This window comes from Pinus tabuliformis, chromosome 3_1 (assembly GCF_031772625.1).
Source record: "Pinus tabuliformis cultivar Carrire ecotype Pingquan chromosome 3_1, CPIR1, whole genome shotgun sequence".
In the NCBI taxonomy this organism is placed as follows: Eukaryota; Viridiplantae; Streptophyta; class Pinopsida; order Pinales; family Pinaceae; genus Pinus; species Pinus tabuliformis.
The window spans coordinates 301,456,584-301,528,672 of NC_142301.1; the positions used below are offsets into that span (position 1 = coordinate 301,456,584).

General features: G+C 37.3%; 2 protein-coding genes across 2 annotated transcripts; both read right to left on the minus strand.

Annotated features, from left to right (window-relative positions):
• Nucleotides 1-26,704: 26,704 nt before the first annotated feature.
• LOC149186976 (UDP-glycosyltransferase 75C1-like) lies at nt 26,705-35,343 on the minus strand. Its single transcript, XM_089412714.1, has 3 exons — nt 34,779-35,343; nt 34,458-34,682; nt 26,705-27,990 (listed from the first exon to the last, which is right to left on the minus strand). Exons 1-3 carry the CDS (start codon nt 35,260-35,262, stop codon nt 27,230-27,232), a joined length of 1,470 nt encoding a protein of 489 aa, XP_089268840.1. The 5' UTR covers nt 35,263-35,343; the 3' UTR covers nt 26,705-27,229.
• A 17,897-nt stretch (nt 35,344-53,240) lies between these two features.
• LOC149186977 (replication protein A 70 kDa DNA-binding subunit A-like) lies at nt 53,241-55,145 on the minus strand. Its single transcript, XM_089409517.1, has 3 exons — nt 54,877-55,145; nt 53,735-54,758; nt 53,241-53,531 (listed from the first exon to the last, which is right to left on the minus strand). Exons 1-3 carry the CDS (start codon nt 55,143-55,145, stop codon nt 53,241-53,243), a joined length of 1,584 nt encoding a protein of 527 aa, XP_089265643.1.
• Between the last annotated feature and the right edge of the window lie 16,944 nt (nt 55,146-72,089).

A 72,089-nucleotide genomic window follows, 5' to 3' on the forward strand; every position in this document is an offset into this window, starting at 1 on the left:
TATGTTCCTTATATCCGAGAGGAGAAGTCCAAGGTGCAGTGTTTTACTAGCAGTCCACTAGCCTTCATGAAGGAGAAGATGGAATTCGACAATCCGAAGACCATGGATGAGGCCATCTGAAAGGCTCAAATATGTTACCAACAGATGAAGCAAAACGAGGAATCTAGGAAAGGGTGGCCAAATAATAAAGGACAGAAAAATTTCCAAAATTCAAGGAATGTTAAAGCTGTTGGAAATAGAGGGATACACAAAAAACAATTGAATGGACCACTTGGAAAGAATCGGCAGAAGAATCAGATGTTGAATGAAAATAGACAAATGGAAGCATCAAGCAAGCTGGACTTAAACCAACCATCAAAGTCTCCTCTACAATGTTATGGTTGTGGGGATCCCCACTATTATAAAAATTTCCCTCAACATACCAGAGTGGAACCAACTACTAATCTCCAAGAAGCCTCTAGGGTTGGGGAGGTTGCAAGGAATATTCCACGAATCAACACTGCTTTGGAAGATCATCAAGCAGAGTATCAATCGACAATGGTGGAGTTTGAAGGTAAACTAGCTAATCACTATGTCTCAGTTTTAATAGACCTCGGTGCCAGTTTGAGATACATTAATCGTAAGGTAGTTGGGTTATGTCGTTTACAAAGTATTAAATTTAAAAATCCTTGGTTAGTACAATTGGCCACTGGGGCAAAGCATAGGGTGGTTGCTAAAATAGAAAACCGCCCTATTGAAATAGAAGGACAACAAGTTAAAGTGACCTTAAACGTACTACCCTTGGGTTCTTATTATGTTTTAATTGGTATGGACTAGCTGGAGAAGCATTGGTCTGTAGTAAATTGTAAGGAAAATATTATTAGTTTCCTTACTGATCAAGGAAATAGGCAAATTATGTAAGGTATTTAGAGAGGTATAAAGTTGCGACCCATCACAGCCAACCAATTAAAAAAGTGAGCAGAAAGGTTGTTAAATCTGTGCAGTATAGGTTGGATATACTAATTCTAAAGATAAAATAACAACTCTAGAAAACATACCAGTAATACAAGAATTTGTAGATGTATCTCCGGAGGAGATATTGAGATTACCACCCAAGAGAAATGTAGATTTTACCATAGAGCTGGTTCTGGGAGCAACGCTGGTATCGAAAGTGCCTTATCGTATGAGTATCCATGAGTTAACAGAATTAAAACTACAGTTACAAGAGTTACTCGAGAAAGGATATATTCGACCAAGTGTGTCCCCCTGGGGAGCCCCAATGTTATTTGTAAAGAAGAAATACAATACCTTCCAGTTGTGCATCGACTATCGATAACTGAACACATTGATTGTTAAAAACAAGTATCCTCTACCAAGAATTAACAACTTGTTTGATCAGGTGAAGGGCGCTACCGCATTTTCTAAAATTTATTTATGGTTAGGCTATCACGAGATCAGGATAAAAGAGGAGGATATCCACAAGACAACATTTCGAACCCGCTATGGTCACTATGAGCTTGTTGTTTTACCGTTTGGTCTTACCAACGCTCCAACCACATTCATGACCCCGATGAATGGTATTTTTCATGCTTATCTCGATAATTTCGCCTTAATATTCATAGATGATTTTCTAATTTATTCAAGGAACCTAGAATAACATAAGAAGCATCTTTGGATGGTGTTGCAAACACTAAGAGAAAATCAGCTCTATGCTAAATTCAGCAAATGTGATTCTTTAAGAGATTCAATATTTAGGACATGTTATTTCCTCTGAGGGCTTAGCGGTGGACAGTGAAAATATCAGAACCATTATCAACTTGTATGTTCCTAAGAATGTTGTAGATATTAGGTCTTTTATGGGCCTGGCCAGATATTACTGTCACTTTATTGAAGGATTTTCTAGGATTGCTTACCCTATCACTTCCTTGCAAAAGAAAGGAAAAGTGTTTAGGTGGACAGAAGAATGTTAACGCAACTTTGAAAAGTTGAAACATCTATTAACAACTTCCCCTGTGCTGAAAATTGCAAACCCATACAAGGAATTCACAGTGTGTATAGATGCTTGCCATGAGGGCATAGGAGGAGTTTTAATGCAAGAAGGAAGGGTCATAACTTATGAATCCCGCAAGTTGAAAGAGCATGAGCAAAGGTATTCGGCCTATGACATGGAGTTCACTGCAATCATTCATACCCTTAAGGTTTGGTGACATTATCTGTTAAGGAAAATATTTATGTGAATGACAAATCATAGTAGTTTAACCAATTTCTTCAAGCAACCTAACTTAAATGATCTTAAAACAAGGTGGACTACTTTTCTAAGTGAGTTTGATTTTGACATGAAACATATGAAAGGGAAGGAGAGTCGTGTAGTAGACGTGTTGAGTAGAAAAATACACCATCGGTATGAAATTTCTTACAATCGAATATAAGTTGATTGTTCTAAGAAAATTGAAGAAGCTTCCCTTAGAGGCCTCGAGTATCAATTTCGGTGGCAATAAGGTAAAGAAATGAAAAATGCAGGACAACAATCTGATTATGATATAAATGATTATAATTTATTAACTTTTAAGGGGAGAATATATGTTCCCAACTAGATGGCGGTTAAACAATTTTTGTTGGATGAATTACACCGAAGCCCTTACGTCGCACACCCTGGATATCATAAAATGTTCTCTGCAATTAAAAATAATTATTTTTGGCCATGTATGAGGAAAGATAATATGGAGTATTTAGCTAAGTGCCTAGAATGTCAACAGGTCAAGGTGGAACACCAGCACCCAACCCTGATTCATCCTTTACCCGTACCTGAATGGAAGTGGGACATTATTACACTATATTTTATAAGAGACTTGTCATAGTCCAAAAAGCAAAATGACTCTATTATGGTAGTTGTGGATAAATTGAGCAAGGTAGCTCATTTTATTACCGTGAAGTCTACATTCCAAGTTGTTCAAATTACAGATGTATTCATGCAAGGAATATTTTGGTTATACAAAATACCAAGAGTAATAATTTCTAACAGAGATGTAAAGTTTATCTTTGCATTTTGGAAGGTTCTCTTTACTAGATTAGGTACTCAGGTCCTATTCAGTACAACATATCACCCAAAAACTGATGGGAAAACTGATCGGGTTAATCAAGCACTGGAGGACATGCTTCGTATGTATGTGATGCAACAACCAAAAAAATGGGAAGAGTACCTTCATTTAGTGGAGTTCGCATATAACAATAGTTATCACGAGTCAATAAAGATGAGTCCTTTTGAGGTGATGTATGGGAGAAGATGTCAAACTCCTATCAACTAGGGCGGGTCAGAAGACAATTTAATTTTAGGACTTGATCTCTTAGCAGAGATGGAGCATGCAAGGAAGAGGGTACGACAAAATTTAAAAGCCGCAGAAGACACACATAAATCTTACGCAGACAAGAAAATAACCCACAGAGAATTACAGGTGGGTGACCATGTATATGTGAGGGTTAAATCCAAAAGGAGTACTCTCAGATGGGTTGGGTGTACAAAGTTTGCACCCTGATACTGTGGGCCTTTCCAAATATTGGAAAGAATCGAAGCAGTAGCGTACAGGATTTCTTTACCAAGTTATATATGTCTCCATAATGTGTTTCATGTATCTCTGCTTAACAAATATATATATGACCCTAGGCACATCATAAATTGGCAAGATGTACAGGTCAAATCAGACGGAGAGTTTCTAGCAGAATCCCCGTGTATTCTAGAACAAAGAGAAACAATGCTGCAAAGGCGAGTTATCACCCAAGTTAAAGTGCAGTGGAAGCACTTTACCCCAAAGGAGGATACTTGGGAGCATTAGGAATTAATGCGACAAACATACCCTGACCTGTTTTGTGGTCAAGATTAAAACACCGAGGACAATGTTTCAAATAAGAGAGGGAAGATGTCAAACCCCGATACATAGTATTTGGTAAATAAAAAAATTTGTTACTATAATTCTGGTCAATTAGCTTGTTATGAGATTTTTATATCTGGGCTTAAGAGGAAAGCCTGTGAAACTAAAAGAAAAGAAAATTATTTTATTTTCTTATAAATATATATTTACGTAACTATGAAATTATACATGTTGATATTTATATAGATATGACTCAAAACTCAAAACGGAGAGACCCTAAATGAAGTTGTCTAACTACCAGACAATTAAGCAATTATGATTCTTGGTTTTCTCTCCTTGGAGATAAGTGGATCTTATTGGAGAGCAAGGGGTTTCTTACTTTTTCCGACTTTTTCTTTGAGAAGAGAAGGGGTAAAGAATATTGAACCAAGAAGGTGCAGTTGTATGATGTAGGTGGAGGGGATTTCCTGAGCCGGGATGGACCTAGTGGAATAATTCATACAGATAACTTTGGACTGGACTTTAAAGGGGTCTTGAGGTCTACAAAGTTGACCCAGTTGGGGACTGCTCTGGTAGTTGGAAAGCTCAGGGAGAGATTTAGACATCATTTCTAATCTCATTGGAAGGGTGGAGGGTGCTCTTCTGATTGAATTTTCTAGGCTATTGTAAAGAAGATAAGTATTTTACAGATGTTGAAAATTAATCTTTGTTTTGGATATTATTTTATGGTTGTATTATTACTTGTATGAATTTTGTTTCTTATATGAAGGTTTGTAAGTGTTATCACTGAAAAGATTTCAAAGGAAAAGGGTAAGGTAAGGGAGAATTGGTCTTGGTTATTCTCATACTCCTTTCATGCATAAGAAGCACTTGGCAAACTCAGGGTCAGCATACATCAGAGTTCTTTGAAGGCTCAAGCAAGGCATGTAAGGTAATCCTAAATTTTGATATAGATTACATTTTGAAAGTTTTCCTTGAAGAATGGTGTTTATTATATTCAGTTTTGAACAAGCTTCATGACATGTGGAGAAAGCCATTTCAAGAAAAAGAAAGACTCAAAAAGGTTAAATTTTGGTCTTAAGGCTGTGTTTTGAAATTACACAGCAGTTTCGTAGCGCGCTACGAAACTGCTGCAAGTGATGCCTAATGCACCGCAGTTTTGTAGCGCACTACGAAACTGCTGTAGCTGCATATTGTGATTTGATGGATCATTTTTGTAAGACAAAAGGATATCTTTTTGAGGATGGGCAGCTGAAAGGGATTACTTACAAGGTATAAACATCAAGCAAAGGCAAAACAAGGACAGGAAGGACATTCATGAACTCTAAACTCTATGTTATGAAAATGGTCATTATCTCATAGTTAGTATTGATTCATAATGCTCCAGGCGCCATTAAAGAATTTTTGTCTTAGCACAAGTATTTGAGCAGGGTATATGGTTGATTTAATTCATTTCATGTGGTTAAAGAGACAGCATGGTCAGCAGAAGGATTCGAAGATGAATATAAGAATGAAACTCTAAAAAGGAGGAGTTTTGTTTCCCTGTTTTACTAGTTAACTTCCAGAAGCTTTTCTGAGCAGTTGAAAACTCATCTATGAAAATTGAAAGAGGTTTTTATTCCCAAGATACTAAAGTACAAAAACCTCTTCCACTTTATTCAAATCCATTATTATCTGGGAGAAATGAAGGACCAAAGTTGCGCTACGAAACTGCTGTAGGTGCAGTTTTTCATCTCCTGTTTTACACCTATTTTTCAAAGACTTATTCTGGGCGGTAGGAAACGTGTTTCAAAAAACCAAGAGAGGTTTTTGTTAAGCACGGATTGGTTCACAAAAACCTCGTTCAGTTTTTCCAAATACATTTTTTACGAGAAGTTATGACCTCTGTCCCAAGACCTATTTTTCAGCCAGAACAGAGCAAGGGACAGTTTCCTGTTTGAGACGTGTTTTGCAAGGACAGATTCTGAACAGCTGGAGGAATGTTTTAAAAAAACAGGAGAGGTTTTTGTTCTAGACATCATGGGCTACAAAAACCTCCTTCAGTTTCGTAAAATGTGTCATGGATGAAGAGATAAAGACTCTGCAATTTTCAAGGATCTAAACCTAAAAACAGGGAAACATGTTCCCTAATTTCTAGGGTTTGTCATCAGCAGTTGGGTGACCACGTGGGAGGCTTCATCAAATTCGACTTCATGGAGTGTTAGGTGTCAAAGAATGCTTTAAATGTTTAGATAAGGTTGTTTTAATCATAATAAGGAGTTACACTCCTAGTTGTATTAGGTCACTAGCACTCCTAGTTAACAGCTAGTTCTAATTAATGGTTTGTTTTATGGTTAGAATAGGTGTCACTGATGGAAAATTCCAATTCTCTTGATGAGGGATGATGGAATACTAATTGTAAATGCTTTATATAGAGCAGTAGGTCGAATTAGCAAAGGGTTGGAGACTTTTTGGCTCAGCTACTGCTCTATGTGCAGACTGTGTATATTTTTAACCTAATGCAGATTTCTACTTAGACAACTCAAGATTCATGAAGAGTTCTTGTATGTTCTTGTTATGATGGCATCTTCCAATACTTACATTGCAGTGGTGTTTACTTATGATACTCAGAATTCATCACTGATGCTCTGACTTCTTTCATAGATAAACTTACTATGTTTCACTGTTTTGTATTGTCATTTCTACACTTGAACTCTATAATGCCTTGACTTCCATGCTAGGTAGAATGCTTTGGCTTCACTACTCAGGATTCATGAAGGATTTCTTATATTCAGAATGTGTGTTGTCCTTTCCTTAGTTTTGTTTACAGTTGCATAGGTGTACAATCACTCAGAATTCACTGATTGTGCTCTAACTTCCTGTGTGCACTTATGAGCTGTGGTTCCATATGAGTGTTGTGTTCTGAATATTCAAATGCTGAATGCCCTGACTTCATGTTAAGCTGATCTTGTTGTGGTAATGAAACATACTTTGACTCCATAGCCCAATGGTAGCCAGCCTTCATCTTTCAACCTATAAACATATACAATTACAAACCATAGAGTTAGCCATCTATTCATATCTTTAATCTAAATCATTAACCCTTTGAGAGAGCCCTCTCAGGCTGAGGAGGCTAAGCCTTAGCTAAAAGATTGGTTTGAAATAGTTACACCGAGATAGTCTGATCAGCAGCCTATCAGGGTCCTATTTTGGTGATAACATTTTGGTGCGTCTGCCGGGAGCCTGAAGATTACTCATTCCCGAAATTATGAAGCTGAACTTCTGAAGGTAGCAGGAGCTCAGAAGGTTTTTGAGGCTACAAATCTACCTTGGCGACTCCATTGTTGAAGAATTCGAAATTCTTAGATTCATGGTGATTCCACTGGAGTTATGAAGGACCCAGATGCTACCATTCTTAGTTCAAGGTATGCATGCATAGATTTTTCAGGAATTCATGGTTTCCCAAATCATTTTCCCAAGGATGCGTATTTTCTAAGGAATGGTCCAAAATTCAATGGAGAAGATTTGAGTTTAACTTTGAAGCATATATCAGATTTTTGTGATTTTACAGAGCTTCTTAGAGTTAAACATGAGGATGTTTGCATTATGTTGTTCTATGATTCATTTCAAGGGAAATGTAAACAGTGGATTGAAAGCTTCCCTACCAAATCCATTAAGTCATTTGAAGACTTTTGGCTTATGTTTTTGGAGGAATGGATAGATAGATCAGATGTGGTGGCAAACTCTCCTTCAATTCAAGGTTTCAAACAATGGAATGATGATCATATTAATGAAGAAATAGATGAAAGTTTTTCTTTGTCCTTGTCTTCTTATCTAAAATCATTTGACTGCAAGGCAGAGGATAAGATGAAATTTTTGGATGAATTTGCCAAAGACATTGAGAAAGACATTGAAAGTTTACAAGGTCAAATTCAGGCATATAGTTTTCATAATCATGATCATTATTTTCATAAGCTTTCTATAGCAGAACACAAGGAGAGAGTGTTGCTTCCTTTCTCTTTCACGATTGAGGAATCGTACACTGTTGTTGAATATCAGTTTGCACAACCAGAAAATTACGAGAACCATCAAGCTGATTATGTATTCTGGGATCCTATAGCTGACTACATGGAAGAGTTTTACTCTCCAGTGTTTCAGTTTTTCTATGAAGATCAGAGGAAATTTCAGTGGCAGCGGTCATCACAATATCATATTGGCGCTGAACTCCGATGCAGTCAAAGAAATCAAACATCAGATAAGACAAATGATTGGCTACATTGGAAATTTCACATTGATTGAGCTGAAAGAAGTTTGAATTGTTAGGGTAGGTAGGTAGGAAAATGCAAATAAGCTCAAGGTTGACTGAGCATTTTTTCAGTAGATGTAGATTTCTTTCTCCTACAGTGATCATCAAGCTTAAGCCCGAGGTGAAGGCCCAAGAAGCTTGAAGAAGATGTTTGTCAAATAAATTTTTGTTCATCATAAGAGGATAATGCACTGGAACTGCAGGTTCTTAGTGTACCACAAGGGCACACTATCCCAAGTGGAGCCACTGTTATCACTGAAAAGATTTCAAAGGAAAAGGGTAAGGTAAGGGAGAATTGGTCTTGGTTATTCTCATACTCCTTTCATGCATAAGAAGCACTTGGCAAACTCAGGGTCAGCATACATCAGAGTTCTTTGAAGGCTCAAGCAAGGCATGTAAGGTAATCCTAAATTTTGATATAGATTACATTTTGAAAGTTTTCCTTGAAGAATGGTGTTTATTATATTCAGTTTTGAACAAGCTTCATGACATGTGGAGAAAGCCATTTCAAGAAAAAGAAAGACTCAAAAAGGTTAAATTTTGGTCTTAAGGCTGTGTTTTGAAATTACACAGCAGTTTCGTAGCGCGCTACGAAACTGCTGCAAGTGATGCCTAATGCACAGCAGTTTTGTAGCGCGCTACGAAACTGCTGTAGCTGCATATTGTGATTTGATGGATCATTTTTGTAAGAAAAAAGGATATCTTTTTGAGGATGGGCAGCTGAAAGGGATTACTTACAAGGTATAAACATCAAGCAAAGGCAAAACAAGGACAGGAAGGACATTCATGAACTCTAAACTCTATGTTATGAAAATGGTCATTATCTCATAGTTAGTATTGATTCATAATGCTCCAGGCGCCATTAAAGAATTTTTGTCTTAGCACAAGTATTTGAGCAGGGTATATGGTTGATTTAATGCATTTCATGTGGTTAAAGAGACAGCATGGTCAGCAGAAGGATTCGAAGATGAATATAAGAATGAAACTCTAAAAAGGAGGAGTTTTGTTTCCCTGTTTTACTAGTTAACTTCCAGAAGCTTTTCTGAGCAGTTGAAAACTCATCTCTGAAAATTGAAAGAGGTTTTTATTCCCAAGATAATAAAGTACAAAAACCTCTTCCACTTTATTCAAATCCATTATGATCTGGGAGAAATGAAGGACCAAAGTTGCGCTACGAAACTGCTGTAGGTGCAGTTTTTCATCTCCTGTTTTACACCTTTTTTTCAAAGACTCATTCTGGGCGGTAGGAAAAGTGTTTCAAAAACCCAAGAGAGGTTTTTGTTAAGAACGGATTGGTTCACAAAAACCTCCTTCAGTTTTTCCAAATACATTTTTTATGAGAAGTTATGACCTCTGTCCCAAGACCTATTTTTCAGCCAGAACAGAGCAAGGGACAGTTTCTTGTTTGACACGTGTTTTGCAAGGACGGATTCTGAACAGCTGGAGGAATGTTTTAAAAAACCAGGAGAGGTTTTTGTTCTAGACATCATGGGATACAAAAACCTCCTTCAGTTTCGTAAAATGTGTCATGGATGAGGAGATAAAGACTCTGCAATTGTCAAGGATCTAAACCTAAAAACAGGGAAACATGTTCCCTAATTTCTAGGGTTTGTCATCAGCAGTTGGGTGACCACGTGGGAGGCTTCATCAGATTAGACTTCATGGAGTGTTAGGTGTCAAAGAATGCTTTAAATTTTTAGATAAGGTTGTTGTAATCATAATAAGGAGTTACACTCCTAGTTGTATTAGGTCACTAGCACTCCTAGTTAACAGCTAGTTCTAATTAATGGTTTGTTTTATGGTTAGAATAGGTGTCACTGATGGAAAATTCGAATTCTCTTGATGAGGGATGATGGAATACTAATTGTAAATGCTGTATATAGAGCAGGAGGTCGAATTAGCAAAGGGTTGGAGACTTTTTGGCTCAGCTACTGCTCTATGTGCAGACTGTGTATATTTTTAACCTAATGCAGATTTCTACTTAGACAACTCAAGATTCATGAAGAGTTCTTGTATGTTCTTGTTATGATGGCATCTTCCAATACTTACATTGCAGTGGTGTTTACTTATGATACTCAGAATTCATCACTGATGCTCTGACTTCTTTCATAGATAAACTTAATATGTTTCACTGTTTTGTATTGTCATTTCTACACTTGAACTCTATAATGCCTTGACTTCCATGCTAGGTAGAATGCTTTGGCTTCACTACTCAGGATTCATGAAGGATTTCTTATATTCAGAATGTGTGTTGTCCTTTCCTTAGTTTTGTTTACAGTTGCATAGGTGTACAATCACTCAGAATTCACTGATTGTGCTCTGACTTCCTGTGTGCACTTATGAGCTGTGGTTCCATATGAGTGTTGTGTTTTGAATATTCAAATGCTGAATGCCCTGACTTCATGTTAAGCTGATCTTGTTGTGGTAATGAAACATACTTTGACTCCATAGCCCAATGGTAGCCAGCCTTCATCTTTCAACCTATAAACATATACAATTACAAACCATAGAGTTAGCCATCTATTCATATCTTTAATCTAAATCATTAACCCTTTGAGAGAGCCCTCTCAGGCTGAGGAGGCTAAGCCTTAGCTAAAAGATTGGTTTGAAATAGTTACACCGAGATAGTCTGATCAACAGCCTATCAGGGTCCTATTTTGGTGATAACAGTAAGTACAGAGACAAAGAAAAATAGTAGGACTTTATGCCAAGTTAATAGCAAAACCCTACAATAGGTATTGTCCGACAGGATTATGCTAGCAGTACTGGTTAGTCTGGCCATCAGATAGTAATCCAAAGACCAGATAGTTTGATACCTAAGAGGAATAGGGGAAAACGGGGATTCTGTATTATAAGTAGAAAACCCAGAAAAACAAAATTAAACTCTGTTGGAAACCCTCAAACATATGTAAGTAGGTAATTACCAAGATAACATACCATTTAACACCACAACATATTATACAATATGCATTATACAAATCCAAAAAGTTATGCAGAGGTAAGATATCCAAAATTCCATTTAACTCTTATGCTCAACAATGAAAGCTGAAATAGAGATTATGATTGTTCAGAACGAAGGGGCACATGGAGAGCTCTGCAAAACCCTAGAGAACTTAGGCGATCGATCGATCATGAGTTCGATTCCCGGCAGCCGCGAGACGTGAAGATGGAGCCCCACTCGAGAGCAGCTGAGAATATTGGAATCTATCTACAATGGCAGAAACCAGACTCATAAACCCGAGCAGATTCAGGTTATTGCCGCGGAGCTCCGTCGGCATGGGACCGTGGCGGGAATCGACGTGCTCTACTGGTTCAAAAATCATAAAGCTCGAGAGAGAAGAAAGAGTCGCAGCATTCAAGAAGCTCATGTTGCTGCAAATTCCTCTGGGTTTTCTTCTTTCCAACCAAATCCCAAGTGCAGAGAAGAAGTTTCTCCCAATAAGCATGGCGGCGCGACTTCACTTCTCTGTGAGGGCGGTAGACTTGGCTCGGGGCTCCACTGGTCAAGCAAACCTCTTTGCAGCTTTGGATCGGGGCCGAAAGATAGTCAAATGCCTGGTTCTGGAACAGAACAACACGCTTCAGCTCAAACCCTAGCGTAGGAAGAGAAGGGAAACCTTGTGAAGCGAGGAGAGTACTCTGGGGAACGAGGGGAGACCTCCTCAAGGAGATCGAGGGCGCGCACAGAGGACATAGGAGGGTCGGTGGAGGCAAGAAATGAACGCAGTGGGCGCGTATGGCCGGAGCCCCTTCTTGAGGCGTCTGCCCAAAGGGTAGAACCCGAGATGGCTAGATTTGGAGGCGTGCTTGCTGTTGCTAGCTGTGGCGGAGCGCTTGTTGTTGGGCCTGCTGTTATGAATGCATTTCAAGAGAAAACCCCTCCCTATCCTCGCCATGGTTCGAAGAGATCCTGGACCTGTTGGAGCCGGGTAGCAGGGGCCAAATCTAAACCAGATCTGCATGAAGAATCACATGCTTTTCAGATCCAAGTCAACCTCTCGGGCAAGACAACAATGCAATGGGCACGCGCAACGGATCTTGTGCAGGACCTTTTGCAAAATCTTGAATGCCGGCTAGGGATCCCCTCATCTTACCTCAAATTGCTATACAAGGGTAAGCAACTTATGAATACCCTTCCTCTCTCCTATTACAGTATTCAGAGGGACGCCTCTATTGTGGCCACCTTTCGTTTGAGAGGTGGTTCTTTTAGGCAGACCTCCTCTGCCCCTTCTTTCTCTTATAAAGATGCAGTCCGCAAAGACGCTGCCCCTTCACAGCCCTCTTCGACAGTAGGCCATCCAGTTGGGGCTCCAAAGCCTTTTCTGGTAGACAAATCAGAGGAAATTCCTTCCATCAATATCTCCCATCCTGGGATTGATGATCGCTATCAGCTTTTTGCAGAATCCGCACTCATATGCAGATTTAATGGGCTATGGCCTCGCACATCAGATCTATACCAATGGATCCATATCAATTGGACTAAAAAAAGCCAGATATACTTTTGTTCAAAAGGATTCTTCATTGTGGCTTTTGACTTAAATGAAGATTACCAGAAGGCCTTAACGGGAGGCCCTTGGTTCTGGGGCTCGGCTGGGCTTTTTCTCACTCCTTGGTTTCCAGACTTCGACCCATCTACAGTTGTTATCACCAAGATTCCCATTTGGGTCAGGCTCCCAAATCTTCCGGCGCATCTATGGCATATCTCTGTATTCTTAGCCATTGCAGACACTTTAGGACGCTACCTGGCTGTAGATTCTTCACGGAAGGAAAATGGACTCTACACCTACGGTAGAATTTGTGCCAAAATAGATATTAGCAAAGGACTGCCAGATCAGATTAATCTCATGTATGGAGATTTCCACTGGACTCAAACCTTGCATTACGAGAATACAACGTTCCGTTGCCGTCATTGTCATCAAACAGGGCACCTTCAGAGTTCCTATACCCATTACCCCGACAAAAAGAAGAATCTGAAGCGCAAACCCAAATCTAAAAGTTGGAATCCCTGTGTGCCTCCCCCCCCTACGGATGATTCAGACTCCTCCAGTTCGGAGGAGGAGGAAATTGTAGCAGATGGGCAGAATGTTGAGATTCCGCTGGAAGCTCCCTTGGACGATCCGACAAACCCCGTTGTCTCTCAGATCTCTCAGAAGCGTTCTCATTTTACTTCGTCTTCAGACTCTGATAAGGATATTCCGCCGCCAGGGCAGAATAGTCTACAACTTGTTACGGCTCAGCCAAACTCAACTGGATGGGTCAAAGTAAGCAAGAAAAAAGGGAAAAAATGTCGAGTGATAGTAACTGCCCCCTCAGGGTAGTTCTCTCTGCTTAGTTCCAGTTTTTTGTACTTTCGTGTTCTCTTTAGCCCTCTCCTGGTTTGTCGCCAAGGAGCAAGGTGGAGCCTATCTCCTTCGGCTCCCTTGCTTTTATGCTTCGCTTGCATGCAAGCTTGATTGTACTATACTCTTCTTATCTTAATACAATTAGTCTTTATTCAGAAAAAAAAAAAAAAAAAAAAAAAAAAACTGAAATTAAAAAAAAAAAACAATGAAAGCTGAAATTAAAAAAAAAAAAACAGAGATATTTCAATACAATAATCATCAAGACCCTTATACAGGGAGAAACACCATAAAATTGTAAAATAAAACCTGAGGTGCAATAAACCCTTGTCATTACATCTAGAGAACCCGATTCTTAGTACAAAAAAAATTGATAACATAGTGTGTTTAGAATTTGAGAAATCTGTCGCTGGAAAGTATTGGCATAACTGGGAAAACTGTATCAACAAAATGGTGAAACTGTTAACTTTTAAAAAAGGCGTACATTTTTAACAATGTCCATAGCAAAAGTAATTCCATAGAAAACAAAATGTATCACTAAAATAACTAGAGCGACCAAAATGCAAATAAACTTGGCCTTAAGTCTCGACAAGTACTTTGCAATAATGGGTTGAGCATATACATAAATTTTATCCATTCCCTATGGGAAGCTGTAAGATATGAAACTTTCAGACTTTAAGAAATGGCATAGCCAAGCTCTAACCTAGTCGCAAACATAGAAGTCAGAAAGGCAGGAGGAAGGAACATTCCGTTGTCAAACCCTCATGGGTTGTTTCGAAAGTATCTGGGTAAGAATTCGGTGATTAATTCCTCTTGCTCGTGCAGAATTTTTGCACAGAGACCAATTAAATGCTAGGGTTTGGAAGGAAATACCTGTGACAATCACCATCCATTAGAAAAATCTAATCAGAAACACAGGTGTTTAAAATAAGTTGAAGAACCCAACGCATGTTATAAGGGAGCTCTGGTAATGTTAAATTTAGTACCTGAGGAAAGGTGAGCGACATTTGACCCAACCAAAACTTGTGAGCGAGGAGAAACCTCTCTCAATTATAAAACAAAACAAAAAATAAATAGATGCAAGCGCACTTCGTATGATTTAATTACCTGTAGGAAACCATGATACAACCCCATGGTTGGATATATGTTGTCAATGTAACCTGTAAATAGGATAAATAACTCAGAAACATATGGAAGCAGCAATATTTCCTTAATATGGGTGTTAAGAAGTTGTTAAAAGCTTAGCTGAGGCTAAGACGAGCCTGTGGCACCAGAGTTGAAGCGATTTCATGCGTAGAAGGGGACGAACAATTCAGGTTGCAGAGCGGCACCATCCTCTAGAGCAACATCCAAATCGAAACTCGAACAAGGGTTTGGGAGGGGGTAATACCATAACCACCTTCCAATTTAGTATAGCCGTTGATGAAATTGCTAATCAACGATGTGGAAAAACCCAAATGTTTATCGCACGGCAACTGAGACGGATGCAAGAAGTTTCCAAATAGTTCAACATAATGTACAAGAACTTAAACATATAATCTTGTTACTGATCTAGAATTGAAACATATAATAGTAATAACCTTAGAATGAGACTAATGCATGGCTACCCATGAAATTTAATAATGTTCTTGTATGCAATGTTTAGGGGTCGGAAGATGGTATGTGATCTACCCAGCTAACCTAAACCATCCAATATCTACTATAAAGTTATTAAAGTGGTTTCTTTTAAAACAAAGAGGGCTGCAGAGGCAGCAAGTCCCTGCTGAGAAGTAGGTTAGGAACTTCATTATCAAGGGAACACATATAAGAACATGATATGAAGAAAATCTTTTGACCTCATAGGTTTATTCAGAAACAACAAAAAAAGTACAGCAGGGAGCATCCGTAAGAAACAGGAGACAACGAAAAAAGAAGAGCATAGAGCATTTATAAGAAATAAGTGTGGATGGAGGATTGATCACCATATTCAAATAAGAACGACACTGGAAACATGCCAGAGGGATATTTCATAAGTTGTGGATATGAAAGATATGAAGAAAATCTTTTGACCTCACAAGTTTAATAAGAGACAATGAAAAAAGAAGAGCAGGGAGCATCTGTAAGAAAGACGTGTGGAAGGAGGATTGATTACCATATTCAAATAAGAATGACACTGGAAACATGTCAAAGGGATATTTCATAAGTTGTGGATATGAAAGAAGTTTGAAATATTGTGGCCCATATAGGACCTTGTCACTTTGCCACAATTGATAACGATCTGAAAGAACAATCTGATGATAATAATGCCTGAGAATTCAACCATCAACGTTAAAAAGAGCATGAGAGGGATATTTCATAAGTTGTGGATATGAAAGAAGTTGGAAATAATGTAACCCATATAAGACCTTGCCACTTTGCCACAATTGATAACGATATGAAAGAACAATCTAATGCTAATAATGCTTGAGAATTCGACCATCACCGTTAAAAAGTGTAGATTGATGAGAATGATGGAAGTACAGGAATATATGACCTTGGTAGTATCAACGTTTTCTTCCCAACTATAGAAATGGTGGTTGAAAAGATTACGATCCAAAGGTGTTTTATAGGATGGTGCAAGCTGAAGGGATAATGTCAATTGATTTCATTACCAATCAAACTGAATATAATCGTTGATAAAGAAGAATAAATCAAAACATTGAGTTTATACAACTACGTTTAACAGGGAAAGGCTAAAAATTCAATACATTTAATCTACCATTGATAAAGAAGAATAAATCAAAACATTGAGTTTATACAGCTACATTTAACAGGGAAAGGCTGAAAATTCAATACATTTAATCTACAACTAGTAGATGTAGAAGTAATAGAACACGCTTGGTAATCACAAGTCACCCAGAACACATTACTACCCACATCAAGTGCTACAAGCCAGCTAGTAGCTATAGAAGTAAGAGAACACGCTTGGCAATCACAAGTCACCCAGAACACATTACTGCCCACATCAAGTGCTACAAGGTTATGTTGGGAGAGTATCAATCTACACAATTTTATTTTGGCTTCATCCCAAATTGATATGCAACATAAGTAATAGACAAGGAAGCAAAACTCACAATCCCAACTATGAAAGTTGGCTATCTTATTCCCTTTTGAAAATGTAAGAGAGGGTAGTCGGCCAATTTATGACCATGGCGAGCGTAATCATGATGATAAATTGCTTTGTAATACTCATTGCTTCGTAATCATGATGATAAATTGCTTTGTAATACTCATTGCTTCCCTAAGTATCTGTAACTAACCCATGTCTCCACGAAAATCAGTTTTTTACTTCATGAGAATATTTATGATACATCTGTAAACTGTGTTTGTAACTAACCCATGTCTCCACGACAATCATTTTTTTACTTCATGAGAATATTTATGATACATCTGTAAACTGTGTTTGTAACTAACCCATGTCTCCACGACAATCATTTGTTTACTTCATGAGAATATTTATGATACATCTATAAACTATAGGATTGCCCATTTTAATTATGAAATCCAAGAGATGTAAATAATATTAAAGAACAAATAAAGCTCAAAGTTGGACATGCCATGAGGAAGAGAAACTAGAAAGAATTTGCAAAAAATCTGAGCCGACAGAGAGCTCTGTTATTTCTAACCGGTTTTCTAGCTCAATGACAATAATTTCTTCTACCTTGTTCTTGTTGTTGGGTAGGGAAGTGCAAGGCATATCATATAATGACCCCTTGCATGTTTTTGAGTCAATCAAATTTAATGGTTAATCTTGTGTATGGGAATGTGGTTAATCTACGTCTGCTATCAGAAAGCTTTCAAAAAAAGAATTGTGAGTTCTGTTATAAATTACCATTTCTGTAGCAAAGAAAGTTCATTGGTTGTATAAGGATACTAATATATAGGCCACCTTTTTGCAATAGACATCAATGAACTTGAATAACTCCTTAGATAATTTAAACCTGTTGGATGGCCACCTCTTCTTGCAGATTGAGGTATGGTTTTGTCTCAAGTTGCAACATTTCCAAACATGAAAAAGGATATTTCAAGCATTTTAACATGAGGACAGAATGTTTTCCATAGAATATTTAGTTAACGATTCATTTTCAATTCATTTATGTTGCTTTCGAAAAGATCTTGTCTAGTAGATGCTACTGTTATCAAGCTAGATTTTTCTTTAAAGTTGTAATTGATGAGGACTAAGTATGGAAATTTGCAAAAGGGTTATGTTTGATATGAGAACATAACTACATTAATGTGTATCAGAAAGTGAACTAGCTCAAATTTATAATAATATTTTGGCATGAAAAGAACATTTCTTGAGATGTTTTATTTTTCAAAGTTATTCAAAGTTTAAAAACAAGATATTTCTTAGGAAACTTGCGCTGGAGAATTCAACACAGTAACTAAAGAACTCCCTAAAAGAAAGATGCATAATTCTTGATCTAATGTTCATTGTTTCATGAACAGATATAAGATTCATTTTCAAGAAAGAAAGAGAGACGAAGCTTACAACCAGAGACTACTAAAGGTCAATGACTTTGCAGCATTTGAAATCTGCAATGGCCCAATGAAACTGACAAATCAATACCTTCTTTTTTGGATGAATATTAGTCTCGAAGATAAGTTATGGCGATACTTCCATTAAGCAAGCTGAACAAGAATGAGAAGAAAACTTATCTTGTCACAAGTTTCAAAACTTAAGTGGCCATGAACAACAAAGACTAATTCAATGTTAGTCTTCATTCCAATGGGTTACGCTAAGAGACTGGGTTAAGTACTAAGACACTTACCTTACGTTGCTAGGCTCTTCTAAGTGTTTCCACTTGGACTCGCATAGGTACATGTTCAAACATAGAATGGTATATTCCAAAAGGAAATGTAGTGGAAAGGTAAAAGTTGCCTATGGCATTGCGATGTATAGGGTTTTCCTTTCTGTATACACAATCCATCTAAGATGCTACGAAAGTACTGACTTAATACAAGGGTCAATGACATTTCTGCCTTTGAAATCTGCAATGGCGCAATGAAATTAACAAATCAATACCTTTTTTTTGGTTGAATATTAGTCTAGAAGCTAAGCTATAGTGATACTTCCATTGAGCAGGCTGAACGAGAATGATAAGAAAACTTGTCTTGTCACGAGTTTCATAACTTAAGTGGCCATGACAATTTTTGGCTGGATATTAGTCTAGAAGCTAAGTTATAGCGATACTTCCATCGAGCAGGCTGAACAGAAATGATAAGAAAACTTGTCTTGTCACAAGTTTCAGAACTTAAGTGGCCATGACGACAGAGTTGTGTGCTACTTGAGAGTCGGTCTTCTGTATTTTTGAGAGATTTGAAGACAAAGTGTCATTCATAGACACTATAGGTGAAACTGGATTTGGTGTTGCAAGCACTGAGATTCGTAGTTCACTAGCATTGCCAATGTTACTGCTTTGAAATTTTTCCAAAGATTTAGGAGTAGGTCATTTGTTAATAAGCAAAATCCCCTCCAGCATCTGGACAACTTTCCCCATAGTCAGTCGTTGTGAGGATTGCTCCTCAATACACCAAAAGTTAAATTGAAGTGCCCTCATTACCTTATCAATATTAATATATCTACCAAGCTTCTCGTCTGTAATGTTTAGAATGTTTCCTCTTTCAAATTCCTTAAATGTCCACACTGAGAATTTCTTCCTCGACGTCAAGGTATCAAAATTCCTTTTACCGCTTATGATCTCCAGCAAAACTATTTCATAAGTAGTGATGGGTAAATTGGCAAGCCATTCTGGAGCCAAATATCCTCTTGTTCCCCCAAACACTAGTCAATGAATGCTTATGATAACCTTTGTGATCGATGAGCTTGGAGAGTCCAACGTTAGAAACCTTTGCACTAAAATTATCATCTAGGAGGATGTTCGCGCAAGTAGGCGATTTCCCTTGCAGTTCTAAGGGCTATACCCAAGCGTTAATCCCAATCTAGCATCTTAAATTGCTCTGAACAATAGACCTATGTTACGGCTTATGAAAAATTAATAAATTAAAACATAAAATCATATTCGAAGTTCAAGGCAAATGTTACAGTTTATCAAAACTTAATAGAAACATTAAATCTTATTCGAAGTTCAAGGAAGCTTAACATGTGGACTTTTGCATTGAACACCTATTAACTTTATTCTTACTTGCATTGCCCACTTGTTAAAATTCCTTATTCCAATAATTAATAACATAATATAAAACAGGGATATGGAGATATCATGTAACTTTTGCCTTCCACCATTCAAAAAACCTTTTGATATGTATGCAGTATTCTACTTCGACTTCCAATAGTAATAATTGTTAGTTTGACAACGAATTAGTAACTTTAGGTAAATGTAAATAGACAGTTGTATACCGAATAATTAGTTATGTAATGATAGTTGGTGATATAAAACTATCGAATGCCCATGAAATAAAATGCTGAGATTCATTTTTTAAATTCCAATTTAGTTTCTTATTCAGTTTCGTGTCTTGGTTGTTGAGTTTCTAGATTTCTTCATTATTTCACTTTTACTTCCTACAAGTGGTATCAGAGCCTGAGCGTGGGAGGAAGGAAGGGCATCCAGCAAGAGTCCAAAACTGGTGAAAGAAAGAAGTCCAGAACGCATCCAGCAAGAGTCCAAAACTGGTGAAAGAAAGCAGTCTAGAACCGGTGCACGTTTCAGAACCTGCGTGAGAGGAGTTTCAGTCTGTCAGGCATCCATCGTGAGAGTTATCTCTGTTCAGCGTTCCAGATTTCAGAACCTGCGTGAGAGGTGCACGTTTCAGTGTCTGTCAGGAGGTCAGCGTTCGTTATCTCTGTTCAGCGTTCCAGATTTCAGAACCTGCGTGAGAGGTGCACGTTTTAGTCTCTATCAGGAGGTCAACGTTCGTTATCTCTGTTCAGCGTTCCAGATTTCAGAACCTGCGTGAGAGGTGCACGTTTCAGTCTTTGTCAGGAGGTCAGCGTTCCAGACTGGGTATCATTTTTCCATTGCTAAATAATTCTGGGCTTGTATTCACAAATTGTTTCAGGTTTTTTTTAAAGGAATGTGTGAGTGAAATAGGAGGAACAGAAGACAGTTTTTTTTATTGAAGAAAAGAAAATTTTAAGGGTTTTGGAGAAATAAGGAGACAATTTTTTTTTAGTATTGAAGAAAAGAAAATTTTTAAGGGTTTTTTTTTTCTATTTGGAGAAATAAGAAGATATACTCCTTAGGGTTCTTTCTATTTGGAGAAATAAGGAGATATACTCTTTAGTTGAAGGAAAACCTAAAAAAAAAGGAAATATAAAACCTAGAAAGACTGAAACACTAGGAAGGAGGAAAAATGGCCAAGATGTCGAATGCAAGATTCGAGGTGGAGAAATTCACCGGAAAGAGCAATTTTGCTCTTTGGAAACTGAAGGTTAAGGATCTGCTTGTGCAACAAGGGTTGCAAAAGGCATTGGATGGGGTAACTAAGAAACTTACAACCATGACTACTTCAGACTGGGAGGACTTGGATGCCCGAGCTCTCAGTACCATCCGGTTATGCCTAGCGGATGAAGTTCTCTTCAACATTGTTGAAGAGACTATGGCGTCAGGATTGTGGGAAAAACTTGAAAAACTCTATATGACAAAATCATTAACCAACAGAATTTATCTAAAACGATAGTTATAAAGTCTTCGAATGAAAGAAGGTTCAAATGTTGCAGAACATTTGAATGTTTTTAATACACTAATTTGTCAATTAACAGATATGGAAGTCAAAATACAGGAAGAAGATAAAGCCATAACCTTGCTGTGTTCTCTGCCTGAATCATGGGATCACTTCGTAACTTCAATCAGTTTCAGCTCTGCTGATTCTTTGAAGTTTGAATCAGTCGTGGGAGCTCTTCTGTCTGAAGAAGTACGAAGGAAATCGAGCACTGAAACAGCTGCATCAGAAGCCATGGTCGCTAGAGTACGCTCAAAGGAAAGAGGAGAAAAACCAAGGGGGTCTTCTAGGTCGAAATCGAAGGGCAAGAAGTGTAAGGCAAAATGTTGGAACTGCGGTAAAATTGGACACTTGAAGAAGGACTGTTGGAAGCAGAAGGAATCCGAAAACCCAAAGAACGAAGTGAATCAGGCTGATTCAGGTATGGTAGACGAAGTTTTATCTGCTGAAGAATTGTGTATGATAGATGAAACTTCACCTGAATGTAATGTCTCTCATAGTTTTGATAGCTGGCTGTTAGACTCTGGTTCTTCGCATCACATGTGCCCACATAGAAATTGGTTTACTTCGTATGAAAATGTAAACGGTAGTTCTGTGTTTATGGTTAACAATATGTCATGTCAGACTGTTGGGATGGGAGATATCAGGATTAAGATGTATGACAACACAGTTAGGACATTACCTAGTGTTAGACATGTACCTGATTTGAAGAAAAATTTAATCTCTTTGGGAGTGTTGGATTCAGATGGTTATAAGTTTAAAGGTCAGGATGGCGTCTTGAAAGTCTTCAAAGGAACCCTTATGGCTATGAAGGCAGAAAAGGTCAGAAATCTTTACAGGTTAAAAAGCAGTACTCAGGTCGGTGAAGCAGTGGTTGCGTCAGAAAAGGAAGAGGCAGGTACTCGTCTGTGTCATCAGCGTTTGGGTCATATGAGCGAGAAAGGTCTTCATATACTGATGAAACGTAAATCTCTTCCCGGTCTGAAATCCTTGAATTTAGTTTTTTGTAAACATTGTGTGTATTGAAAATAGTGTAAACAGAGATTTATAGTTGGAAATCATAATAGTAAAGATGTTTTAGACTACATTCATTCTGATCTGTGGGGGCCTTCCCCTGTTGTGTCATATGGAGGTGCATTGTATTTTTTAATGTTCATTGATGATTACTCTCGTAGAGTTTGGGTCTATATGCTAAAAAGGAAAGCTGATGTATTAAATGTCTTTAAACAATTTAAAGTAATGGTAGAGAAAAGAATAGGAAAATCTATTAAATGTCTAAGAACTGACAATGGTGGTGAGTTCACTTCTGTTGAATTTGAACAATACTGTAAGGATGAGGGCATTGTTAGACACAAAATTGCTGTTTATACTCCTCAGCAAAATGGTGTTGCTGAGCGTATGAATCGGACTCTTATGGAAAGAGCCAGAAGCATGATCTCCAATGCTAACTTGCAAAAGGAGTTGTGGGCAGAAGCAGTATCTACTGCTTGTTATTTAGTTAACGGATCACCTTCAGTAGCAATTGATTGTAAAATTCCTGAAGAAGTTTGGACAGGTCAGTCTTGTGACTATTCTCATTTGAGGATATTTGGCTGTGATGCTTATTCTCTTATTCGAAAAATCAACGTTCAAAATTAGATCCAAAGTCGAAATGTTATGTCTTTGTTGGGTATGACTATGCAGTGAAAGGATATAGGTTGTGGGATCCTACATTGCGGAAGATAGTCATTAGTAGAGATGTAACATTTGATGAATCCTCTTTGTTAAAATCAAATGTTGAAAGAATTGAACAGGAACAGGTATCGTCGAGTCAACGAGTCCAATTGGAGGCTAGATCTTTCGGTGATAGTCGAAAGGAAGGAGAGACTTCTGGAGACAAAGGTGTTGAAGACACAAAGGAAGCCATTGAAGCTTCTGAACCAGTGCAAGTTTCTGAACCAGTTCAGCAACCAGTCGCTCTGAGAAGGTCTACAAAGGAAAGGAAAACTCCCAAAAGGTATGAAGATTCTGCTTCATCTGTTGCTTTGGTTACTGAAGATGGGGAACCTTCTTGTTATCAGGAAGCAGTAGACGATACAGATAACGAGAAATGGAAAATAGCTATGGAAGAAGAAATGGACTCCTTAGCCAAAAACAATACCTGGGATCTTGTAGAGCTTCCTGAAGGGAGAAGTGTTGTTGGATGTAAATGGGTCTTCAAGTTGAAACGAAAAGTTGATGGTAGTGTTGAAAGGTATAAGGCACGACTGGTAGCAAAAGGGTATTCTCAGGTTGAAGGTATAGACTTTCATGAGATTTTTTCTCCAGTTGTAAAACTTGTTTCTATACGTACTATGTTGGCACTAACTGCGTTGCTTAATCTTGAGTTGGAACAGTTAGATGTTAAAACAGCTTTTCTACATGGTGATTTGAACGAAGAGATATATATGGAACAACCAGAAGGTTTTGTATGAGGTCGCAGTAGAAGATTAGTTTGCAAGCTCAGGAAATCATTGTATGGTCTGAGGCAGTCTCCCAGACAATGGTACAAGAAGTTTGATTCCTTCATGGTGAGCCAGAACTTTATAAGAAGTGAGTATGATCATTGTGTGTACTTCAAAAGTTTCAATGGCATATTCATTATCTTAGCTTTGTATGTTGACGATATGCTTATTGCAAGCAAAAGCATGGAAGAGATCAACAGGTTAAAGGCTCAACTCTCTAGGACGTTTGATATGAAGGATCTTGGAGCAGCAAAACATATCTTGGGCATGGAGATACACAGAGACAGGAAAAATGGTAAGCTTTGGTTGTCACAGCAGAAGTATGTGGAGAAGGTACTTGAAAAGTTCTCTATGAATAATGTGAAACCTGTTAATGTTCCTTTAGCTTCCCATTTTAAGCTTTCTTCGGTTTTGAGTCCTAGAGCTGATGAAGAAAAGCAGTATATGTCTCATATACCATATGCAAACGTTGTAGGCAACTTAATGTATGCGATGGTATCTACAAGACTTGACATTTCACATGCAGTTGGAGTTGTCAGCAGGTTCATGGCAAATCCAGGTAAAGAACATTGGCAAGCAGTGAAATGGGTGCTTTGATATCTAAGAGGCACAAGTGACCATTGCATCGTCTTTAACGGTAGTGAAGGATTAGTCTGCGGATATGTAGATGTTGACTATGCAGGTGATTTGGACAAAAGAAGATCTACTACAGGTTATGTCTTTACTCTTGCAGGTGGAGCAATTAGTTGGATGTCAAAGCTTCAAGAAACAGTTGCATTGTCCACTACCGAAGCCGAATATATTGCTGCTTCAGATGCTAGTAAAGAAGCAATTTGGTTAAAGGGTCTGCTCGATGAAATTGGAAGAACGCAGGAGAAAGTGAATGTACTTTGTGACAGTCAAAGTGCTATTCACTTGGCTACAAACCCTGCCTATCACAGCAAAACCAAGCACATTGATGTAAGGTATCATTTTCTGAGACATGTGATCGATGGCATAAAAGTAGCTCTTAAAAAGGTCCATACACAAGAAAATTGTGCAGACATATTCACAAAGCCAGTTACAGTAGAGAAGCTGCGGTGGTGTTTAGCTTCTCTTGGCTTGCAGGGAAGATGATGAATGGGAGAATTGTTGTCAAGGTGGAGTTTGTTAGTTTGACAACGAATTAGTAACTTTAGGTAAATGTAAATAGACAGTTGTATACCGAATAATTAGTTATGTAACGATAGTTGGTGATATAAAACTATCGAATGCCCATGAAATAAAATGCTGAGATTCATTTTTTAAATTCCAATTCAGTTTCTTATTCAGTTTCGTGTCTTGGCTGTTGAGTTTCTAGATTTCTTCATTATTTAACTTTTACTTCCTACAATAATAAACCAGACTTTGGTCGTTGCTTCGACTTACAATCGCAATAATAAACCAAACTTTGATTGATGCCAACAAAAATCCTCGTCTAGACTTTGCTCGGTCACCAACAACGGATAAAATCGGCCTCACTCGATTAACAATGATGGATAAAACTTGATTGGGGTAAAGTGGTGAGAACACAAATTATTTAGGCATTGAAAGCAATAGAGTGTCCTCTTCAACAGGGCCTGGCATCATTGCGAGTGAAATATGGATTCTAGCCCATGCTTGAGCATTAGCATAAGAGTGAGTGTGCTTCAATGTGACCAGATACCTATATGTTCCTAGATACATGCATGTTCTCTTTTTTTGTTCTTAGATACTAGTAAACTGTTGTCAGGGGAGACAAAGGCCAAATTTCTTTTCAGCGGGGCAACATTATTTTTATGCATAAGGGATACATAAATCAGGTCTGATTAACAGATGGTTCAACCATTCTACACTGTTTATGTAACTTCATTCACAATAAAGTGAGTACACTGTTGTTTAATCCACCCCATCATACTTTTTTAATTGAGTTTCATTTGATGGATGTTTATTGGAATCACGTGCTCGTTTTCCTTTTCAAATACATAAACTGTGCATTCATTTTCAAACACATAAACTGTGCATTGTATGAATGGCATGTATAACCATGGTTTTAGATGCACGAGCTACTCTAGGTATAATAGCAGGAGAAGCAAGGGTTATGGATCCTGAACGAGCCACTGAACGGATCGTCGCTACCCTTGAACAAATCCGCACCGGTTGAACTCCTTTGTTTTCCATTGTTACCATCGACTAGATATATCTGCTATAGTTCAATCTACTGAGGGAAGGATGCTCCATCGGCCATCAATAAAAACCAGAGACTACGTGGTTGGGAGGGAATCAAATAAAGTACATCGAGGGTGTAGCGGGTCAGATAGTTGAACTCTATTTCCTTCCACCCTTGGCCGACCTAGATGGGAGGTGGATTAGTTATCCAGGCTTGGTAGGTGGATTAGTTATCGAGGCCGAGATAAGATAACGTTGAGGATATGTGCAATTTATTCAGCTTCTCTACATGCTATGGATATGGATCTGCTGGATTTTGCTTCCCTGCCTACAACATGGCTAGTACATGCAACCGCCATGTGGTCTAACAGCATGTGCTGTGCAACCCCCATGTGGTCTAGGTCTAGCCAGGGACATGTGCTACCATGGAGACATGTGTTGTGGCATGCTGGTTGTCAGAGAGAGAGACATGCGTTGTGGCATGTTGGTTATCAGAGAGAGAGACATGCACTGTGGCGCGCTGGTTATCAGAGAAAAAGACATATGCTGTGGTGTGCTGATTATCAGAGATATGTTATATATACAAATATGTTCATCAGTTACCATTTAATGTCTTGAACTAATACCAGCGTTAATTTAAGTAATATTTACGAGCCGTTTGAAAATATGAAACAAATCAATAATAATCTATAGTTTTGCCACCCCACTTTGAAAAAGACCAAATAAAATATTAAATTAATATGCGCCTAAAAACTTTGATTATCCCTAATCAGCCGAACAGCTCAACTGATACTAACATCAGCCGTAGAGATTACAATAGTCGCAGCCGCGCCTACAGCGGGGACTAATAATGGCGCTGCATTTAATCATGGGTGTGTTATTTACTTTTAATTGATCACGTTGGGGTGTGTTATTTACTTTTAATTGATCATGTTGTTCCCTTTTGTAAAGTGAAGTCAATAAACGGTGCAGTAAGTTGGCGACGGTGGAGTGATGTAGTAAGTTGGCGGCCGTGGAGTGTTGGAGAGTCAGCGCCGGAAGGTGTGCCGAAGTCTAATGCGAAGTCATTTAACAAAAACCAACACTTTTTTTTATGCGGAGTGATGTAGTAAGTTGGGGGCCGTGGAGTGTTGGAGAGTCAGCGCCGGATGGTGTGCCGAAGTCTAATGCGAAGTCATTTAACAAAAACCAACACTTTTTTTATGCGAAGTCATTTAACAACAACCAACACTTTTTTTTATGCGAAGTCTTCATTGGGTTTCACATTTAACAAAACCAACGTCTTTTTATTAAAAAAAAATTGTGAATCAAAGTATACACCAAATGGTCCAAACAGCCTGCAATCCTCCATAGAGTGTATGACATTAAACTATCTATCTAAGTGGAAATCGAGCTATGAAATTTAATTCTCTCCTAGGACGGGGGAGGGAAGGATCGTGTAGCTTTGGAAACGACGTCTTCAACAAATTCGTTCAAATTTGTATCAGAAGAACCGCCTTCATTCATGGCGCTTTTCGCCAATTGTTTCCATTTCACAGCATTCTTCCGCACTTCTTCTCCCGCTTTACTCCTCTTGTCAACGGCCATTCTCATACATCTCTCGATCTCATCCCTTCCCACAGTCCCATCCTCTCCCTTTCTCATTCTCACTCCCGCCTTCCACACATCTGCAAGGAATTTCGAATTGGTGGTCTGATCGGTCCAGACACCCAAGGTCAGCACTGGAACTCCCAAACTCAAGGCCTCCAGGGTGGAGTTCCAGCCACAATGGCTCATAAAAGCAGCCACAGACGGATGAGACAACACGTCCAGCTGAACACACCAGCTCACCACGAGCCCACGGCCTTGGGTTTTCTCTGCGAAGTCTGCAGGAAAAAATTCCGTAATGTCGTCGTGCCCGGGAGGAGGCCGGATGACCCACAAGAAATTTTGTTGGCTGCTCTCAATTCCCAAGGCCAACTCATGGATTTGCTGGGGGTTTATGACTGTGATGCTGCCGAAGGAAATGTATACGACGGAGGAGGGGGGCTTTTGGTCCAGCCACTCCTGCACCTTGTCCGTCGCCTTCCACGGATCTGCGCCGACTCGCGCGTCGTGGGGATTACGACCGTCGACAAAAGCGGAGGGTATGCAAGGGCCTATGCTGCTAAATGGCACTCCAAATCTGTTGAAATCTAATTTCAACGCAGACCACCAGAAACCGTGAACCAAGCCAGAAACCGTTCACCGGATTTTCTCGGAGCGATTTGCCGACGAAGGAATAATCCGGGAAGGAGCTCCGATACAATTTGGAGCTGACACGTGGTTCAGCCCTGACGTAACGCAACGTCATTTTCTCGGGCGTTAAAGTTGGGCAGCAAACAGGTTTCCGATATTGTTGACCTCCGTCGGATTTACTCCATCGCTCTCCACCGTTGATGAACTAAAGCTGCATACGAGGTGCATTAAAGGCTTGCGTGGATTAAACTTTTGGTTGACCGCCGTAGGTGAAAGAGTTAATGTTGGTACAAGATTTTGGTGGCCCGTTTTAATATGAGTATGGGCACATTACAATATATTTTTTTTATATAGCACGTAAGTTCCTTTTTAGGAAAAGGTATGGTGCATTTAAAACATAGGTATGGGCACGTTTTAATAGAAGCCTATGACTTTTACGGCATGTATTAAAAATAAAAAAAATCGTATGTAATATGTTTTTTTTCTGTTGACTTTTATGTATTGCACACGGGAGGAAAAATGTATGTGTATTCACAGCAGTGAAAAACGTTGATGGTGCGGTAAAAGAAGAAGAGAACCAGAGGATGTATGCACAGCAGTGCACGAATACATTCAGTAATGTTTTGTGAAGTTTTTTTAAGTAGCGAAAACCATGTGTGGTTTTGCATGAAGTAAGTTTTTGTAAGTTTGTGTAAGTTTTGCTTTTACAGCAGTATGTAAAATTGTTTTACACCAGTAAATGTGAATGGAGGTTTTACAGCAGTAAATGTTAATGGGAATTTTTCTAGCAGTGTAAATTCTCATATGGAGACACAGTGAATGTTTTTGTTGTTTTAATGAATAGAAATATTTTATGGTGAAATCCTCTGTCTCTCAGTGATTTTTTTTAAGTCTTCTGTGCACAAAAGGATCCTGGAGTAAAGTAAAACAGAGCATTGTCTCTGTGTGTGTTTGAATGTTTGGTTTTTGGTATTTTCCCCATTAAAAATACCCAACAGTGGTATCAGAGCAGGTTTAGGCTCTTTGTAGGAGACAAAGAAGCTGAAGGGAGAAGGTTGTTGCTGCAGCAAAACTTCTCAGGCAGACAGAAGACAGTCAACAAAAGATTCAGGTATTCCAAAAAGTTTTTTTTGTGTTGCTGAAGAAACAGTCAGCTGTTTTAAACACACAGTCAAGGATTTAGAGGCATAGATCAGAATACAAGGAATGGCCAGCACAAGCACTGGTATGGGTTTGTTTAACACCCAGCTCCCACAGTTTAATGGGAAGAACTATGACTACTGGTCAATAACTATGACAGCTCTGCTTGCTTCCCAAGATTTATGGGAAATAGTTGAAGAAGGCTTTGAAGAACCAGCAGATGAAACTGAGTTCAATGCATTAACTCAAGGAGAGAAGGATCTGCTGAAGAACAATAGGAAGAAAGATTCAAAAGCCCGTGTGTTGTTGTATCTAGCAGTAGACCAGAGTATGTTTCCAAGGTTAGCAGCAGCTAAGACAGCCAATGAAGCATGGCAAACCCTCAAGACAGCCTATCAAGGCATGGAGAGAGTGAAGACAGCAAAGCTACAATTGCTGAGAAAGGATTTTGAGAACTTGAACATGAAGGAGTCAGATAACATTGACTCATTCTTCACTCATGTGATTGGTGTAATCACACAAATGAGAACTCATGGAGAAACCATTGAAGACAGAAGAATTGTGGAGAAAATATTGAGGGTCTTACCCTCAAGGTTTGATGCCATAGTCACCACCATTGAAGAGACAAAGGATCTCTCAAGCTATTCAGTTGATGAGCTACATGCATCACTGATAACACATGAGCAGAGGTTGAGTAGGAATGAAAACTCATCTCTTGAGCAAGCCTTCAAGACCCAGATGTCCTTTGGAAGAGGCAGAGGTCAAGGCAGAGGAAACAAAAGAGGAAGAGGCAGAAGCCAGAATAGAGGTGGAAGGAACAACTCATCAAATGCACAAGGAAGAGGCAACAATCCAAATCAGAACCAAGGCCAAGGCAGCAGCCAACAAGGAGGACAACATCATGCTCAAGGACAAAGGTATGATAAATCTAATGTTCAATGCTATTATTGCAAAAGGTATGGACATTATGCTAGTGATTGTAGAAAGAAACAGCATGATATGAACAGCAGACAAAATGCAAATGTTACAAGAGAAAACAACAGTCAAGAAAATGTCCTGTTAGCTTGTAACATGGCTGAAACACATAGTGAGGACATATGGTTTTTAGACTCAGGTTGCAGCAACCATATGACCGGAAACATAGCCTTCTTTTCTGCCCTAGATAAAAATGTGAAATCAGAAGTCACACTAGGAACTGATAGTAAAGTGTCTGTTATGGGAAAAGGAGAAATAAAAATACTTTCAAAGCAAGGAGAAAGGAAAACCATAGCAGATGTATACTATGTCCCCGGAATGAGATGTAATCTCTTGAGTGTTGGACAGCTTGTCCATAAGGGGTACAATGTTTTCTTTAAAAATGATGTATGCACCATCATGGATATACCACCCAGCAAAAGATGCATTGCTGAAGTGAAGATGACAAGGAACAGGATGTTCCCTCTCCGGATCAGGGCAGACATGAAGAACAAAAGGGAAATGGCAGCAGTCACCGAAGAGGCCTTCCAAAGCGTGCCAAAGGATGAGAACTGGTTATGGCACTTGAGATTTGGGCATCTAAATTTTGGAGGTCTAAACTTATTGAGCAGAAAAGGAATGGTAAGAGGATTACCATTGATAGAGAAACCGGACAGCCTATGTGAAGGCTGCATTTTGGGAAAACAACATAGAGAAAGTTTTCCATCAGGGAAGAGTATAAGGGCAAAGACACCCTTAGAGATTATCCACTCAGATTTGTGTGGACCAATGCAAGCTCCATCATTAGCTGGCAGCCTATATTTCTTGACATTCATTGATGATTTTACAAGAAAGACTTGGATATACTTTCTTAAAAACAAAAGTGAAGTGTTTGAGAAATTCCAAAACTTCAAGGCATTTGTGGAAAACCAAAGCGGGCTGCACATTAAAGTTTTGAGAACTGATAGAGGAGGTGAGTATATCTCCAAGGAATTCCTAAGATTTTGTAGAGAAAATGGAATTCATAAACAGTTTACAACAAGGTACACTCCGCAGCAAAATGGAGTTGCTGAAAGGAAGAACAGGACCATCATGGATATGGCGAGGAGCATGCTAAAGGCAAAGCATTTGGGAAATGACTATTGGGCTGAAGCTGTACATTGTGCAGTTTATATATTGAACAGGTGTCCTACAAAAGCAGTCATGAACAAAGTGCCAGAAGAAGCATGGAGTGGGAGAAAGCAAGGTGTCACCCACTTGAGAGTTTTTGGATGTGTGGCCTATGCACACATACCAGATCAGCTAAGGAGGAAGTTGGACAGCAAAGGGGAGAAATGTCTGTTCATTGGATACAGTGAGGAATCCAAAGCATACAGGTTGTATATCCCATCTACCAAGAAGTTTTTCGTCAGCAGAGATGTTCAATTCATTGAAGAGGAAGCTTGGGATGGAAGCATAGAGAAAACAGTGAATGTCAAGAACTGTTTGTCTCATGATGAAGATGAAGAGGAAGTGGCTGAAATGCATCCCCAAACAGCAGCGCCAACACAAGGACAGCAAGGTACACCATTGAGGATAAATGAGAGTGCTTCTCCAAGCACACCACAAGGAGGAAATTCAAGTGCATCTTCAAGCACTTGCACACCAAGTGAAAGAGGTAAGAAATTTAGAAATCTAAGTGACATTTATGAAGAAGGAATGAATTCCTTATTTGCCTTATTTTGTCATGTTGATGATCCTATTCATTTCGAAGATGCAATCAAAGATAGGAAATGGATAGAAGCTATGGATGAGAAGATGAATGCCATAGAGAGAAACAAAACATGGGATTTGGTTGAGTTACCAAAAGGCAAAGAAGTCATTGGTGTGAAATGGGTCTATAAGACCAAGAGCAATGCTGAAGGCAAGATAGAAAGGCACAAGGCAAGGCTGGTTGTCAAAGGCTACAAGCAGCAGTATGGAAGAGATTATGAGGAGACTTTCGCCCCGGTTGCAAGAATGGAAACCGTGAGAGCAGTGCTGTCCATAGCAGCTCAAAACAAATGGAAAGTCTACCAAATGGATGTGAAATCAGCATTCCTAAATGGAGTGTTAATGGAAGAGGTTTATGTGGAACAGCCTCTCGGATATGAGAAGAAAGGTGAAGAGCACAAAGTGTGCAAATTGAAGAAAGCTCTTTATGGGCTGAAGCAAGCGCCAAGAGCATGGTACAGCAGGATAGATTCATATCTATTGGATAATGAATTTGACAAATGTGAAGGAGAACCCACAGTCTACATCAAAGAAAAGGATGGTAAGATTTTGATTGTGGTCTTATATGTTGATGATGTGATTTTCACAGGTAATGATGATCAGCTCATTAAAAATTTTAAATCAGTCATGAAGGATGAATTTGAAATGACTGACATGGGTTTCTTGAGATACTTCTTAGGCATAGAAGTAGATCAAAATGAAAAAGGAATTTTTATATCTCAAGCAAGATATGTAAATCAAATTTTGAGCAGATTTAAGATGGAAGAATGCAAGGCAGCCATCACTCCCACAGTAATGGGATTAAAGCTCAGCGGAGAGGACAGCAGCAAGGATTTTGATCCTAGTTTATACAAGAGTATTGTAGGCAGCCTCATGTACTTAACAGCTACTAGGCCTGATTTAATGTATGCTGTTAGTTTAATTTCCAGGTTCATGGAGAGGCCAAAGGAGGCACATTGGCAGGCAGCAAAGAGAATTTTGAGGTATGTCAAAGGCACCAAAATGTTTGGAATTTTATATCATGCCTCAGAACATTCAGATTTGGTTGGGTACACAGATAGCGATTGGGCTGGAAGTGTAGATGATCGGAAGAGCACTTCCGGTTATGTTTTTAATATGGGTTCAGGAGCCATTTCATGGGCTTCTAAGAAGCAGTCCATTGTAGCATTGTCTACAGCAGAGGTTGAATATGTGGCAGCGACAGCAGCAGCTTGTCAGGCAGTGTGGATGAGAAGAATGTTGAGAAGCTTAGGCCAAGAGCAGGCAAAAGCGACAGTGATCTTTTGTGACAATAGCTCAGCTATTGCACTGTCAAAGAATTCAGTGTTTCATAAGAGAACGAAACACATTGATACAAGGTTTCACTACATCAGAGAATTAGTGAACAATGGAGAAATTGTCCTAGAACATTGCAGGACTCAAGAACAGGTAGCAGACATCTTGACAAAGCCATTGGATCAGAAGAGCTTTGAATTTTTGAGAAAGTGTCTGGGTATGACTGAATGCCCAGCTGTTGAAATTAAAGGGGAGTGTTGAAATCTAATTTCAACGCAGACCACCAGAAACCGTGAACCAAGCCAGAAACCGTTCACCGGATTTTCTCGGAGCGATTTGCCGACGAAGGAATAATCCGGGAAGGAGCTCTGATACAATTTGGAGCTGACACGTGGTTCAGCCCTGACGTAACGCAACGTCATTTTCTCGGGCGTTAAAGTTGGGCAGCAAACAGGTTTCCGATATTGTTGACCTCCGTCGGATTTACTCCATCGCTCTCCACCGTTGATGAACTAAAGCTGCATACGAGGTGCATTAAAGGCTTGCGTGGATTAAACTTTTGGTTGACCGCCGTAGGTGAAAGAGTTAATGTTGGTACAAGATTTTGGTGGCCCGTTTTAATATGAGTATGGGCACATTACAATATATTTTTTTTATATAGCACGTAAGTTCCTTTTTAGGAAAAGGTATGGTGCATTTAAAACATAGGTATGGGCACGTTTTAATAGAAGCCTATGACTTTTACGGCATGTATTAAAAATAAAAAAAATCGTATGTAATATGTTTTTTTTCTGTTGACTTTTATGTATTGCACACGGGAGGAAAAATGTATGTGTATTCACAGCAGTGAAAAACGTTGATGGTGCGGTAAAAGAAGAAGAGAACCAGAGGATGTATGCACAGCAGTGCACGAATACATTCAGTAATGTTTTGTGAAGTTTTTTTAAGTAGCGAAAACCATGTGTGGTTTTGCATGAAGTAAGTTTTTGTAAGTTTGTGTAAGTTTTGCTTTTACAGCAGTATGTAAAATTGTTTTACACCAGTAAATGTGAATGGAGGTTTTACAGCAGTAAATGTTAATGGGAATTTTTCTAGCAGTGTAAATTCTCATATGGAGACACAGTGAATGTTTTTGTTGTTTTAATGAATAGAAATATTTTATGGTGAAATCCTCTGTCTCTCAGTGATTTTTTTTAAGTCTTCTGTGCACAAAAGGATCCTGGAGTAAAGTAAAACAGAGCATTGTCTCTGTGTGTGTTTGAATGTTTGGTTTTTGGTATTTTCCCCATTAAAAATACCCAACAAAATCTTGATCTCATTAGGTCGATCGTCTCGGCTTCCAGTTCATAAAAGGTATTCGCGAGAACCCACGCGACATCGCTGAGACCGTCTAATTGGTGGAGATAAATCTGCAGTCTTTCCTCTGTCTCTGTGAATGCCGAAGGTAAATCTCCCAATTTCAGTTCTGGAAGGCTCGGAATGGCAACGCTCACGCTCTCTGCCATTTGTCTTGAATCCCACTTTTCTCCTGTGTGACATCAGATGCATACAATAGTTTGAGAATTATATAACAGCAAATACAAATTATTGCATTAAAGAGTAAGAGGAGAGCAGCGAGTGAGACCTGAATTATTAAAGTGATAATAGATGGAGAAAAGTGCAGTGGACTGTGTCCAAAACAAAGCATGAGGAATATTCATCTTCTTTGCGACTTGTCGAGCCCATGGAAGAAATGGGTTATAAACGATACAGCACACGGGAGGAGCATTCCCTCTGGTATTCAGTCGGTGGATGAGCCTCTCCAATGTGGAGCCGTCCATGTTGTTGCGCATATGATTAAAAACGACGTTGTTGATATTTGAATCGAGGGTATGGTCTTGAGGAAGGCCGTCTGGAATGCATTCGAATTGTATAGGGAGATTAAGTCGTCGCAGAGAGTCCTTGGCTTGTATCACTTTGTGATGATTGTAGCTGAATGTAACGAATGTGACGAGCAGTCCTCTGGAGGCGATGTTCTTGGAGAACTGTAACATTGGATTCGTGTGGCCCGTTGCTGGGTATGACAATACCATGACGTGCGCCTTAATACTTCTCTTCTCCAATTCCATGTCTGCAATGCAAGAGCTGCAACTGATTTCCTTTCTGTATATTCGGTATACAACTTCTCGTAACACAACACAGGCACAACCATAGCGAGGCAACACAACAAATTTATAGAATAGCGGTAGGAAGTTGAGATTTATGCAATTACGTAAATGCCTTCGGAACTGTGAGCTCATGGTGATGATGTCTCGCGAAGTCGTCACTCTTGCGTAGTGATATCTCTGACCAAGTCAAGTCGTAACCAATTAGGATTTATTTAAAAGCACACCTTGTAAAAGGTAGGTAAATATAAAATATGTTGATTTTTAAAATACTTAAACCAAAACATACCCAATTTTGGTTTCATTGAAAAACAGGCTTTGTGAACTGTCAATCTGCTGATTTAAAAAAAAAAAACACTTCAATCAAAACAATTTTGTAAAACGAGCAATGAAAAAATCCACAAAAAAGGCTTATCCCTTTATTTATTTATTTATATATATATATCAACTCGCAATTTCACAAGTTGATTCGGAAAGTGGGAATTAAAACGGGATTACATGTAATTAAAACAAATTACACCTTAACATCAATCTGGTTCTTCCAAGCAATTTAAATTAGATTTACAAAAACAGTCTCCCATGTTATTAAATTGTATTTTCCATAGATTTTGTATTTATTTATTGAAAAGTTTTAATTTAAATTTTTATTTTTAATAAAAAATCTCTAATCTATGAATATGGATGAAATTTAATGAGGTGAGCTAGCCTAGATCAGTTTAGTGGACAAAATATGGCAGATACAAATGTCTTTTTGGGATGATTTAATTCTCCAAATGTGATATTTTTATTTTTTTTAATTAAAATAAATATTAGTATTTAATTATGTAGTTATTCAATAAGAATGTTTATTATGGAATATGGTTTTTAGAATTTTAATTTAATTATCATTAATTATTAATAGGATGGTATAAATATAACTTCAATAAAATATTCATTAAATTCATTAATTAAAAAAAAATCATATGAAAAGTGTGATATAAAATGAGTTATGATTTTTTGGATATATGGTATTGGTAAGCAATGGTATTGATTGATGGTATCATAAGAAGCTCTATGATAAAGTGAAGGTGAATCTCCATGGTTAATAATCTTGTTACATGTTTTTTTATATGGTTAAGAATTTTACTACATGTTTTTTTACAATGTATATATGTTTAACTTATATATTAATTCCTTTTATCAGTCATTTAATTATGTTAATAAATTTTATGATTAGTGATATCTAATTATCTGTAGAAATTTGAATAATATAACACTTATTCACAGAGATTATCCTGATTATACACTATTTGCGGAATGCATGCATAATATATAACCTCCTCTACAATTGATCATCAATTTTGGAATTAAAAACAATCGCATGCGCACATTGAAACATCAATCACACATATCAACACAGTATGTAACGGGGAAAGCATACAGCTGAAAACCCCCAACTATCTGTATATTATAATGATAGAGAACATGTAACAATACATAGTACAATACTCCTCACAAGTACTCAATACTATTTCCACATGCTACACACAAAACTAGCTCAGATCTGAACAAGTCAAGGGTTCAAATCTCCTCCACTGTTTGCCTGCCTCTACTGCGCAATCCAAGTTGAGAATAGATCAGATCCAAGTTCGAATTCCCTTAGCTTGTACTGCGCAATCCTCATTGGAAATCTCAATCAATGATTGTGCAAATCTCATGCACAGCTATAGTCACAACTGATAGTAGTCTCACGCTTTCACCCACCTCTAACACTTGTCTCCACTGAACTGTCCATGCACTGAGTTAACTGATGTATTCTTTAGTTGATTTATGAGTTAATAATTAGTGAATTAATTAATAATTAATTCACATCACTCATCACTAGTGTATTTGGCAGTTAGACTAAATACAACTAGTTCAACTAAGTCAAACTGAACACAACTCTATCAACTCCTCAATCAACTCCACCAAACTCAATCACTTGAGTTCTAACTGAAGTCCATTATGCAATAGCTCAAATAACCCATAGGAAAAGCGTATTTCTTTCTGGAAGTTGCATGTGCCACATCCGTAGCTCGAACTGAAGTGCTGCAAGAGGATAAGATAATGTTTATAGTCCAAATATTATTAAGAGCTAATAATATTCGACTGTTCTATTTTTAGACGGGCAATCTAAAAATAGATTCCTCCCATATGTCTAAAAATATAAGTCCATCTATTTTTACCAACATGACCAATCATCCATAAATAGCATCCTGCAACTCATAGACCATGATCCATATGTCTAAAAATAGACTTTGCGCCAAAAATAGCCTGCTGGCCCACTTAGTGAAGACGACTTCTTTTCACTAAGCTCCATCATCTTGTTGCATTTTCAACACTCCCTCTCAAAAAGATATGGATTATCTGCAACCCCTATCCTGCCTCTGTGGTATTCAAATTTGCTCTTGGTGAGCGCCTTCGTCAAGATATCATCATCCTGATCCTCCGTGGGAATGTATGAAAGTAACATGATTCTCCGCTGCACACAATCTCTGATATGATGGTACCTGATGTCAATGTGCTTGGATCTATCATGAAATACTGGATTAACCGAGAGTTTAATGCAACTCTGGTTATCACAATAAATCACAGTAGGCTCCAAGTGTGACCCGAACAACTCGACCAGGATCTTCCTCATCCATATAGCCTCGCATGCAGCCAAACTTGCTGCCATATACTCGGCCTCTGCTGAACTGAGTGCCCCAGATCTCTGCTTCCTGCTGTACCAAGAAACTGTTGTCGACCCGATATTGAAGATCCCTCCAGATGTGCTCTTTCTGTCCGTTGGCTCCCTGCCCAATCTGCATCCGTGAAGCCACATAGCTTCACCTCATCCTCCTATCTGTACCACAATCCATATCCCGATGTGCCTCTGAGATAACGCAATACATGCTTGCCTGCCTTCCAGAAGAGCTTGGTTGGCTTAACCATAGCTTGTGAAAGTTGGTTAATAGCATAGCATATATTGGGTCGTGTATTGACCAGATACATAAGCGACCCCACCAAATGTCGATAAACAGTGGCATCCACTACCTCTGCTGAAGTAGCATCCTCCTTCCTCCAACCTCCAAGAAGAGGAGTATCAACAGGCTTGCAGCCATGCATGTTGAACTTCTCCAGTATCTCCCGGGCATACTTACCCTGAGAAACAAATACTCCATCACTGCGCTGCCAAATTTCCAATCCTAGGAAATAATGAAGGAGGCCCAAGTCCTTCATCTCAAACTCTCTAGCAAGATCCTCCTTGCATGAAAGTATCAACAGCTCATCTCCTGTCAAAATCAAATCATCTACATAAAGTACAATGATTAGCAACTTACCCTCCACCACAATCTGGTATAGGTTAGGATCCGCCTCACTCTTGGAGAATCCAAGTCCGATGAAATAACTGTCTATCTGTGTGTACCAAGCACGAGGTGCTTGTTTCAACCCATACAGCTCTCTCTTGAGCCTGCACACATGCGACTCACTACTGAAGATCTAGAAACCTTCGGGCTACTCTATGTACACCTCCTTCTCAATGACTCCGTTGAGGAACGCAGTCTTCACATCCATCTGATGGATGTGCCACCCCATCTGTGCTGAGAGAGCAAGAATCGTCCGTATGGAAGAATACCTTGCGACAGGTGAAAAGGTCTCATCATAATCGATCCCCTCTATCTATGAGAAACCTCGGGCAACAAATCTTGCCTTGTAATTCTCCACACTCCCGTCAGCTGCCTGCTTCACTTTGTAGATCCATCTCGAACCCACCACTGATTTCCCCTCCATCTTGGGACAATCTCCCATGCACTGTTTCTGACAATCAAATGATACTCTTCCACCATGGCATCTACCCATGCGGGATCCTCCACAGCTTCCTCGAAAGAGGATGGCTCAGTCACGACACATTTGCTCACAAGAGCCATGTATCCAGTGTACCGATCAGGTGATTGTCTCTGTCTGCGCTGTCCTGTAGGTGGTCCTACAACCTTCTCTGCATCTTGAGCCAGTCGCTCAGCTTCTGTAGTGCGCTTTCACCCTCTGATGGTTGGCGCTGCACGAGTGGTCTCTTCCACTCCATGAACTTCATCTTGTGGCTGATCCACATCCTGAAGCTCATCCTTAGGAACTAATAGCTCCTCATCTGCATGCAAGTGTGGCTCCCTCTCAAGCGAACACTTCATGGCTTTCTCCTCCTGAAATTTGATATCCTGTCGCACAAAAGTCTTGCGATTGTCTAGCAAATACACACGATAGTTGTGGGGTGTATCATTGTACCCCACAAATATCCCAACCTCTGCGGTCGGCTCCAGCTTCTTCTTGCATCCTTCGTCACATGCATGTAAATAGGAGAACCAAAAATCCTCAAATGGGAAATATCAGGCCTCTTACCAGAATAAGCCTCCTCGGGTGTACTCATGCCAAGTATCTTGTGAGGACAACGGTTCTGCACATATATTGCAGTATTGCATGCCTCCGCCCACAAGTGAAGGGGTAGACCCTGATCATGCAACATCGCTCGTGCAGCACCCACGATCATTCTGTTCTTCCGCTCAGCAACCCCGTTCTGCTATGGGTTATGAGGAGCTATGAGATCTCTTCGAATCCCTTCTGCGCTGCAGAAGTCCTTGAACTCGCCAGAGATGAATTCACCACCTATGTTGCTCCTAAGAGCCTTCACCTTCTTCCCGGATTCCTTCTCGACCAGTGCTTTGAACTCACAGAACTTTGAGTATGTCTCGCTCTTCTTCTGCATGAAGAAGATCCAACACTTTCGAGAGAAATCATCAACAAAGATCACATAGTACTTGTTCTTTGCTGTCGAAGCTACTGAGAAAGGTCCACATACGTCTGTGTGAATTCTCTCAAGGATCGTCGTGGCACGACTATCCTTCTCGTGAAAGGTGGCTTTCACAAATTTTCCCAAAGTACATGCCTTACACTGATCTGACTACGCAAGAGTGCCTTTAGGAAGCCCAGTAGAAATATGCTGCAGTATCTTCAAGGCTCCATGGTGAAGGTGGCCCAATCTCCGGTGCCACAGCTCGCCATCATCCCAACTCACCAATCCTACTACCTTGCATGTCATTGCTGCACAACCATCTACATGCAATTGATAAAGGTTCTTGACTCGAACCCCTATCTTCCGGGTTTCTCCAGTTGTCTTACTGCGCAAGAAAGCCTTTCCCTCGTTGAAGACAACATCATATCCCTTGTCTTCTAACATCGCCACTGAGATAAGATTCTTCTTCAATCCTGGAACATGCATCACTTCCTTCAATATGAATGGTTTACCAGACTCCCTCTCAAAGGAAATGGTACTGATACCGGTCGCACTGTATCTACCATCATCACCCATCTCGATGTGCACTCCAAGATCTTTCCCATCCAGATCAGAAAACAAATCTCGATCTCCTGTCATGTGAAAAGATGCACCACTGTCCAAGAACCATACCGATCCCATCACACTTGATACCAAGCATGTGATCAGCGAAAAATCCAGCTCAAACTACGAGGCTAAGGCCTCTCCCGCTGCAGATCCAGCAGCTTGCTTATTTTTCTTCTTCTGCGGACAATTTGTGGTATAATGTCCGTGCTGGTGACAGTGAAAGCACTTCACCTTGGACATGTCCTGCTTCTTGCCTTTCGCACCGGAATGAGAAGCTTTCTTGTTCTTCCCCTTCTTTGCTTTGGCAGCCAAAGCACAATTTTCTTCATCAGATGCCTTTGATGAAGATCTGTCCCTGGTATTCCACCTGATCTTCTTTTGCACAAGATCAGAGCAAAGTCTCTCCCATCCTGGCAATTTCTCCCGACCATTGACAAAGTCCTGATAGGAATGCCAACTCTTCGGAAGACCAAGGAGAGCCAAGCTCACCAAGTCCTCATCATCGACAGTCATCCCCACACTTCCCGGCTCATCCCGGCATTGGGTGAACTTCGTGAGATACTTGGGCATACTGTCTCCTTTCTCACACTTAATGTTTCTGAGTTTATCCTTGAGCACCAACTTCCTCTGGTCGCTCTTGCTTTGGAATAAATTTGTCAACACTTTCCACATCAAGTATGGAGAAGCCTTTCCATGCAGGCTGGATACAATGTGATCCTTCACGCCCTCCAACAGAATCCTTCGACACTTTGTTGTCTTCTTTTTCCAAGCCTCAACGTGAGCAGCATCAGTAGGCTTTGGGACCTCAGCATCTATGAACTCCTTCAAGCCATTGTCATCTAACACCGCCTCCAACCTGTCTTTCCATGCAATATAATTCGAGCTGCCTTCAAGGGCATACTCCAATCGCAATCCGTTGAAAGACATTTCAACTTCGACACCAAGAAAACACTGCTGCAAATTCGAATTCCACCAACTCAAAACTCAATCGCTTCTGATCTAAAATTCGTGAGAACAAAGTATTTCTCGTATAGAGATTGACTGTATGGGCATTTACCAGATATCTCACCTTCCAAAAGAAGGATGAATCCAGAGGCTACCTGGCCCGATTACAGACTCTGCCTGAAGAAATAAAATGTAATCACTTTCTGAATAATAGATCTGATGATCAACTTCGCTCTGATACCATGTAGAAATTTTAATAATATAACACTTATTCACAGAGATTATCCTGTTTATACACTATTTGCGGAATGCATGCATAATACATAACCTCCTCTACCATTGATCATCAATTTTGTGGAATTAAAAACAATCGCATGCGCACATTGAAACATCAATCACACATATCAACACAGTATGGAATGGGGAAATCATACAGCTGAAAACCCCCAACTATCTATATATTATAATGATAGAGAACATGTAACAATACATAGTACAATACTCCTCACAAGTACTCAATACTATCTCCACATGCTACACACAAAACTAGCTCAGATCTGGACAAGTCACGGGTTCAAATCTCCTCCCCTGTTTGCCTGCCTCTACTGCACAATCCAAGTTGAGAATAGATCAGATCCAAGTTCGAATTCCCTTAGCTTGTATAGCACAATCCTCATTGGAAATCTCAATCAATGATTGTGCAAATCTCATGCACAGCGATAGTCACAACTGATAGTAGTCTCACCCTTTCACCCACCTATAACACTTGTCTCCATTGAACTGTCCATGCACTGAGTTAACTGATGTATTCTTTAGTTGATTTATGAGTTAATAATTAGTGAATTAATTAATAATTAATTCACATCACTCATCACTAGTGTATTTGGCAGTTAGACTAAATACAACTAGCTCAACTAAGTCAAACTGAACACAACTCTATCAACTCCTCAATCAAATCCACCAAACTCAATCACTTGAGTTCTAACTGAAGTCCATCATGCAATAGCTCAACTAACCCATAGGAAAAGCATATTTCCTTCTGGCAGTTGCATGTGCCACATCCGTAGCTTGAACTGAAGTGCTATAAGAGGATAAGATAATGTTTATAGTCCAAATATTATTAAGAGCTAATAATATTCGACTGTTCAATTTTTAGACTTGCAGTCTAAAAATAGACTCTGCCCATATGTCTAAAAATAGAAGTCCATCTATTTTTACCAACATGACCAATCATCCATAAATAGCATCCTGCAACTCATAGACCATGATCCATATGTCTAAAAATAGACTTTGCGCCAAAAATAACTTGCGGGCCCACTTAGTGAAGGCGACTTCTTTTCACTAAGCTCCATCATCTTGTTGCATTTTCAACATTATCATGGTTACTTGTGGCCAACCAAGGTCAAATATCTAGGGATACATCATCAAACATGGTCAACCATAGTCAACTGAAATCATTCATAATCAACTATAATTAAATAATTACAATAATGCTCTTATTTAACCATGTCAAAAATCATAAAACCATGGTCATCCATCTTCAACATGTTAAATCATGTTCAACATGCCTCATCATAGTCAACCATGGTCAATATGACCAAATATAGTTAACCATGCACAACTATGGTCAACCATTTTCACCCATACTGAACATAGTAAACTGCTCAACCACAGTATCATATTCAACATGATCAACCATATTTAGTCATTGTCAATTATAATCTTCTACAAACAATTTTAGCTTAACTTAAAAAACCATGTTCATCTATATTCAGTGATCCACTATTTAGAACTACAACTTAATCATATTTAAACATAGTAATTATGTCATTAAAGATTACAAACTTTGATCAACATATGTGAACCACTTTATTAATATAGTTCGGCTATTTATTATCATTCTTAAATTCCTTTTCCTCTGCCATTATTTCTAACCGTTCTCATTTCCTTTTAACTCTGACTATCTTAAACATTTCCCTCATGAAATATTTATGATTCAAAAAATTCTTTAAATGTTAATAATAATTATATTTATACTCTTCTCTATGATTTATTTTTAAGAATAACTAAATTAATATTTAATAATATTTCTATTCATATTTTTCTTAATATGATTCATGTCCATAGTTCTCTATATTTTATTTTTTTAAATAATTATATTATGTTTGATAATATTTCTTTTAATATTCTCAATAATATTGTATTCATATTCTATCTTTGTTGAATAATAATTTGTCTATATTTTTTTAATAACATTTTGCTCGTATATAATAATATTTTTTAATGATAATAAGTGTATCGTACTTATAATGGAAAAGTATAATGTACATCATTATAAATAACTATATACTTGAGTTTATATTTAAATTTAAAAATATATATATATTTGGAAGATGAAGGTAGCATAAACAGGTGGATGAGAAGGGTGTTTTATAACTTTTTAACACAAATATAATTAGCTTATTTGTGGAGTTTTGAAAAAGAAACTAACAATCAAGTAAATGTTTGTTTTTTATTGTTGTTTTTGTTTTAATAATTAGAGAAATTGACTCTTGGGTTGGGTTTGTATTCATGTCATATCAGGTCGATTCTTATCGCTATCACTATAACCTCTTTGTGCCTATTTATGCCCCTTTTGCAAACAAAAGTTAACATTAGGGATTGAACCTTGACTCTCATAGTTTACATAATACTTCATAACATGACCATTGTGAATTGAGTTTCCCTCAGGAGCTTAGCAATAAGGTAGAGTTATATGCCCTTGAATTGGCCAAGTGGTTTGTTATTCAAAAACTTATCATCTTTAGGGATTCACACAACATGATCAAACATTTTTTTTCTAAAAATCACCCCACTCGATGTCAAGCTAAATTTCCTGTTCAAAAGAATCACGACCAATCATTCCTTTATCCAAGACGGCCAAGCTTTCCATGTGCTAAAGGAATTAAGCTACAAAATTGGTTCAATGGAAAATCAAGCCATATCCTTAGCTCTAGGCACTTTGAAGACACTTGGAACCTTATTAGTCATTCTAATTCCATAGGATGCTCACAATGTCCCAAGGCATGTGGGCCCTCTCCTTGAAATGTTGCCCATGCAAAAGTTGCCTCCCCATCGGAGCATGTGGCATGGGTGGTTGGTTGTGTTAGAAATCTAAGAAAAAACTTAGAAACACCCCTCCCACTAGTGATGATAAATGGAGGATGATGAAGGTGGTTGTTTACGAAATGATGGCTTGGGATGTTGTGAGGAGGGATCCCATGAGGTCTCGACTGAGCATCCTCATCTCCATTATTGTAGACAATGTTGCATGGTCGAATCCCCCTACGACATTGGATCGCTAATGGTGGATAAAGGACACAATCCAAGTGTAATTGTTGGATTGACTGGCATGTGAGGTAGTGGGAAGGGTGTGGGATCTTAGTTGTATTCCTCGAGTGATCTTGGTTGTGTGCAATATTCAGTTCTCAAGTATCATTTAAATAAGTGGAAATGTTATATTTTCTATTGAATTTGGGATATGTCCTGCAGTGTAATTTCAATTTTCTATAGTTTCACAACACTATTTTGGAGTATACATGTCTTGAGACATAGAGTTTTCTTGTGGGTGTAATCAAGTAAGGGAATGTATTCTCCCTAAGTCTCAAAGGGAAACACATGACAAATGGAATTGTTAATAACTAGCATGGGAATATGTCATCATAGAAATGATAATGAGATTTACTCCATATACATAGAGGCCCAATTGAAGATGTCTTCCCTCAAGCTACAATTTGACATCCATGATGGAAATAATGATTGAACATAATATATTAAATTAAGTGAGTAGCTAAAAAGACTTATGCTTATACTTGTAATGCACTCATGTAGCAACTTAGGAAGGTTTGTGAGTAATAATAACTCTAACATTCTCAACCAATTTAGTATTATATCCAAAGATTAGTTTGCCTAATTTAATTAGGTAACTTCCATGGAAAATTTAGTAATTTGGATGTAGTAGTTGTTTATAAATTTTTCATAGCTACAAAATACGATAATATTTTACACATTTTTCATAAACTATACACATATAGATACTGTTGGATATATGAAACAAACGTATAGTATAGAATACTAGAAAGTTTCAAATTAACTTTGAAAACATTAAATTTGAAACTCAAATTTCGATATGCGATATTCAAAAATATATATATATATATATATATATATATCCATTTGGCACTGCAAATTGCAAAGTCTAACATAAAAATATAGAAACGTAAGGATGGCCTCTTTATTGAAAGAGAGGCAATCATGTTCTCCTACCGGATATATTATATTTGGTCTCGATATTTACAAAGTGGACATCTTGTTTGGTGGGATTTGTTAGATGCCAACGTGATAATAATCTTTCAGTCAATGTTATATTATGTGTAGCACCTGTTCTCTTGGAATTTTTTAAAGCTGCAGTGTATGCTAAAATTTGTTTTCAAGAAAGAGACGGTATTAAACGAAACGTGCTGGACTTTGTGATACAAGATGAGATTGTTAATAATCAAAATCAACTAATGGTGCGTTGTGTCGCAAAACACACAAGTGCAAGGGAAACAAGAGTTGGATATCAAATATTTGTCGGCTGCGTATGGAAAGATTAATAGTAAAGAACAGGTAAAGAAATCCATTTTGATATCTCAATACCAAATAGTTATAGGTTGCGTGCCGAAAGAAAACTGAACTTGTAAAGAACAGGTAAATAAATCTACGTCTGTCATTTCCAAAACTTTGCACCGTTTCACCCGTAATACCCGGATATATTAGTGATTTGAATAGAGTAGTTCAACTTCATCAGCACTCCAATTGATCGAAAAGTCAACGGTTTTGTTATGTTTGACCTTTTTTTTTTATTCATGATTAAAAAATAACAAAAACTATTCATTATCAATAGATAAATTACTCAATTAAATAAATTAATAATCATTTTAAAAATAATATTAATGTTAAAAACCAATAATATGACTTTTAGGTACATAAAAATATATTACCTTATTTAATATAATGAATATTTACTTAAAAACATATATAAATGTCCACTAGCATAAAGAACGTAATACAACTAACAGTAATATATGAAAAAGAATTTTAAAAATATGGGGATGGAATCCTAATGAAATGTCTCCAATTATACTGTCTAAATAATTTTATATAAGAAATTCTAAAATTTATTTTTATAAATATAAAAGTTATATATATTAGCAATTGTACCAAAAGGTACAAAGAGAGGCCGATAGATTTATGAAGTTGGAATTGTTGAATTTTTATAAAAGGTCGGGCCACCTTCTCCGCTGCTATTGATATTGTACAGTTTATTAAATATGAAATAGAGTAAAAGATATAGGAGACAGAATAGACTGGGAATGTAAGATCTTTATATTGGAAGTGAAAAAGAGAACAAAGCAGCATGTCAAAGCAGAAATACTTAAAGAAAACCACAAGACTTTCTATTCATTCACATGTATTTAAAAACGTTGACATGACTGAAACAAAAAAGAAGAGAATTAGAAATTTCATGTAAATGTATTTTATTTTAAAAACAAACAACTAACCACTCTATAAATGTCATTGCAGAAGCCCATGTAAGGTATACATATTCCTATATATCTTTTTTGAAAACAAAAACAAAGATAACTTAATGTGAGTAGCATAACATCTAGCATTCCATGAACAATAGAAACCACACTTAAAAGGCCAAATCTATGTAAACTAAGTTTTTATTAAAATTGTAGGTACAAAAAAACTTATGACACTCCATAATTATGCATCATGTTTGGTGGAACATAGTAGACTTATTGCACTTGAATACTTCTAAATATTTTACTTGGTATTGTGTGTTTATCACAAGCAATTATACAGGAGATAGTTACATGCTTTGCAATGTATTAATAACTAAACATATATACAATGAAAGTATTATTTGGCTTCTAAACATATGTACAATAAGAGCATTTTATTACATATAGATGTAATTGACAATGAGCAGGTAATCATATATGCATGATGGGGCATGGCATCGGCAACAGAGTTGTTCCTGCAAATGACGCTGCATTTTTCTGTGTGTGTCACTTTCATGGATGTGAATTGTTATCTTGAGTATTTCTTTTACCTTCTTTAACAATTCAATGGTTGGATGCAAACGGTAAAGAGGCAATGTTTGCTGGGGCAGGATGTTGAATTTCTTGGCAATACTCATACAACAATCATAAATAGCCTGTATCCATACCTGTTTCCATCCAAAAATAAAATATTGTAAGTGACAATGGATGTGTTTGACGAAAGCATGTTTTTTAAAGCGCTGAAGTAAAATAAATAATTTTTTAAAGAAATTTCTAAATTGCAGTGAATGCTAGACCTTGTTGTTCATGGCGGGAAATATTTTGTTTGAATATTTGAAATAAAATAAATGATTTCAAACTAATATAAAATCATATGAGGTTAAATGTAATAGAAAGCAAATGTATGTGAAATTTGGTTATTGCAGCAAGTGGTGTTTACCATGTGGGTAATTCTGGAAAACAGGTTGTACGATTGGCTAGAGTATATTCTCCTGCATAGATTTTGATGCAAGCAATGATTCCTCTTGTTGTCTACGCTTAAGATATGGATTCTTGTGCATTTCTGCAATGTGTGAGAATGGGAATGTTGGATTGATTTGAATGTCTGCCAATGAACGCACTCTTGAAATTGCAGTGAACGTTAGCCCTTGTCGTTCTTTGGTGTCGATGTCTACTGTTGCTTTGTCTAATGTCATTCCTTGTGACTTGTGTATCGTTAAAGCCCATGCCATTTGAAGTGGTATCTGACGGCATGCACCCCTTGTGATGGGAGAAATGGGTACATATGTTGGGTGTGAAATATCCCATGGTGTTCCTTTGTATTGTATAAAGTCGACAACCACGAAGGATGGTAATTCTGGGGGCTTTGAACCAATAGAATAAAATCTTGAGATGACCTTCCCAAGTGTGCCATTGACAAGGCCTGCATGTATCCATAAGTTGCTGGTGAGCATAACTTTTTGTTCATTGCATAAGAGCACTTTTGCAGGCAAATGCTCATCTTCCGTTGTAGTAGGATTTCTCTGCCTTTGTTGTTCTGCAGAGCAAAGTGCTACTGGGATGTTCAATTTTTTAAGCATTTTCTTATTATGCAAAACAACTGAGTAGTTTATTGCATATAGGTGCATGGATTCTTCAAATGTGCGTTGCTCTTCATGTGTAAGAGACGAACTTGTTCTTGACATTAGGTGTTGCCAATCTTCAAGTGTAGATATTCCATTTCTGAGATTTGTGAGTATTTCCCAGAAAGCAACCTGGGATGGGCTAGCTCCTTGTTGACAAAAAACGGTTGAAAGTGTTATGAATATGTCGAAGCTGCGCCAAAGTGCAGTGCCACGCGATGTCCCAGCGTATAAAGGAATGTCTTTTACAGGTGGTAGCTGGCCTAAATCTCCGACAAGGATAATTGAGCGATTACCAAATGGTGCATTTCAATGAAGAGGGAATGCCTCTCTTAGACGATCATCAATGCGAGTAAGCATTTTTGGACCAATGAAGCTCGTTTCATCAATGAGAATGTACTCTACATGACGGAGTTGCTCTTGCAGTTGTAGGAGTGGTTGGCCTTCAAGAGGATGCATTGTTTGGATAGGGATACGAAGGGCGGAGTGAATTGTGAGCGCATTTATGTTGAAAGATGCAACGCTTGTTGGTGCAACTAACAACAAAGGGTTTTTGTTTGCTGGTGAGTTTTCCACAAATGCATGGTGCAGACATTTAATCAAATGGGATTTTCCTATCCCAGCTGTTCCTTGTATGATGATTTTGCGTGGGGGTTTTGGCGAAGGGGTTTTAAAGTGTGAAAAAATAGTGGTGAAGGCTATGTTTTGGGTAGGAGATAATGTGTGATCTTGGGGAAGGTTGCAAAAAGAATGATGTTCGTTTTGAATCCTTGAGCGGTTCAATTCAACGAAATTTATGGCAGTTTCTTGCAAGTGGGGAGGGATAGTATTATGTGACCAATTGTGGTTGGCATCAAAGTCGCAGTAGCCAATCATGTCAAGGTCATCAATTGCAATATTGTAACCTGGGTGCAGCTGAGAGAGGATTTGCCATTCGTTCATCTGCATGGAATCAGGAGGGATGTCGGGGTAGTTTGATCTTCAGTATGTGGGGTTTGTGGGTTTTCAATTTCTCGATGGACATGCCATGGTGTATATGTACCCTTTTTTTGTTCCCAGTGTGCAATAATTTCTGCATCAGTTGAACCAATATCATTGGGGAGTGTTCGGAAGGGGAAATACAATAGTAATTCACTCCAGCAAAAAGTGGCATAAGAAGGATCATCAGAGGAAGGAATGACATTGTAACGGGGAAATACATGTACAATCATTGGTGGGAATATGTGTTTCAATTGGTTTTTTTTCCGCTGGGAAGAATATGACCATGAGCGTGAAGCTTCAAGGAGGGGCAGTGATTCCAATGAGATAGGCCTGTTCATGTATGCAAGGATAAAGTTTGGGGTCAAACCAGGGTTCTCAGTATCTTATGAAACACGTTTGAAAACAGACTTGTTGACATTCAAAGACCGAAATGTACGGCTGCTGAGAGAAAGAGGTAACTTTTGTAACATATGGCATATTTCTTGTGCTCCAATGTCTCTATCTGCAATGGTTTCTGTAAGGAGTTTTCGGATAACAACAACCGTAGGTGCTTCTGGAATGGCACTTTGTGATAGCCGTGATAGCATTTGACGGTAGCTCTCAGATCTTGTTTCTGATTTTGCTGCATATTTTGAAATATATTTTAACACAGCATGGCGAGAAAGGACTGGTTGGCAATCAACATTTGCTCTCCAAATAGAGAGGAGATCGGCATTGTGAATATTCAATCTTTCATCATTGCGTGCAGGGACATAGGTTTTATGACCTTTATCATCAATGAAAAGTGAAGATGTGGACTTCAACTCCCATGGTACTCCATACCGGCAGCTAAGTACATTGTCTTTCTTGCGAAGACAAGAAGACTCATGACACTTTGTATGACGTTGAATGCAGTTGACAAGCTCTGTATAGTCTTCAAATTGATTGGATGTGAATATTGATGCTGTGTCAAGAAGACATGGGTTATGAATTGTTGATTGCTGAAGCGGAATATTTCGGTGCTCTGCTTGACGTGGATTCCAGGCAGTTACTTTGTGGTCGAAATATTTCTGTGCATTAGCAATTTCTAATGCATTGTTCCAGTCAATTGTGTCCATGTTTGGTGCATTTTGCAGCCAGAGGAAGCCATGAATGTGTGCGGATCCTCTATGTTTCCATTCGTATCTGAATATAATATGAAGGTAAAATCTCGTTAAAACATATATATGAAATGTAGAAAATTAATGTAGAAGAAAATGGATATTAAAAAATACCTACACCAATAGTCTACTGCATGGAGGCCTTTTTGCAGGATTTCTTCGAGAAAAATTGTAAATCTGCAATGCATATATTGGGCTGTTAGATGTGGGTTATTAATTATGTTTTGGATTTTCCATTGGAAGTGGTTGACTGAATTGGAAGGAACATTGGCAAGCATGATCATGTGCAAGTCATGCCATTTAGTATCAGCTGCACTGAGAGTGAAAAAGAATGTAGGACTTCCTATTTGCGTTATCATGTCAGTCAGCTCAGATCGTCGTCTGTTCCAGAAAGATCGTGTTCCTCGTATGGCTGAACCGAACCGCATTATTTGCTCTGGCAATCTTGAATCTGGAGAGTCACGAAGACACTGTCGTAGGTCTGAAACCGTTGTTGGCAAGTTGTTCTCAATGTACTTTTTCACAAAAACACTAGCAGTAGTTTGGCTACGATGGCGCATCAGAATGTTATAAAGATAGTAGCGGAATCTTGGGTGTTGGCCAAATCGGTTATCATGGTAGTGCAGCAAGTGTAAAGCATATTCATGCATCTCAACTTTTGTAACTCTTGGTTGCATGATCATGGCAATGCCTGTAGGGAAGAGTGTGGGGAATGCCATGGCAAAGAGGCCTATGGTGTTGTATTCATTCATCGTTGTTAAAGATATTGGAGGCCAATCGATAGAGCTTGTTGAATTTGAATGGGTCAAGTGCAAATAATTACGAATGTGCTCAAGCTCAGTACTTGAATTTGGGAGTATTGGAACGAAATAAGAGGGTTGGATTTCTAATGGAGGTAGCATGACATCAGTATCATAAGTAGAATCAATATTGGTTTGATGGGGTTCAAAAGAGGAGGTGGTTACATTATGGAGAAGAGAAGAAATATCGGTAGGGTGATCTGGTAGTGCAGAAATAGCAGATGAATTGAATTGAACATCACAGTAGTAAGGGTCATTTTTTGTTTTGTAATCAAGCGCTGCAAGGACACGTGATTTGCAAACAAAGAATTCATAAGCCTTTTCAGATGGATTTTTCCTTTTCACAATGAGGATGTCTAAGTCAGAAATCATTCGGGGTAAGTATTTGGCAATAGTGGTGATGTCTTGAGGGAAGCTAATTGTATGGCCACTATATTTGTATTGACCACCACGAGCATGAGTGACTTGTAGAATGGGGTTTACACGTGCAATGAGCATTTCTTCAACTTGTGTTAACTGTTGAATGACATAGGGTTGTTCACCAGGGTTCATGTTGTTTAGTTCAGAAAAACGATTGGTAGATTTAGATGATGCACAACGAAAACAAGAAAGTCTACCGTGAAAAAGCTTTGTTTTCATTCCTGGGTATGCTTCTTTGCATATTGTGCAAACATGCATGCTAGAAAGTTCATCAATCCTTTCTCGAAAGCGACGGTGTTCTTCATTAAGGGGAGGGTTATATTGGATTTGATGAAGGTGAGATGGGTTGGTTTGTATAGTTGGGAGAGCATTTGAGGTGGGAAGGGATGTAGAGGAAGTAGTAGGGTTGTTGCGGTTTTTATAAAGTAGTCGCCGCCGTGCATTTATTGTATCCTTTTGTTGTGCATAAAGAAGACGTCGCCGCTCGTGTTTGTCCGCATTTTGATTGTTTTTTGGCATATCTAAACAAGTACAAAAAATTAGTGTTAGTTTTCATAAACAAGTATTGCATGTTTGGAGAATGTATTACAAGTTCTAGAATTTTTTTTTCTTATTTGAACATCAGTGAATGTAGGTAGATTAGTTAGAAGGAAAAACATGCAATTAGGAGTACTATAAAATCATATGTTATTATGGCATCTATTATTGAGAGGAGAGGAGCAAGATAACCAAGATTTTGCTTCCTTCTTCTTTTCTTTTTTTTCAAGTTTGAACAATAGCATGAATAGATTAGCAAGCAAGAGATCAATGTATAGACATGTAAACAACGAACGGGAAAATTATGTAGTAAGTCTTTACAAATGTTGATATCTATATTATGTAAAATGAAAAGTGGTAAACATACATATTTTGGAATAACTGGAAGAGAGTATTTGCAGCAACAGTGTGCATCACAATAACATGGGTGTAATTTACAACAATATGAAACAATGAGTTGTGCAAAAATGTTTGTTTATGTAAAAACAGTGGTGTTTGAAGAGACCTAAAAAAACTTTTCAAAGGCGGCGAACAACAGGTCGTTTTGAAGTGGACATTGCTTGAATGTCATTGAGGGTTTCTTTGCATGCAGAGGCATATTGAATTTCTTCTGAATTTATTAGTATTGGTTGTAAGCGTTGAACACCATTGAAGTAATCTGCTTTAATGGAAAGTGTTAGCAAGAAGCGGTGTCCTGAAATTCGGCCACAAATTTCCTGCAGATCAGCTGGTTCGATAGAAAGAAGGAACAGGTCTTTTTCCGTGATGCCCATGAGCTCGTTTCCTGCATCATTGAACGTTGTGACATTCTGCAGATGCCCGGTATGGTCATGTAGCTCAATTTTAAGTTTGTAACGGTAGTCACATTCTGGGAAGTCGCCGTTACATTTTGTACAATGCCAAAGATTGTTAGAACCACAACCTTCTTCATGCATTGTTTTCCATTGAAATCTAATGGACATGCTAGAAAGTAGAAGTCGTCCATGTGAAGAGTAGTTATTGTTGCACGAACTGAAACCCATATTGCTTTAGCGGAGGTTTGCATGCCAGCAATTTCATGGAACGTCTTTCGTGATAGGGCATGTTTCGAAGCAACACCATAGTTTCTACTCAAAGATGCAGAAGAAGAGCTATAACCTGTTTCACGGAACCATGCATGTAGTTGATGAGTTTCTTCAACTTGTGGATTTATGATGACAGTGCTTGTTGATATCGTCCCTATTGTGGTGCCATTAAATTCAGATACACGACCTCCTTTGATTGCAAGGATTGGTGGGTTGTCGAAAGAGTATAATTCAGCAAGGTTTTGTCCTATAGAGTCACAATGGTCTCCCCATAATGTTACATCAATGCTAAAACCCGACTTGTCTTTTAATATGAGTGTTCTCCTTAATGTCTCACTTCCATCTTTTCGTCGAATTGTTGATGAAGGTGAGGTGGAAGTAACAACACCAATGACATCCACATTCGTATTTGGACTTGCACTTTTTATTTCAGCAATAGTCTTGAAGTGAAAGCTCTGGTAAGGAAATGTTGGATCATCTATGGGACATGGATTGATAGTGGAAGCATCAAACAAGTAAATTTCCCTTTTGTTCTTGAGGTGGTTGTAATTTGGATTTGCTTCTTTAATTGTGCCATTTGAAACAATGTATAGCTGCCCAACTTGAATTAGACTGTAAAGAGATTCAGCCAATTCAGCAAATGCAGAAAGGTGGATCTCTTCCTTATCACGATTGATAAGGTCAAACCCAAAAACTTTTCCTGATCCTCGCACATTGTTGTAAGTCTTCAATGATGTTTTTGCAGATGCTCTACCTTGGATTGACCAGTATTTTCGAGCAGGATTTAGTGCCGTGAATGGAATTGTTGTAGTTGTTGCCGTAATTGGTGGAGTAACTACAGAGGGCAAGGTATCTTCTGTTGATGAAGAGCTAACTTGGGATGTACCTGCCTTTGCATGTAGTAGTGTTGATGAGTCCTTCGTCAATGCTGCTGAGCGCATCACAACTTCAAGCTCAACCACTCGGATGGACCTTATGTAAAAAAATGAGAAATGAATTAATGAAGATTTTTTTATTTTTTTTTGTGTAATGCAGGAAGGGTATAGAAGACAAAAAATAGAAAAGGGTAAATTCAAAATTTGGGCCTTACGAGGAGTTTTGAAGCACCGTGCAAGCGGCTTTTTTAAGCAAAATTATTGAGCCAATTTGAATGTCTTCAGATGCAACTTGTTGGCTATATGTTGATGGTAGCAAAGTCTTGTGTTGATGTGTTCCATCAGATAGAGTAATGCAAAAGTGCGAGGATGTTGTTTTTAATGATGCAACAGAACCAATATCGATTATCTGGAGCAATGGTTGAATATCAGTGGAACCATTCAACAGCAGAGGAATGGAATTTGTAGTCAATGTTGGCTCCATAGCATTAATAGAGGGATTCTATTTCTATGATAGTAGTACCTGTAATTCATCAAATCACCACAGCACAAAAGTCATGTAAAGAATAATGTGATGTGAATGAGGGAACTAATCTAGCAAGGCTAACTTTCGATGGTGAAACAATAATAAGGGCAGAAGGTTTGAGAGTAAATTGTCATTCACAACACTATTAAGATGAGATGACCTTGTAGGTGTTGTCAGTTAAGGTTAGCTTAGGTAGAAGTACTAATGCATCAAAAGATCCATGTGATGTTAATTTGGACTCATCTGTTTTTCCAATAGTAACACCTATTGCTTCCATCAATTCTGATAAGATTTGAAACAGAACCGTTTCTGAATCAAATAAAAAAATCGTTGGTTGTCCACATAGATCCCGTGTGAAATTTAGGAGACTGATTCCTCGAAGATGAAGAATCTGAGTCAGTGGATCTCGACAAATTCACCACAGTGAGTGGAGGAAGTCCTAACAACCATCTGGATTGACGGTGAGGGACGAATGTAGTCACAATGACTGGTATATTTTATCAGATAAATTTTAAGGTGATATTCTTTAAGTCTCAAAAACGAAAGCACTTAGGTACTAAAAAAGAAAAAATACACTAAAAATGACAATCGACAAACAAAGTTAAATTACCTTGTCTGATAAACACCAATTACTGGAGATGAAACCCAGTCTCTCAATGAGTAACAGAGAAGGATGGCCAAATGTACGGTTACGGTTACTTTTGAGCTTCGCCCGAACCTCAGATTGAGGGGCCAAGTACTCTCATGAAGACGAGCACCCTCCCAAAAGATGAAGACAAAGTAGGTCCGTCTGTTTGAGGTACCAGAACAGCCCGTCCCAATCACCTTAGGTAAGTACCTAGAAGTATTGGCCACTAGAGATACCTCAAATCACAGACATTACCAGGGGGGACATAGTCATAGATAGCACGTTGTGTGGGCAGGATACCTGAGTCCCCGACTCAGTTCCGAAATCCTTGAAGGGACCCCCGTTACACAGAATGCCCAAAGGAGCTGTAAAAGAAGGCGGGCTACCTTCAATTACAATCCAATGTTGTCTCGTATTTCGCTCCGTTGTGAGTGGAGTGGTCCTGGTAATATGAGTGCAGAAGGATTTTTCACTCTTTAACGACACTAGTTTGATTTGCAACCTTGGGTAGTTGACTCACTCTCTTATCCCAAGGTCCTAATATATCTAATGTTGGTTTGCTCTAAAAAAGAGTATCTGATTGATTTTAGTGTAAATTTTAGTGTACTTTCATATTTGTCTTCGGAGGGGGTATTGACGTATGAATATGATGAGACTCTCGACTCATTAAACCGTGCAGGACAATGCTATAAAAAAAATTTCAATTTCTTATGCAAACAAGTCTTATTCTACACATGTATTATTTCACATATTCATGTATTCATCAGTGCATATAAAGTCATTCAACACTTTGCATAACCGAAAGTTCCTTTTCTCAATATTCCCTAACAACTATTGAACCAAAACAAAGCAGCCTACAACTATTTCGACAGAAGGAGATATACAGTTTATCAGCTTTTCTTTCAACAAAAAATTCTTTTATGAGAGAAAAACTAAAGCATTTTATTAAAAAATAAATTTTAAGACATCAAATTTGTTAGCATAATAATGCTGCATATCCTAATTTAGCCCTTGGGACAAGTTCCCCCCCCTTTTGGTCCACAAAGTCACTTGAAAAACATGGAAATGGGTCACTAACGCACAACTGAAAGTTCATTTTATCAATATTCCCTAACAACTATTGAACCAAAACAAAGCAACCTACAACTATTTCGACAAAAGGAGATATACATTTTATCAGCTTTTCTTTCAACAAGAATTTCTTTTATGAGAGAAAAACAAAAGCATTTACAAACCGTAAGGTTATCTGAAAAAGGTACCTGTTACACACATGTTCAACATATATTGGCACGAAGTGTAGAAAGGATCACCTTTGGTTCTTTCTAGATTCGTTTGGGGATTTCTGTGCGGTAAGAAGAACTCCTCCTGACCGGCTCCAAGATGATTCCTGCACAAAAGAACGATTGTGACGTTAACTAAAGAAGTTCGAAATCCAAACATGATTCAATAATAGAGTTTAGGCTTCTGTGATCCATATCAAGTTAGAGAAAGATTTCGGCGAAAATCACATGGAATGTCGTTTGTCGACGCGTTTCGAACCAACCAGTGTGGTTCATCGTCAGGACAAGATGAAGAAACAGATCCAGCTTAGCATGTTAAATAGACCGAGCAGAGCCTCCAACGCCTAGTTATGAAGAAACAGATCCAGCTTAGCATGTTATATTAGTAGTTACGATAGTTATAATAATGGTTTTTGCATCAATAATAATATTAATATTAATTCTAGCATTAATTATAACAATAATGATAATATTAATGATATGAGCAAAAGACTCTCTAACTTGAAATATAAGAAGAAAAATCGGTCTGCTGCTTTTACCCCTTCTTCTTCTTCTAGTAACAAGGTTATTAATCTCTCCAGTTTCGTTTTTCCCCCTGCTGTTTTTAAAGTTTTGAGCAAAGGCTTAAATTTTGCCTTAGCCCCTAGAAAAATCCCTGTGGAGGATATTATCTGTGATATTGAGTTTGGGATCCGAGGTCTACCTGATAGGATCAAGGATACTATCAGGCAGGATTGTGCAGTGGCCTTGAGAAAGGCTAAGCCGCCCAAGAGTAACCTCAGCAGAGATGAATATTTAGCTCTCAGATCCTTAAACCAGAACAAGGATGTCATTGTCCTTAAGGCTGACAAGGGTGGTGCTGTCGTGATTCTTAACATGGTTGATTACCGCAGCAAGATGTTGGATCATCTTCATAATAGTGGTAGCTACAAAAATATTTCCAAAAATCCCTTGAAGAAGGTTGCTAGAAATGTGGCTGTGGCCATTAAATCCATTGGATCGTTGAGTTCCTTGCACCATAAGCTCATTGAAAGCAACCCTATTACTCCTAGAATCTATGGCCTCCCAAAGATCCACAAGGAAGGTGCCCCCTTAAGGCCCATCGTCAACACCATTGGAGGTCCTACCTATCTTCTAGCGAAGTTCCTGGCTTTAAAGCTTAAGCCCCTCGTTGGTCGGACGGAGTCCTTCGTAAAAGACTCTGCCTCCTTTATCGATGAGCTCAAGGACATTAAGCTTGATCCTGGGGACATTCTTGTCAGTTTTGATGTTGTCTCCCTGTTCACTTGCATCCCTATTAATGAGGCCATGATTGTGATCAACCGCCTAACGGATCTTGACACGGCTAGGTTGGTTGAGATCTGTCTCACTTCCACCTTTTTCAGTTTTGAAGGGGAGTTCTTCGAGCAAACATGTGGGGTTGCAATGGGATCCCCCCTTTCCCCTGTTGTTGCTAATCTGTTTATGGAAGATTTTGAGTCCAAAGCTCTGAACTCTTCTCGGCTCCTTCCTAAACTATGGAAGAGGTATGTGGATGATCTCTTCTTTGATCATCTTAACAGGCAGTCCTCAGCCATTAAGTTCACTAAGGAGCAGGAAGTTGATGGATGCCTTCCTTTCCTTGATATTCTTATTTCTAGGAATGATGATGGTTCCCTAGCCCATCAAGTTTTTCGAAAGAAAACTCATACGGAGCAGTATCTTCATGCCAGTTCCCACCATTTCCCAGCTCAAAAGATGGGGGTTCTTAGTACCCTTGCTACTCGGGCCCTGAGGATCTCGGACAAGAAGAGCTTTGAGAAGGAAAAATCCCATCTGCTGGATGTCTTTGTGGAGAATGGTTACAGTAGATACATGAGTCATAGGGCTTTCCTTAAAGCTTCCAAGAATTCTCTGGTGAAAAGAGAGCCAAAAGATCGTGTTCCTGGTGTCCTTCTACCTTATGTTCAAGGGACCACTAATAGAATTGGTAGGATTCTCAGGAGACATTGTATCCCGGTGTCCTTCAGGCCCCTGAACACCATTCGTTCGTCTCTCAGATCGGTGAAGGATCCCATCGACCCTAAAGATATGAAAGGTGTTTATATGATCCCTTGTTCTTGTGGGACCCCCTATATTGGGGAGACTGGTCGTTCCATTAATCAGAGGATTAGTGAGCACGCAGCGGATCTGAAGCATAGGAGATTTAAGCCTTCTGCTTTGGCTGAACATGCTGAGAAAACCAATCATCATGTTTGTATCGAAGAAGCCAGTGTTATTGCTAAGGTTCCGCATTTCCATCATCGAAAATTCAGGGAAGCGCTTGAGATCGAAAAGAGACCAAGCAATCTCAATAGAGAGGATGGTTGGAAAGTCAGTAGGTGTTGGGTCCCAGCCCTCTCTTCCTAGTCGTTTTTTCGTCCTCTTTGGTTTTTTGGTGTCTTTTATCATTATTTTCACTTATTTATTTATTTTATTATTGTCATTATTATTTTATTTATTTGTTTATTTATTTATTTATATTTTTCTAATCGCCTTTCCTATTATTTTTATTGATTATTTTATTTAAGGGCCTCCGTGTAACTAATTTCCTTTCTGCTTATATTTCTAATCTATCATCCTTTGTTTTTCTTTATTACCTTTATTATTTAACACGCAATTTTTATAATATTTTTTAACTTTATACATTACTCTATACATCTAATTTTTCCCTTTTATTTTTATTTTTATTTTTATTATTATTATTATTAATTTTTATTAATTAATTAATTTATTATTAATTTATTTTATTTTTATTTATTTTTATTTTTATTCTTATTTTTATTTTATTTTTATTATTTTTTATTCTTATTTTTATTCTTATTTTTATTTATTTTATTCATTTATTTATTTTATTGTTATTTTTATTATTATTTTTATTTTTATTCATTTAGTTATTTTTATTCACATTTAACTCTTATTCACATTTAGTTATTTATTTTTATTTATTTATTATTTTAATTATTATTATTTTATTTCATTTTTATTTTATTTATTTTTATTTTTATTTATTTGTTTATTTATTTTATTTTTATTATTTTTATTTCGTGTTTTTTGTATCTATTTATTTATTTAATTTGTTATTATTATTTTTATTCAGTTAGTTATTTTTATTCACTTTTAACTATTATTATTATTATTATTATTATTAATTTATTTATTTATATATTATATTTTTTATTTTTATTTATTTTTATTTTATTTTTATTATTTTTATTCTTATTTTTTATTTTATTTTTATTATTTTTATTTATTTTATTCATTTATTTATTTATTTATTTTATTGTTATTTTTTATTATTATTTTTGTTTTTATTCATTTAGTTATGTTTATTCACTTTCAACTCTTATTCACATTTAGTTATTTATTTTTATTTATTTATTATTTTAATTATTATTATTTTATTTCATTTTTATTTTATTTATTTATTTTTATTTTATTTATTTGTTTATTTACTTTTATTATTTTTATTTTGTGTTTTTTTATCTATTTATTTATTTAATTTGTTATTATTATTTTATTTTTATTCAGTTAGTTATTTTTATTCACTTTTAACTCTTATTCACACTTAATTTATTCTTAGAAGCGGTCCGTTGCAACTAATTTTCTTTTAAATATAATTGACCTTTAATTTTTAAATATTTATTAATAAACTATTATTTTGATCCTGGTCCTTTAGTCAATTTAACGGTTGGTCAAACTAGCCGTTGGAGGCTCTGCTCGGTCTATATAACATGCTAAGCTGGATCTGTTTCTTCGGCTTGTCCTAACGATGAACCACACTGGTTGGTTCGAAACGTGTCGACAAATGACATTCCATGTGATTTTCGCCGAAATCTTTCTCTAAATCCAAACATGATACTGAGGAATATTAAACTTTATCATGTCTTAGTCCAAGACCATTAGTATTGAGAATCCCAGAGTGGGAGGTATTGGGTATTCTAGCAATAGCAACACGTTTTTATACACTGAATCCTTGCCTCAAAAGCATCATAAAATGTCATGAACCTAAACTTGAAGTCTGATTTTTTTTTCAAAACTAAAAGAAACTCACAGCACGAAAACTGAAACTTTGAAACTTAAATATATATAATCGGAACTTACAAACCATATTATTCAGAGGTAGGATTAAATATGAGTGAAAAAGGGTCTCTTCATAGTGAATATATAGTGAATACGTACACATATCACAAGTGTTTGTACTAATCTCATTGATTCTGATGATGAATTAGTAAAACGGTAAAAGATACAAGTTGGATGGATCCCATTCATTACATAAATATTTATTGAAAAAATAAAATAAAAAATAGATGTCGTTGATCAAGAATGACATGCACTATCATATTGATGGGGACATAATTTAAGTTTATAAAAATGTCAAGTTCAAACGCGATACACATTTTGATCATCAACCTTTATTAATCACAATTGTGTGATTCAGCAGCACCGTATTAAAGAGATATGCCTTCCCATGCCTACAGTGAAATGTCTGGCAAAATAAAAAACAATAAATAGTGAGTTTGTCTTAAACTACAGACAAAAACAGGAAAAAAAAATTCACCTATGGCAAAATTGCAATCCGCAAGCTTGAAATGTTTATTATCACACCCACATAAAACAACAATGTGTATTAGCTTAAATCTTAATGCATATGCAACGCTGCATCTCATCTTGATTTAGCAATACATTGATGTTAATTACAATTATTTCTTCACAAAATGCTAGATCAAGAGATATGCCTTCCCATGCCTACAGTGAAATGTCTGGCAAAATAAAAAACAATAAATAGTGAGTTTGTCTTAAACTACAGACAAAAACAGGAAAAAAAATTCACGTATGACAAAATTGCAATCCGCAAGCTTGAAATGTTTATTATCACACCCACATAAAACAACAATGTGTATTAGCTGAAATCTTAATGCATATGCAACGCTGCATCTCACGTTGACAATGTGTATTAGCTGAAATCTTAATGCATATGCAACGCTGCATCTCACGTTGATTTAGCAATACGTTGATTTTAATTACAATTATTTCTTCACAAAATGCCAGATCACTTGCTAAGGCTCGTTCCATCCTTGCCTAGAAAAGCACGGAAGACATTGAAAATGTTAAAATCAATCTATCAACTTGAACATTAGGACTTTCTATGGCAGCTTTCGGAGGGAATAGTAGGCATAAAAAATAGATGTCGTTGATCAAGAATGACATGTACTATCATATTGATGGGGACATAATTTAAGTTTATAAAAATGTCAAGTTCAAACGCGATACACATTTTGATCATCAACCTTTATTAATCACAATTGTGTGATTCAGTAGCATAGTATTAAAGAGATATGCCTTCCCATGCCTACAGTGAAATGTCTGGCAAAATAAAAAACAATAAATAGTCAGTTTGTCTTAAACTACAGACAAAAAACAGGAAAAAAAATACACGTATGACAGAATTGCAATCCGCAAGCTTGAAATGTTTATTATCACAGCCACATAAAACAACAATGTGTATTAGCTGAAATCTTAATGCATATATGCAACGCTGCATCTCAGGTTGATTTAGCAATACGTTGATGTTAATTACAATTATTTCTTCACAAAATGCCGTTGCGGATTCCAGAAATGTTCAGCACGTTAGGTTGAGTAGCTGTTTAAGGTTCATATACCAATCATTCTAATTTCTATATCAGTACTACTACTAATCACGGGAAAAGAGCGCTGAGCTCCTTACTAATTAGAAAGAAAAGAGAGCATAAGGAAGGAGAACTCCAAATTTATGTAAACCTTACCACTTAAAATACGGAGCAGATCAACATGGCCAGAGGGACATGAACGCAGGAATTTAATTTTGGTGAAGGGTTAATACGTTTGCATTATCTATATTTATATTTATTTTACAAAAACATATTAATTTTTTTAAATCAAACACATTGATTAACGATTTCAGCCACATAACTTTCGAGAGTCACGTAATTTAAGCCAGTTACGAATCAATATGATCTTACTATCACCATTACTCGTCTTTATCTCTTTTTCTATGTTGACTATATAGTCAAGTTAGGCAAATAATTATGTAGTTTAAATATTCTTAAATTTTTATTTAAAATTAAAGGAAAAGAATGCAATAACGTGTTTAAACTTTACACATATTTAGCTTAGTTGTACGCTGAAAATGGTATTTGGATAATTAATCCTGTACACACATGTATATTACTATTTCTATTCCAATTCCAACACATGTATATTACTATTTCTATTCCAATTCCAATTCCAATTTGATTAAAAATTTCTACAACAAGGACACAAACAGAACAGTTATTTGATTAAAATTTCTACAACAATGACACACACAGAACAATTTTTTGGACGGTTTCAATAATGGTTACCATTAAAAAAAATATCGAAAATAAACTGAGTTTTAATTTTTAAGACATTAACTGTACCGGAGACAACTATAAATCGATAGTTAAAGTGAATAATACTAACTATAATTGAAAATGAAAGAATGTATATGTTTGTGTGTGCATTTTAACTATGTATTTATCAAGCATCATCAAATCTAATAAATCTATAATTAAAATGCATTATATTAATTATAATTAAAAGTCCATAAAGCATGAAGAGAAATTAAATCTTATAAATTCAGTGTTAAAATTGATTATACTAATTATATATAACAGTAAAAATAGACACCAAATTAATGTAAAAAACAAAATAAATTATTTCTTGATATAAAAGAATGATATCAGAATTCAGCTGGAAATTATATATTTTTGAAAGTATCACATCTGGTCTAAAGAACTAATGTAGTGGCTCAAAAGCTTGCTGATAAATTACGAATTTAGTAATCGTCTTATCACCAACTTTACTTGGACAACAGATTCACATTGAATTTTGAAAACAAAAGATTATAAAACAAATTTATCATTAGAAAAATGAAATATATTTCTATTATAATAATCAAATCCATACAATATTCACATTATATTGACTCACAAGTTAAAGTGTCTGCATTTGGTCTACCGACGGTCCTATTAATCTTCAATATGAAGTCTCAGCAAGAATCATTATGCGTACTGAATAGGAGCGTTATAAACATATATAACCAGTACAGAGATTATTGTTTTCTTTCTTTCAACTCTGAGAAAGAACCAATATGTCCTCACTAAGACTATTACAAGACAACCTCAATAATGAAACTTAATAAAAACATAACCAGAATGGGTTTTGACTAAATTAATACAAGACGAAAGGATTTAACATGAAAGGATTTCTACAGATTATAAATTAAAAATATTGACGAAAGGATTTAACATGAAAAGATTTCTACAGATTATAAACTAAAAATATTGAATGCGACATGAACGTTACAGAATGCGCGAGTGTTTGGTATGTGGAAGTAGGGGAGCCAAGAGAACTTACGCCAATTAGTGGTGTTTGGGAGAAGGAAACGCGTAGACTGATGCACTTTGAATGGCTCCGAGGATTGCAGGGGACAGAGTATCTCCTGTGTGAAGTTTCTCATGAGAATTTGTAAGGTGATGGTAGATGAAGCTCAGTGTTGGCCAAAAACAGCAACAACAACTGTCAAGGAAAAAGCAGTGAAAATATCTTTCACAGTGAAAATATCTTAAGAGACAAAAGAATTGGAAAAAGCAGTAATGCAACTCAAAGGGCCAGGTTCAATGCACAACAGAACTGGAGGTGAAAAGAAAGCAACTCATATATTTGGAAAAAGCAGTGAACTTGAAATCAACGGTTGAAACTGTCAAACTTGATCAAACGGTTCAGGTTAAAAGTGTTGACAATTGTTGATGCATAGGAAGGCCTATCGGCCTAATTATATAATTCATTTATTTCACTTAATTGGAAAAATTTTAAAATTGTTGGAGGTTTATTTTAGGACAACGTTAATATAATAAAATAAATAATATATAAATTTACAAGGTTCATAATATGCATCGGGAGCATTCTACTGCATTATATAATTCATATGCCGTGTATATAAATATTTTTAAAACAAATATGAATCGTTATGCGTAAAATTTACACTGATTGGCTATAAATGTTATTGTAACAAATATAATAACATTTTTAAAGTATAAATCAAATCAATTTTATTATTGATATCTTTAGTAGAATATGTATAAATATTTTGTTTGTTATGTTAGACGAATTTTGAGATGATTAGTATGTTTAATTTGTGGTTTGAGTAGTCATGATGTATGGGTATTTAAGTTGTCAACATTATTTAGGGATCACATTGAATATGGCCTATATCAGTCTTTAACATCACTGAATTTTTGTCTACAAAGTTTTGAACTGGTAACCTTCACATCATGCAGTTCCTTAACAAAACACTTTGTCACTATTCACTTTATGCCCTATGAGCGGAATATGTATAAATTTTTATTTGCAAAGTATAAATAAAACTAATTTGCTATCAATGTCCATAGAATACGTATAAATCATTTTCTACATAGATATGCTTTCAATGTTGTGATGAAAAATATTTCAAGCGCAAATTATACATTATGATATATCACACAAAAAAAAAATTTGGTTCATGTCAAAAACTTTTTATCCATGATAGATCACATTGCAGGGAACTTTACTGTGATACAATAGATTTCGTTAGTTCAATTTTTTTATATTCTTCATAAAAGAAAGACTATCCTCAATCCATTCACATAATAACAATATCTAGAAATTTCACTATTATTACTATATTATAAAAAAACTAGGATGCAACTTCCTATTTCTAAGGTATTGAGCATGAGTCAATGTTGAAATGTGACAAACAAAACTTCATGTTGTAATGTGTCAAACATAAATTTGACATTATGATGCAAGAGCATTTAGCTCAGAAGAATCATTGTATTTTAGTAGACATAGGGGGGTCTTGTGTTTTAAGGAAGTTGGTTTCCTAAGTGTTGAATTAATGTAATTACTTAGGTTTTGAGTGATTTTAATGAAAATAGGAATTAATTAAGAATTGTGAGGCATATTGTAAATGTTCTTGAATGTTGGAGAACATGAGAGAATCAGGATAGTTAAGATTTCACAAGGATTGATAGATTTGGAAATTAATTGTAGATCTTGAATTAGGAATTAGTTCATGATTTATAGAATTGAGAGGATTCTTAGGTTCTAGTTGAAATTATTAAGGATTTGAACTAGGATTGGTTCACAGAGCCTTTTGTATAAATGTAAGCCTAAAAGGCATAGAAAGAGTTAGGTGGTTAGCCAGTTAGAGGTTGTGAGTTAGAGGTTTGACTGTAAGCCTACAGGCAGATAGGAAAATAAAGGCCACCGATTGGAATATCAGGCTAGAGAGAGAGAGAGAGACTCGTATGTAAATATTTATTTATAATATAGAGAAATTGATTCTGAATTGTGTGGTGTGTATTGATTAGTGGAGTTATGAATTGTGTGTGAATTAGAAATTTTTGTATAGTATATGTATGTAGGTGAAGTTCGAGCAAAACACAGAGGAGAAGGGGAGCATGTAGGATCGAGGTTTGATCGTTGAATCCGATCAAAGGATCCAAGTGAAATTCAAGGATGGCAGTGAATAAGAGTACACGGAGTTAAGCTCGGGAGGGAGTTGTGCTGTAGAACAACCAGAAACCTTGGAGAAACCCGAAACCACAGAAGAACGCTGAAGCAACGGCATAAAACCGAAGAAAGTAAAGGCACGAAGGAAGGAAGTAAATGTGCACAGGAGTCGTTGGATCTATGAGATCAATGAATGAGGTTGAAGGAGATGGGCAATCAATATTAAGTTGCATAGCATAAAGTAAAAGAAATGAATGACGAAGATTAACTTAAGTGTTAGTGGAAGAATTATAACAGAGGAATAGACCTGGATCATCAGATCGACAGATCTGTTAGATCGACGGTGATAAGCAACTGGGAGGGTAGGAAAGTATGGGTTTTCTTGATCGTGGCTGAAGTCCCGCACTCACTCCTAGCCGTCGATATCATATTCAACGTCTTACGTCTCAGTCAACTGCGGGGGTTAAGGTGTTTTTAAATATGTGTGCTAGTTGAAGACCCGCAAACTCGTAGATTTGATGGCCCCGTATATCCAATGGATATTGGGTCATAAAGTGATCGGACGTTAATTTAAAAACCGGACCCGAACATTTATAAATCAAGGATTTGTATTCCTTATCAGCTCCGTAAGGGTGGGTAATCCTCGTGCAAGTGCCTCACCCGATATAGTTGTTAACCGTTGGATCAAGTGTGCTTTGATCAATGATGGGGGATCGTCGATTAATTTCACATCGCAATATTTCATGAGTGGATGAACCTTGGCCTTAAGAATATGCCATTTGTGATTTGTGATGCTCAAGTGTATCATCAATCATCGGATTGAATTATGAGATCAATGGTGGAGATTGAAGCCAATAGGACTTGGCCCTGAGTGGACCCGAGAAGTTTATGGATGTGAGTTTAAGTTTGTTTCAGTTCCGGAGGATGAATGGAAATCGCGTAACAGCCGTTGATCTGAGGAAGTGACATGCAATTTTATTTGCATAATGTGGGTATTGTCAGCTTAGCCCGACATCACATTACAATGTGTTGAAAATAACTTGACATTGCAATCTGACAAACATGACCTCATGCCGCAATCTATTGAACTTGACTCGACATTGCAATTTGATGAACATATTCCAATGTCACATTCGAATAAAACCGTTCACTAATATCACATTTTGACACAATCCAACATAAATCAAGTCGCATATAATGAACATATCCCACCATCATAATGTGAAAGACATAATTGAACATTGTATTATGACATACATTGATCCAGGTGGATATTGGTGGCCACCCATTTATTCCACTTGGACCCTAGCACTATTTCTTTCAGTTTCCTTAATTGTAGCACAATTTACTATTTTTTGCATTTTTTGGGTCGTGAACTTCTTAAGACATTTTGAGGTCCCAAACAACGTTTTTTTGGAAAACGAGAAAACCCATAGCTTTCAACAAGGGTTTGTAATTGAAATTTACAGTCCCCGAATAGATCTTTCTAATGTTGTATCGTACATGTCAAACAAAGATTGTATCCCAAAGTTACGACCTTAGAAATTTGTTGTACCAACTAACCCCAATGGGGCCCACAAACTTTTGATGATTCTTCTCCTAGGTTAGGTTTTTTGATGTTTGGGATTTTCCTTTATTTATCAATAATAAAGATTCTTGCGAGGCTCATTGTAACACAGTTTAGAGGATGTAGTTGCCACATCTCTTCTTAGAGATAAGCTAACATCGCTCGAGCTAGTTTATTTCCATTATGCATGTAAACAATTTTTAATATTTTGTTATTAATGAATTGAAGTTTAGTTTTAGTTGTAGCTTTGTGCTTTTTCTTAAATCTATATTTCATTTCATTCCCACATAAATTTGGATCATACATAACCCAATGTTGCAATGTGACCAACATATCCCAATGCTACAATGAGAGGAACATAACTCTTCATGATAATGTGCCAAACATAATGTTTTATCATAGTATGATGAATATATCTTGAAATTGCAATGTGATGAACATAACTTGAAGTCATGATGTGATGAGAAAAACCCAACATTGTAATGTAATAACCATAACACAACATCATAATGTGATGAAAAAAGCATGATGTTGCAATATAATGACCATAAACCAATCTTGCAATGTGGGAATGTAACTTAATGTTTTAAGGTGTTAAATAAAACCCACCATCACAATATGACAAACATAAGTCAATATTGTAGTGCCATGATCATATCCTAACATCACAACCAATATTACCCTTCATTAATGTTAAATTGTGACGTAATCTAAAGATAGTAAAACATAATCAACCATGGTCAACCATGTTCAGACATAGTTAATCATGGTCATCCATGATCAACCATAGTCAACCACGGTCATATATATATATATATATATATATATATATATATATATATCAATCAGAGTCACCCATGGTCAATAGGTCTTCCATAGTTAACTATGGCCTACACTAGTCAACCGTATTCAACCATGAGCAACCATAGTCAACGTGGGCAACATGGTCATAACTATCAACCATGGTCAAACATAGTCAACTATAGCCTTTCATAGGAAACCATGGTTCATCATGGTCAACTATGGTTAAACATTGTCATACATAGTCTACATGGTCATAGATGGCGATAGATAATCTACACGATCAAACATGTACAATTGTGATGAACCTTAGTCAACATGACAAAATGTTGCCAACCACATTGACAAATAGTCATCCATATGTCAACCAAAATAAACTCAAATAAACAATAGGTTGATCATAATCAACCAAACTTAGCCATAGTCAAACATGGTCAACCAATTTCAACTATGGTCAACCATAGATCATCATTCTCACCTAGTGTTAGAATAATCAATAAGGTCAACATAGTCAAATGTCCTCAACCATGGTGAGCCATCATTAACAATGGCCAACAATAACCAACCATAAACAATTATACTCAACCATTATCAACTACAATTTTTTATAATAAATTATTCTCAACCATTATTAATTATATTGTTAACTATAATCAAGTATAATAAACCATGATCAACTATAACTTAACCCTAATATACAATAATTAACCAGATTCTACTAATACCCACCACACACATTATCTATCAACAAAAATAAAATCATTAAAGGTGATTGACTTTTGATAAATTGACACCACTTAAAATATGGAAAATCATACCAATCAATATACTAACTAACTTCAATTCCAATTTTAATACTACTATTATAATTCAACCCTAACGTAAAAATACCATCAACAATGACGTCATAGTATTATAATTCAACCCTAACGTAAAAATTCCATCAGCAATGATGTCATAGATAGTAAGTCGTAAGTCGAGCCTAAATAAAAATAAAAATTCCATGAGCAATGATGTCACACATATGCTCATGATGTGTGTGGATTTGTGGATTTCCTTCTTTCATAACGTGTTTATTGGTTAACGATTTGAAAATTTCGTTCTCCAACCAACGAAAATACTCAAGCGAAAATCGAACAACCTCTGAGCCCTCCTTAGGATGACCGGCCATAACTGCAACCCAACGCATTAGCTTAGGTTCTCGGGGAAGTCCAACTCCAACGAAAAGACGCTGTGGGACCAATATTGAGACCCTCTCTAGACCAAAGCTCACAACTAGGAAACCATATCCAAAGTTTTTTAGTCGTCCGTTCTTTGCACTAGTTAGTTAGCCTTTTACATTCGCCAACACAGCTTCGCACCAGTTGAAGATGGTGCCTCGATAACAGTCTACTGCCATTCACATTTGGGATCCGGTAGCTACATGCAGTGCTGCGCTTCCGCAGAGTCTGGTGACAGTAAATGCAATCACTTTAAGTTCAGGACGAGAGATAGTTTTGATATCAATCCCTTTGTCCTTTGTTTGGTCATTACAAAACTCTAGTCAGAGACTATCGACAAACTGGCCACCTGGCCTAGTCCCGAATAGAGATAATTGTTCACCTCTCTTGGGCAAACCGGTTAGGAAATAAATTTCCTCTAGCTCGATTTCGAGCCAGTGGCCACCAATAATGAAACATTGGTCCTGTATAATCCACCTGTCTACTAGCCATTGCAAAAAGTCTACTTGGGCCCTCATGCCAGGTATGGCCCAGAATTTAAATAGCCCGCATGCTCTCAATGCATCTAATGAGGGTTGATGATTTATTGTGGCAAGGTCCACATCTTTGTGCTCTCGTTCCCTCCAAATGAGCATTTTGTATAACCTACATTGCAAAAACGGCAGATTAGAACATTTTAGTTTAAAAAAATTTTGGGCGGAAATGAAAAGATTAGAGTTTTAAAAACCTATTTCGCGGGGTCCGCACCCGCTAGTTAGGGACAGTGCGTAGGTCCACACTCTTCCCAAGCAACAGGTGCAGGCCCCTGGCTCTTTCCTTTGTAGGAAAAAGTTGGGGTCCGCAGGTTTCGTATGTTGCGCCTACGGACCCCCGCGAGCGGTTTTTTAAACCAATTTTTCCCTAAAAAATCAAAATGGAAGCCTAAAAACGAAATGCAAATGGTTGAAATGCAAGATAAAGGTGATGTGGATTACCTGGAACTGATGGTTTTCGTTTCCAATGGACGGATTTTTTGCAATATTCACAGGAGGTTTCTTACCCAAAAGCTCTCTTTTCTCACTCTGAAGTCAAACAGTAAAAATGAATTTACAAAAGCCCTTTTTATAAGCTTTTTTGAATAAATGAATTTTTAATTTGTTTATTTTTCACTTTAAAAAGGTAACTTTTTGATGCATTTTTATTTATTTTAAACAGGTATGATTAATGTTTGAGTTTTTATGCAGAATATTGGATTTTTCAGGCAAAATTGATCATTTTCAACAAAAAACATTGGAGTTCTCTTTAAGCTCTTTTCTGACTCGTAAAATATGAAAATATTGCCAAGTTTTTCTTTTTAAGCTCGTTAAAACAGAATTGAAAGGACGGTCCACTTACAACTCTTTTTTGACCGTATAAAAATGAAAAGATTGCTAGGCTTTTGTCGTTTCAAGTTCGATATTGGTTATAAAACGATGTGTCGTTGATCACTTTTTTAGTTTTTCGGGTCAGAGACACTAAATATGAAAATTACTCCTTGATCATAATGGTCAAGCGATTCTCTCAAGTATTATTTTATACTTTTTCGGGCTTGGGAGACACCAATTTACGAAAAAGGACAACCATGGAGTTTTCTTAAGTTTTTCTTCTGACTCCCTAAAATTGAAAAACGCCGAGTTTCTCCTATATTAGACTCATTAAAATCTAATAGTAAAGGACCTGTTCAATTTTAAATAGGAACGAACCACTCCTTCTTAGGGTTCGAATTTTAAACTAAGTTGGACTCATCCGAAGGATGAGCTTATACCCAAGAAAATGTTATCCTCCTCAAGCTTGTCAAAAATAAAGAGGTACTTG

Excerpts from the sequence above, each read along its gene's own strand:
- LOC149186976 (XM_089412714.1), bottom strand. The coding sequence starts at position 35,262 with ATGGAATTGGAGAAGAGAAGTATTAAGGCGCACGTCATGGTATTGTCA. Across the intron at positions 34,683-34,778 it reads TTATCACTTTAATAATTCAG|GAGAAAAGTGGGATTCAAGA; the intron begins GTCTCACTCGCT and ends GATGTCACACAG. Across the intron at positions 27,991-34,457 it reads CCTAATGAGATCAAGATTTT|ATTTCAACAGATTTGGAGTG; the intron begins GTTGGGTATTTT and ends CGTTGAAATTAG.
- LOC149186977 (XM_089409517.1), bottom strand. The coding sequence starts at position 55,145 with ATGGAGCCAACATTGACTACAAATTCCATTCCTCTGCTGTTGAATGGT. Across the intron at positions 54,759-54,876 it reads ACGGTGCTTCAAAACTCCTC|GTCCATCCGAGTGGTTGAGC; the intron begins GTAAGGCCCAAA and ends TTTTTACATAAG. Across the intron at positions 53,532-53,734 it reads CTAAAGCAATATGGGTTTCA|AATGTCACAACGTTCAATGA; the intron begins GTTCGTGCAACA and ends GGGCATCTGCAG.